Source organism: Rhinoraja longicauda, chromosome 4 (genome assembly GCF_053455715.1).
Source record: "Rhinoraja longicauda isolate Sanriku21f chromosome 4, sRhiLon1.1, whole genome shotgun sequence".
NCBI lineage: Eukaryota > Metazoa > Chordata > Chondrichthyes > Rajiformes > Arhynchobatidae > Rhinoraja > Rhinoraja longicauda.
Genome location: NC_135956.1, coordinates 32196825 through 32247490, shown reverse-complemented (window position 1 = coordinate 32247490; position 50666 = coordinate 32196825). Strand labels below are relative to the sequence as shown.

Genomic DNA, 50666 nt, shown 5'->3' with positions numbered 1-50666 from the left:
TCGGCCTAAACCAGCACCTGCACATAAGTCTCAGTCTGGGAAGAGAGGCCGTCCTGCGACGTGCAGCACGTTACTTACTTTGTCCCACCCACTTGTGGAGGCCTGGACATTTAAATGTGTCTTTCTCTCGGCTGTGGATGACATAAACAAGGCCTCTATTAGTCGCTCATTGGGTCATTTTACCTGTTTCGCATCTGTACACATTTAAAAACAAACACTCATGTGATCACTGTGACCCCTGATGGGTGGAATTATCAATAATCAGCAGGCAGATGGACTATAGAATGAAAAATCTGGCCCAATATCTGAGGATGTGATCATCTGATGCTCACTGCAAAGGCAGCTTTTTATCCTGGAACAACAGCCTGTAATAACCCCTTGCAATGTAAAATAAATGGCCCAAAGTGCTGAAAGGAACATTGACAATTTCTATAAGAATAGTAGAACATATGAGCTATGGTGAGGCTTGATCAAGGAAAGAGGTTGAGAAATAGGCAGCTTTTTTATTTGGAGTGGATTCATGCCTACCAATGGTGAAATAACAGGTGTTGGGCTTGATTAAGAAGTCGAAATTTGGGTTTATTCAGACTCTCAGAGTATTGTTGAACTACAGAAAATAGCACGGCCACGTTTACCAAAATAAACAATTTATCAAGTTCACTAATACTACTGAACAATATTTTGGAAGATCAATCCTGTTTCTGTCTTATTCTCCATTAACGGAACAAAATGCAGTACAAAATTGCAATAACGAGCCTGGACCATGCCTTCGATAAAACGATAAGATACTGGGAATCTTTTCTTGAGTTTCTTCTAAAATTTGGAAACAAATGTTAAGATTTTTAGCTTCAGTGGGAAAGTTAAAAAAAGTGTCATTGAATGGCTGACATGGAATTGAATTTTCTTCACATTGAAGTCAATGTAAAGAGAAGTAAAGAGCAGCTTGTATAAAAATGCCAGCTAACCTCTACACAGGGATCTTTTGAACACAGAAGATTGGGCATTCAGCTTAATATGTTTTTTGTCTGCACCTTATTGGATGAGAATATACACGGTAAGATTAGCAAGTTTACAGATGATACAAAAGTGGGTGGTTTTGCAGATAGTGAAAATGATTGCGAAAAAATGACAGTAGGATAACTAGGATGGGGGAGGGAATAGGCAGGGCCGGATTAACATAGTAGCAAAAGTAACATACTGCGCTCACCCACCTGGACAAAGGAAATACATATGTGAGAATGCTCTTTATTGACTACTGCTCGACATTCAACACTATTATTCCCTCAAAACTCGTCCCCAAGCTCCTTGATCTTGGACTGGAGATCTCCATCTGCGGATGGATATTCGATTTCCTGACGGGCAGGCTCCAGGTGGTGAGAATTGGCAGCCACACCTCTTCCTCACTGATCCTCAACACAAGCACACCACAGGGCTGTGTGCTCAGTCCTCTCCTGTACTCTCTGTTCACGCACGACTGTACTGCTAAGCACAGCTCAAACAGCATCCTAAAGTTTGCTGACGACACAACCATCTTGGGCCTCATCACAGACAACAAACAATGAGACGGCATACAGAGAGGAGGTAAAGGCACTAAACAGCTGGTGCCAGGAAAATAACCTCTCTCTCAATGTCAGCAAAACTAAAGAGATGATCGTGGACTACAGGAGATAGTGGGGGAGTGGACACCTCCCCATCCACATCGGTGATGCTGAGGTTGAAAGGGTCAGCAGCTTTAAGCTCCTCGGTGTGCACATCACTGAGGACCTTTCCTGGACACTGCACACGGACATAATAACAAAGAAGGCCCACAAGCGGCTCTTTTTCCTGAGAAGACTGAGGAAGTTTGGCATGAACGCCAGCATCCTCACAAACTTCTACAGATGCACCATCGAGAGCCTGCTGACGGGCTGCATTACAGTCTGGTACGGGTACTATTCTGCCCACAGCACAAATCACAACAAAGAGTGGTGAAGACAGCACAGTACATCACTGGCAACTGTCTCCCGGCCATTCAGGACATTTTCTACCAGCGGTGTCTGCGGAAGGCACGCAACATCATCAAGGACCACAGCCACCCAGCACACAGGCTGTTCTCCTTGTTACCGTCAGGCAGACATTACAGGAGTATGGCTGCGCGTACCACCAGACTTAAGAACAGTTTCTACTATCAGGCCATCAGGCTTCTGAACTCGTAAACACATTTCAAATCATATATGTTGACTATTTTTAATATTGTCTTTTTACCTATTTTTAATATTGTCTTTTTACCTTACTAATGTCATTTTTTAAAATCTTATTTATCCTTGGAATATTACTGCTGAGGTGACCCATTGTCTTGTCAAATACATTTCATTGTACCATTGACCCTGTGCCAACCTACATATGACAAATAAATTTTATTATTAAATTTTATTATAAAGTAGCATTTGCTGTGGGCAGAATCCTCCGCTGCTCACTCTTCTGCATATCTCCCGCCTGTTCTTTCCCTACCCCTCCGCCCCTCCCTCTCCTTGCTAGGGCCTTCCCTATCTCTTCACTCCTATGGTCTTCTCTCTCTCCCCACTCCTCCGGCTCTCTCCTGCTCCCCACTCCACTGGGCGTCTCTCTCCCCAATCCCCCTTCCCTCTCGCCTCCAAGACTTTCATCCCTCCAAATAGCTACTGTTCCAGTCTCCTCTCTTCCGCTAATCTACCTTCCCCTTTATTCCCTGTCTTCTGTCCCACTCTCCCCCCTACGCATCTCCATTATGCTCTCCCCGTTTCCTCCAAACCTCTTTCTCCCACAACTCCCTCCAAGCCCCCCCACCCCCCGCCCCCTCCTCTGGCCTTTACTTTCCAAATCTATAGGCATTTTCCCTCACACTTTCGGCCTTTTCTCAGCCCCTACCCGTCCGGACCTCTCTCTCTTTCTACTCTTCTGGCCCATATTCCCAAAATCCTGCGACTCCCTCTCACCCATCCCAAAAGCTTGGGCCCTTTTCTCACCCATCCCCCGGCCTTCTCTCCTCACTTCCCGGGCCCTGTCCCCTCCTCCACTCTTCTACCACCCCCTCTACCCACATCTTGCATGCCAATCAGCATCCACTGCTCCAGCACTTCCTACCCCCACTCCATCCCTCTCACCCCTATACCTCCAGTCACGCCTCTATTCACTCCTTCGGCCTAACCTTTTGCACATTCCTCCGGCCCTCCCTGTCTCTACTTCTCTGGCACCCGCGGCTCCCACTCCTCCGGCCCTCTTCTCGCAATCCTTCGTCATTCTCCCCACGGAGGCACAGTGGTAGAGTTACTGCCTTACAGCGCTTGCAGCACCGGAGACCCGGGTTCGATCCCAACCACGGGTGCTGTCTGTCCGGAGTTTGTACGTTCTCCCCGTGACTGCGTGGGTTTTCTCCGAGATCTTTGATTTCATCCCATACTCCAAAGACCTACAGGTTTGTAGGTTAATTGGCTTGGTGTATGTGTAAAATTGTTCCTAGTGTGTGCGGGGATCGCTGGTCAATACGGACGGTGGGTCAAAGGGCCTGCTTTACGCTGTATCTCTAAACTAAACCCCTTCATCACACACTCTCTGAGAGTCCCGTATTAGGCCCGCGGGGCGCTGTAGGCCCCGACACTGTAGGCCTGGACAGTGTTGGCTAACGGAGCTCGTTAACGTTAACGGAGTTCGGGGAGCGGGGCCGAGTGTGTTTGGGGTGCGGGGCTGAGTGTGTTTGGGGAGCGGGGTCGAGTGTGTTCGGGGTGCGGGGCTGAGTGTGTTCGGGTAGCGGGGCCGAGTGTGTTCGGGGTGCGGGGTCGTGTGTTCGGCGAGCGGGGCCGAGTGTGCTCGGGGAGCGGGGTCGAGTGTGTTGGGGGAGTGGGGCCGAGTGTGTTTGCCAGACAGAGGTTGCAACCCGCCTCCTGGCCCGGGCGGCCGTCATTGGTGGAGCGGGAGCACGTGGCCACTGGCTGGGGTAGGTCACGTGGGGCACGGGTGGTGACATCACCTTGTCCTGCATTTAAGGCCCCTTTATAACATATGCTACGTGCCCCGCACTAGCTTAATCCGGCCCTGGGAATAGGAATCCAGGAGTTACTTGAAAGTAGATAAATCAATATTCATACCATGTAGGAAAGAACTGCAGATGCTGATTTAAATCAAAGATAGACTCAAAATACTGGAGTAACTCAGCAGGACAGACAGCATCTTTTGGAGAAAAGGAATGGGTACGTTTCGGGTTGAGCCCTTCAGAAGATGCAGCCTGTCCCGCTGAGTTACTCCAGCTTTTTGCGTCTACCTTCATTCATTTACTAGTAGGTTTTGTATTGCCACCTCCGCTAGTTAACTGGTAATTCTATTAGATGGCAAAGCTTTGCTCCCATTTCAGTGGAGAAGCAGTAATGCGAACAGTGGGGAGACAGCCTTCTTCTCATTTCTAGGTAGGGATTCCTTGTACAGGACACATGACTTAAGCATGGGGAGTCAAGATTCTCATTAATCCTTGCTTAGATCCTTCTCACTAGTCCTTCCCTGTAGGTGCCCTGAATGAATTCACATAATCTAAACATAATTGGATAAGTAAAAAATGATTGAAATTTGATTTTTTTTTAAAGCAAAATGCAAACTTGCCAATTCACAGGATGGTGTTCAAGATCTTGCTTATAACAGGGTGTCTTGCAAACTGGAAGTGGATGATGCTGATGATATTCCAGCTAATATATTTCGTGGGGCCAACTTGATTGAATGAATGATCCATTACATCCTATTTTTGTATATTCATTGGATAATTTGTCCTTTAATAACCACTTTGATGTACTGCAAAAACAATCGTGCTCCCTTCCACCAATTCTGAACCAGATTGATTCACTTCATATGAGTTCCGTGCTTTCCCAGTAGAAAATTGGGAATTACTCATGCAAATATCATATTAAAATGAAATCATATATTTTGGGCATGAAAATAGCTCCATAGTGTTGATGGGAGCCAATTGCCATGATCCTCGATGTAATTGTACAGCCACATTCACTGATTTGCTACTGGTAGTTGTCATGCAGAGTGTCTGGATATATTGAACATGTTGACCATGCAGAACGTCTGGGTATACTGAACATGCATGCATGCAGAACCACTGGATATATTGAACATGCTGGCATATGGAACATCTGTGTATATTGAACAACGCATGCAGAACATCTGGATATAGTGAACATGCTGGCATGTAGAACATCTATGTATATTGAACATGCTGGCATGCAGAACATCTGGATATAGTGAACATCCTGGCATGTAGAATATCTGCACATTGAACCTGTTGGCATGCAGAACATTCAGATATAGTGAACATGCTGGCATATGGAACATCTGTGCATATAGAATATGCTGGCATGCAAAATATCTGGGTGTAATGAACTCATTGGCTATGCAGAACATCTGGATATATTGAACATGCTGGCATGTTGAACATCTATGCATATTAAACATGCTGGCATGCAGAATATCTGGGTGTAGTGAACTCACTAACCATGCAGAACATCTGGAAATATTTCACACACACGCCCTGGATGACATTTGCTCAGACAGAGATATACAATGTCCTAAACAGGGACATGAATATATATTTTACGGATAGAGATGTGTGCATCAGAATCTTGTACTAAGAGTACAATATGGAAATCAAAGGAACCAAACATTTTTTTGATTAATTAACAGTAAGAGACCGAAAAGTGAGCAGAATTCTTCATATTCAAATTTCAATAGATACTCTTGTTATGAAGCTATGAACATGGAAAACACATTGAGAATATTTACTAACTTAATCAGGGAAAGAAACGTAGACATTCAAAAATTAGATTTCTAGTCAGCATTTAGCAAGTGCAAGCTTCTTTTTACAACAGTAACCCTTTTAATAATATACTGATTCTTTAACATAGGCAATGTGTACACAAAACATAAATAATGAAATATTCTGAATTATTGTCATCCAATCCAGCCATATGGAAATCAAAGGGAGCAAAGGGAGAAATAATATTCTCATTTAAAAACTGTTTTTCTTTCCTTTTTTTGGAGGTTATGTATTTTTGTTAAGCAGAACAGAAACATTAGGTTAAATATGAAATGCAAAAGTAAAACAAATATATATTTCCCTGAAACGCAGTTTCCTGAAAGTGGCAGCGTAGAGAGGGTGGTGAGGAAGGTTTTTGGCATGTTGGCCTTCATCAGTCAGGGCATTGAGTATAGAAGTATTGTTATCAGTTTGATCACCCTGCGATAGGAAAGATAAGCTGGAAAGAGAAGATTCACGAGAATGTTGTCAGGGTTTGAGCTCTAGGGAGAGCTTGGTGAATGGTCAGAGTATTTTTCCCATGGTAGGAGAATCAAGAATCAGAAAGCATAGGTTTAAAATGAGAGGGAAAATATTTAACAGGAACTCGAAGGCAACTTTTTTACAAAGATGGTGGTGGGTATATGGAAGAAGCTGCCAAAGGAAGTCGTTGAGGCAGGTACAATAGCAACATTTAAAAAGCATTTAGACACGGATGTAGATTTGGAAAAGCTTAGGATAGGGGCAATCCACAGGTGAAAGGGACTAGTTTAGATGGGCAAATTGGTCAGCTTGGACAAGTTGGGCCGAAGGGCCTGTTTTTGTGTTGAATCAATGACTCTAAAATAAATATTGCTTTGAGTGAATACTTCAGAAGTTCTTTCAGAGACCTTATTCGTGTTTTTCACCTTTTTTATATAGATAATTGTTTATTTGTCAAGCTAATAGCTCTGAGAACTGTGCTTTACATTTATACATTGGCAGATACTTATTTTTTATTTATATTTCCATTTGTTGATGGATAGACTCTAGTCATAAAGCAATATAATCGGGAATCATCATCCCAGAAGTGATACAATTAATTCTAGGGCACAAAATAGAAAGTACTGGAAATGCTCAGGAATGCAGGAGGCATGAATATTTCAAATTTTTAAAAATCTTTTTTTCATATTTGCAACATTTACACAAATTTCCTTTGAGTAACTGTAAAGCTTGTGATTTCTTCTCAGAAACAGGGCTGCAACATTTCAAGGCTTACGTGGGCAGAAATGATAAAGGCCAGCATCGAATGCAAAGTTTCTAATCAGTGGAACTTTAAAACAGTTGTGTCAAGCAATGTAGCCAAATATAGTGCAGGATATAGGTTTCCAAAAGCATTCCAGAGTTTTACAATTTCAAATCTGGGAAGAGAGGGAGAAACAAGATAATCTTGGAATCTGTGAAGTACTGCAGCCAAGAGTAGTAACTTACAAGGGGGAATGTGTTGTAAATATGAACTGACTAACATTAAAATATCCTAAACTACAAATTCACACTTCCTCCCTTCACAGTTGAATAACAGATGATGCTTTCACATTGGGCAAAGCAAAGGAAAGAGGTTAACTAGGGTTTAAAAAAACAACCTAATAGGTTATGTACAATATAAGTAATAACAAAGAACATAAATATATATAAATCTAGCCTTTGAAAGAATGAACTTCTGTTGGATTTTAAGAGAGCAGACATTTAGACTAGACTTTAGAGATATTAATAACAAAACATAATACAGTTACAGTTTTGTTCCACAAATAGCTCTATAAATACAGCAATTACGATCTTAAGAAAGCTTTCAATATCAGTCTAATCCTGTTACTCACAAAATTGAAAGTTATTCCTTTTGGTAACAGGTATTTGAGAAATGTGTAGCTTATTAAAGCTAAAATACAGCATCCTAAATTTACAGAACAGACATGCAGGTGACAGACAAAGTTACAGTTGAGATCAGTTGGAAATACATTACAGAACATGCTATAAAGCCACATCAAACCATTTCTGTATTGCATTTATTCAAATTATTTTAATGAACTTTCATTTTAACCTGAAGCACCCTGCTAAAATCTTTAGCATTGTATATTGACAAGGATCATCAATCTGTCTTACTTCTTGCATTTGAAACTCAATTTTTAGCAGCACTAGACCAATGAGCATGTCTATGGGTTTTAGACATGCAGTGCCAATATTGCACAGACAGAGAATGCAGTTATAAGCAGCAGACCTGCTGAAATATTTAGTAGCAGACGATTCAATTCCAACTTTCTGTTAGGGTAATGAGTAAAGTGGAAAGGGGTGAGTCAGCTTTCACTTCCAGTATTGTTGGAGTCTGTTTAATAAATATATTGTCTTGTCCAAAGAGATGAAATCCAGTTACATGTTGTACAAAGCCTGACAATTAATTTGAGGTGGGGTTGGGCTGTCGGGAGTACATGAAACACACTATTCACCAGAATAATCTAGAATAAATGACAGCTTACTTCCCAGTAACGTTATAAGATAAAAATGAGAAAAAATGGAATTTGATATTGAAGTGTCCAGAGCAATATTGGACTGATGTTGCAGATCAATTCCTTAAACTGCTGGATACAATTGACGGTGTCTTTTAAGTGATTAAACGTCGGTAGCTGATGGCTTGATTTTCCAAATGAAAACTGCAACCTCTCTCCAAGGCACATCCTAGTGTAAAGGTTGCATGGAATTTCAGCTCAACTTCCCGTTCTTTCAGGTTCTACCCATCTGTGTTGTAGGTCCGCCGACTGTCCCCAATCAGCTGTGTTTTCTCATTTGCGTTTGTCGGCTGAAGAACGATTGGAGGCTCTCCATCTGCAACTACAAAACATCAAGGAGGGTGGCATTAGCACATTAAACTGGTGTGAGTGTGGATATGCTTGGAAATATCCAAAAGTTAACGGAAGATTTTACTGCAAGCTTCAGCAAAACCAAACCATTCTGATCAACCAGCCGTGTACAGAAAGGAACAGCAGATGCTGGTATATACCGCAGTAAACACAAAGTGCAGGAGTAACTCAGCGGATTGGACAGCATCTCTGGAGAAAAAGGATGGATGACATTTCAGGTCAGGACCCTTCTTCAAGCTCTGTGGAGAAAAAGGATGGGTGACATTTTGGGTTGGGACCCTTATCTATCTGATCAACCAGCATGCTGGTCATTTTTGCATTGATTTCTTGCCTATAAAAAGTGCAACTGTGTTAAAGGCATGTTTTTATTTTCCCTCAAACTTTTCAGTTTATTTTCCCTCAAACTTTTCAGTTAATAATTAATTACTCTTCTCCCCTGGAAACAAGGTTAAAACATTCTGCATTAATTAATAGTCTGATGTCCATAGACATGGATTTGGGATGTCACTGAATTAGTAAAAACCGTGTCTTCATAGTGCAGATGACACTGCAAGTATTCAGGGTTGGCTCCACAGCTAAATCATTGATGGAATCCATTTCAGCCAAGGCAGCTGAAGAAACATTCCCCACCATCCATCGTTGAGTGAACTGCATAAACGAGATTGGAATGTTGTTTCTTGATTTGGAAATTCTCACCTGTTTTAAAGCAAGCAAAATTCAAATGAAGCACTGTGCTGTGTCAATATTAACAAATTCATAAAGAATCTCCATGAGCTGATTCAGGAAAATCTAGATACGAGTAGATGTATTAAGGAGAATAATATAAGACAATAACTGCAGATGCTGGTACAAATCGAAGGTATTTATTCATAAAATGCTGGAGTAACTCAGCAGGTCAGGCAGCATCTCGGGAGAGAAGGAATGGGTAACGTTTCGGGTCGAGACCCTTCTTCAGACTAATTGATATCTCTGGGGATTTGAATGTGATATGTTTTACACTGTAGTTGCTTACATGAGATGATGCCTCTTTAAAATACAATGTGTGGGTTCCTCACATAATTCAAGTAAATTCACCATCTGTTTGGATGTAAGGCATGAAATTCCCTGGTTTAAAGTCTGATCTGTTCAGAGAAATATTTCTGCTCCAGATCTCTGTCCAATAACCCCTTCTGAAAACTGTGAGTGAACACAGGGCACCAAGAATGGAGATTCCCAGATCCTTTGATATTGTACTTGGTCAAGTCACTTCTTTTGGGCTAAGCACAGAGGGAGAGTGAAAGGATAAAATATACAACTCAAAAATAATAGTCCATAAGACCGTAAGGCATAGGAGCAAAATTAGGCTATTAGGCCCATCGAGTTTTCTCCGCCATTCAATCAACGCTGATCTATTTAAATAAACTCAAATAGCTCAGAAAGTGAAAATTACTGCTTCCCTTTCTCCTTTGCAGCCATTCCTCTTCATTCCATTTCTGTGCCAAGTTTAATCTTTTATAAGCTCAGCAGAATGCCCAGTCTAAGTGTTGGAAAATTCAGCAAGGCAGTGCTCTGCTGCTGGACTTTCTGTGGAGTCCAAAATTGGAGCAGAGTGGTGAAACTACCAATAGAGTATATGGCCAACAAATTTGGGAGCCCAAAACGCCTTGACACCCACAGTGGGTTAAATGCTGGCAGTTTGGTATGGAATTGCCAGCATTCCCACAGAGTAAGTATTTATTGACAAAAATGTCATGATGAAAAAGTGAACAAAAAACCCCATACGGTCTGAGCCATGCTAATAAACCATTTCTTTACATTATAAACATTAAGATCAGGGACAATTATAAATGCAGTGCCAGCAACAGTCATAATCAAATCAATTAATTTAATTACTATTAACCAAGGAATAGCAGAGGTCTATGCTCTTGCTGAAACTTGCACAGGGCAGGTCTGATCATTGACATTTCAACGCTGTTGAAATTTAGGCTGGCGAATGGATAGTAATCTATTTCCAAGTTTTAAAAATAGAAAGATCATTGGCAGGCTGTCAGAAATATTTCAAAAGCTTCTATAAGGCAACTAAATAGAGCTCTTAAGGATAGCGGAATCAGGGGGTATGGGGAGAAGGCAGGAACGGGTTACTGATTGAGAATGATCAGCCATGATCACATTGAATGGCGGTGCTGGCTCGAAGGGCCGAATGGCCTACTCCTGCGCCTATTGTCTATTGTCTATTGTTGCTTGCAAATATTGTGGCAATACATCCATACTGATGGTTTATGCTGGGAAATTCTCTCTGTCAAGACACTGTGGGAACTTTGAGAATCTGGTCTCCAATGATTTCTACACCCTACCAGGGGATTTACTTTATGTTGGAACATATATTAAAAATTAATTGAAAAAGATGAACGTTTCAGCTCTGTCTCCACCTGTTTGCTGCTTCCTCTGCCTTCTCCGTGTGTGTCATCTTGCTCCAGAACATCCACATAAAGAAATTTCAGAAATGGAACCAACTATTTACTTCTGCCTTATCTTTCATGATCTTTAGAAATCTTTATATTGCAAAATGAATGCTATTTGTTTCATTTTTCGTTGCTTTGTAACTCCAAATACCTAATGGAAGGCTACAATCTATCAAAGAACAACCCATTAATCTGAAGAAGGGTCTCAACCCAAAATGTCACCCATTCCTTTTCTCCAGAGATGCTGCCTGTCCCACTGAGTTACTCCAACATTTTGTGTCAACCATTAATCTCAGCATCTACTCCGTTCCTGATTATTTACATGGATCTGATTTTTCCTAGACAAGAAACATGGCCAGTTGTCAAAAAGGTAATTTGCCTTGGATAAAGTATTATCCCAGTAGTGCTTTATTTATTAATTAATTCAAGGAAAATGGAGGTCACTGCTAAGGCTAACAATTATTGCCCATCTCTATTTGCCCCTGAACTGAGGGCGCATAGAGTCATACAGCATGGAAACAGGCCCTTTGGCCCATATGTCCATGCTTGCCGGCTTTTATAATTGATATACTCCCATTTGGCTACATTTGATTCATATTTTTCTGGGGCGGAGGTTCACCTTCCAACAGGACAACGACCCTATGCACACAGCCAAGACAACGCAGGAGTGGCTTTGTGACAAGTCTGTGAATGTCCTTGAGTGGCCCAGCTAGAGCCCGGACTTGAACCCGATCAAACAATTCTGGAGGGGCCTGAAAATAGCTGTGCATCAACGCTCCCCATCCAACCTGACAGAGCTTGAGAGGATCTGCAGAGAAGAATGGGAGAAATTACCCAAATACAGGTGTGCCAAGCTTGTAGCGTCATACCCAAGAAGACTTGAGGGTGTAAGAAAATAACTGCAGATGCTGGTACAAATCGATTTATTCACAAAATGCTGGAGTAACTCAGCAGGTCAGGCAGCATCTCGGGAGAGAAGGAATGGGTGACGTTTCGGGTCGAGACCCTTCTTCAGACTGATGTCGGGGGTGGGACAAAGGAAGGATATAGGTGGAGACAGGAAGATAGAGGGAGATCTGGGAAGGAGGAGGGGAAGGGAGGGACAGAGGAGCTATCTGAAGTTGGAGAAGTCGACGTTCATACCACCGGGCCGCAAACTGCCCAGGCGAAATATGAGGTGCTGCTCCTCCAATTTCCGGCGGGCCTCACTATGGCACTGGAGGAGGCCCATGACAGAGAGGTCAGACTGGGAATGGGAGGGGGAGTTAAAGTGCTGGGCCACCGGGAGATCAGTTGCGTTAATGCGGACCGAGCGCAGGTGTTCAGCGAAGCGATCGCCGAGCCTGCGCTTGGTTTCGCCGATATAGATGAGTTGACATCTAGAGCAGCGGATGCAATAGATGAGGTTGGAGGAGGTGCAGGTGAACCTCTGTCTCACCTGGAAAGAATGTTTGGGTCCTTTGATGGAGTTGAGGGGGGAGGTAAAGGGACAGGTGTTGCATCTCGTGCGGTTGCAAGGGAAAGTGCCCGGGGTTAGGGTGGTTTGGGTAGGAATGGACGAGTGGACCAGGGAGTTGCGGAGGGAACGGTCTCTGCGGAATGCAGAGAGGGGAGGGGATGGGAAGATATGGCCAGTGGTGGGGTCCTGTTGTAGGTGACGGAAATGTTGGTGGATGATATGTTGGATCTGCTGGCTGGTGGGGTGGAAGGTGAGAACGAGGGGGATCCTGTCCTTGTTGCGAGTGGGGGGATGGGGAGCAAGAGCGGAGCTGCGGGATGTAGAAGAGAGGGTGTAATTGCTACCAAAGGTGCCTCAACAAAGTACTGAGTAAAGGGTCTGAATACTTATGTAAATGTGATATTTCAGTTATTTATTTTTAATTACTTTGCAAAAATTTCTAAACGCCTGTTTTTGCTTTTTTATTATGGGGTATTGTGTCTAGATTGATGATAACAATTTTTTTTAATCAATTTAAAAATAAGGCTGTAACGTAGCAAAATGTGGAAAAAGTGAAGGGGTCTGAATACTTTCTGAATGCACTGCACCTGTAGAATCTCAGGATTTTCCTTTATCTTGTCTGCCACAAGTATCTTGTGTTCTCTTTTTGCCCTCACAATTTCCCTCTTACGTGCACTCATACATTTATCAAGAGCTTTGCGATTTCATCTGCCCATACCTGACATATGTTTCCTTTTGAAGATGGACACAAAATGCTGGAGTAACTCAGCAGGACGGGCAGCATCTTTGGGGAGAGGGAATGGGTGACATTAAGAAAGGTCTTGACCCGAAACATCACCCATTCCTTCTCTCCAGAAATGCTGCCTGTCCCGCTGAGTTACTCCAGTATTTTGTGTCTATCTTCGATTTAAACCAGCATCTGCAGTTCTTTCCTACGCATGCCTCCTTTTTTCTGGCACCTCGATATCCCTTGTCATCCCGCACTCCCTAAACAACCTTGCCCTTCATTCTAACCGGAACATTCTCTCACTGAACTCTCCCAATCTCATCTTTAAAAGCCTTCCACTTGCCAGGCATTTCATTACCCGTAACGAGCTTCTCCAAAGCAACCTGCAAGTTCCTGTCTAATACCTTCAAAATTGGTCTTGTTCAGGTTTAGGAATTTAACTTGTGGACAGTTACGAAGAGGTCACATTGCTGGGCTTGGGTTCACTCGATGGCAGGTATCCTACCACCTTCTATTTGCTCAGCCAGTCCCTCGGTATTGAGGATGACTTGCTTCTACTCTGTGAGTCATATTGAGGAATGGTTGGTGTCTGTGCGTGATTTCTTTTAACGTGGGGCAGGCACTGAATTTACAAAACCAGATGACAAATTAGTAGTTTTGTGGTTACGAAAGAAAACCATACTTCTATGCAACACAAAAGGAGGCCATCATGTCTATGCCAACTCACAATAATTTTCCCTGTAACCTATTCTCCCCACATGGCCATCAGTGTACCACCAGTGTACCAGTGTACAGCGGCACGATGGCGCAGCGGTAGAGTTGCTGCCTTTCAGCGAATGCAGCGCCGGAGACTCAGGTTCGATCCTGGCTACGGGCGCCGTCTGTACGGAGTTTGTACGTTCTCCCCGTGGCCTGCGTGGGTTTTCTCCGAGATCTTCGGTTTCCTCCCACACTCCAAAGACGTACAGGTATGTAGGTTTATTGACTGGGTAAATGTAAAAATTGTCCCTAGTGTGTGTAGGATAGTGTTAGTTTGTGGGGATCGCTGGGCGGCACGGACTCGCTGAGCCGAAGGGCCTGTTTCCGCGCTGTATCTCTAAATCTAAAATCTAAAAAAATCTTTTTAAAAACCTACCCACATTAATGACAATTTACGGTGGCCAAAAAAAAAAGCTTTTCACTGTACCTCAGTACATGTGACAATAAACTAAACTAAACAATTAACTTCCAGCCAACATGCCTCTGGGATGTGGGAGGAAATTGGTGTACCTGGAGGAAGCCTACTCAGTCAGCATCAAGTAATTTAATAAATCTGAAACAAAAAGCTTGGGTAAAAGAGTGGTGCAGTTAGTAGAGCTGTTGCCTTAGAGTTTCAGAGAACCTCTGTTGAGGTCAGGATTGAACCCTGGTCACTGGCACTCTAAGGCAACAGTTCTACTAACTGCACCCCTCTTTTACCCAAGCTTTTTGTTTAAGATTCATTAAATTACTTGATTTTAAATGGGCTTTAGAAGCATGTCTCCAGCTCCATGACAAAGGCCTCTGGATGCATGTCCAGTAACTTAACCACAGTATGACCATATCTAGTACTGTACAAATCCCCTGAGATCAGATGTCACCATTCATATTTCCAAGCCTGGCACCGTTGACTCTTTTGGAGATCTGAAATCATATTGGAGTTATTTCATTACCAAACATAAATGGAGGCTAAATAAAGCTAAAGCTAAATAAAGTATCAAAGGCGAGGCCCACCAAGTCCGCACCGATCAGCAATCCCTGCATATTAACACAATCCCCCAATATTAACGCTATCCTACACACGCTAAGGAAGAAGCGAGTTCGGTATTCTGACTGAGCATGCACAGGTCATATAAGTGTAAGAAAATAACTGCAGATGCTGGTACAAATCGAAGGTATTTATTCACAAAATGCTGGAGTAACTCAGCAGGTCAGGCAGCATCTCAGGAGAGAAAGAATTGGCGACAGGTCACAGGTCGCGGAGGCATAGAATTGTCACCAGCTGATCTACGTGTAAACAAACCTTCGTTTCATCCTTTTTTCCCAGTTTTTCTCCATATAGGTAAGAAAATACTGTTTTCAAAACTGTTAATTTGGTGTATATATGATTAATTAGTAAAAAATTTGATGATTTTGTAGTTTTTTTTGCTTTATGCAGTGAGTTCCCCTCAATTCTCCCCGACTCTATAACTTGTCCCGGAGCCATGGAACCGCGGTGGCGGCTGGAGGCAGAAGCTGCCAGCGAAGGTTCACCGGAGAGCGGATCGCCACCGACCCAGAGCCGGGACAAGGCGAGAGATCGCAGCGCCCCCTCGCAAACAACAAACCCAAGGAAACTTCCCTCCTCGCTGCCGCTGCCGCTCACCCCAAGGATGCAGGGCTTCTGAAAAACAACTACAACACTTGCGTTTGTCCTTATTTCGCTGTGTTAGAGGGAGGCGGGGCCGGGGAAGAGAGTAGAGGAGCGGTGCAAATCTCGCTGGCGCTGGGAGAGAGAGAGAGGGGAGAGAGAGGGGGAGAGAGAAATGGGGTAGAGGGGGGAGAGAGAGGGGGGAGAGAGTCGGGGTAGAGGGAGCAGTGGGTGAGAGCGGGAACGCGGGGAGGGCGAGGGTGTCAGAGGGTCCGGTGAAGGAACGTCGCCATTTGCGGGGGCTGCTCCCTCTCTCCCTGCACCAGCGAGATTTGCGCCGCTCCTCTACTCTCTTCCCTGGCCCCGTCTCAATAGACAATAGGTGCAGGAGGAGGCCATTCGGCCCTTCGAGCCAGCACCTCCATTCAATGTGATCATGGCTGATCATTCTCAATCAGTACCCCGTTCCTGCCTTCTCCCCATACCCCCTGACTCCGCTATCCTTAAGAGCTCTACCTAGCTCTCTTGAAAGCATTCAGAAAATTGGCCTCCACTCCCCTTTTGAGGCAGAGAATTCCACAGTCTCCCTCTAACACAGCGAAATAAGAACAAACACAAGTGTTGTAGTTGTTGTTCAGAAGCCCCACATCCCCGGGGTGGGCGGCGGCGGTGAGGACGGACGTTTCCCTGAGTTTGTTGTTTGCGAGGGGGCGCGGTGATCTCTCGCCTTGTCCCGGTTCTGAGTCTGTGGTGATCCGATCTCCGGTGAACCTTCGCCGGCAGCTTCTGCCTCCAGTCCCTGCCGCCGCCGCCGTTCCACAGCTCCGGGACAAGTTCAAGAGTCGGGGAGAGTTGAGGGGAACCCGCCGTATAAGGCAAAAAAAACTACAAAATCATCGTAATTTTTACTAATTAACCATATATACACCAAATTAACAGTTTTGAAAACAGTATTTTCTTACCTATATGGAGAAACACTGGAAAAACGAATGATACAAATGTTTGTTTACACGTAGTAGATCAGCTGGCGACCATTCTATGCCCCGCTGCAACCTATGACCTACGCATGCTCAGTCGGAATACCGAACTCGCTTATTTACATTAATGCAAAGCCAATCAACCTACAAACCTGTATGTCTTTGAAGTGTGGGAGGAAACCGAAGATCTTGGAGAAAACCCATGCGGTCACGGGGAGAACGTATAAACTTCATACAGACAGCACCCGTAGTCGGGATCCAACCCGGGTCTCTGGTGCTGAAAGCGCTGGAAGGCAGCAACTCTACCTCTGCGCCTCCATGAGCCCCATGGCTTGATAGCAAATATTGACAGTGAGAGTGTACAACCTGACACTATGACTTCAGAGAAGGTTGCCAAGGAGCAGTAGGTGTACAAGGACGAGGACGTACACTGGTTTTTGGGCGACTCAGGAGGAACCAATGCAAGACAGGAAGAAAACCCATTGCTGCAAATACACTGGCTAAGACTGGAAAGGTATTTGTGGAGTTTAACCACTGGAAAGCAGCTGTCCTATAAAAAGCTACAATCAGATTTATCAAACTGTCCATCTCTTTAATACAGAGCCAAGTAAGAAGTCCAGGTCCATGCAGTTAAGACTTTATATATTCAAAATCGGGGCTCGTGGACTATTGCAGGCACATACTCTTCATGCTGATTATTATTGCCTGCCTGGACTTGGGTGTAAGTGGACAGTGGGCTTTCACAAATAATTTTGCCATCCTGTAAAGTGTCCCAGTTCCAGATTCCACTCCCACTTACTCAAAACTACTGCCCCAATCCCAAACAAGATTGCGTGACCCACTAATGTTCTCAAATTCTACTCAGTCCTTCCACTAAAGAGCTTTCTCTGCCTATATTGAAAAGGCCCAATAAAAACAGAAAATACTGGAAACACCCAACAGGTGGTGTAGTATCAGTAGAAAGAGAAACATTTCAGGTTTGAGTGCCTGGCATGTCCCACAGCCCTATGTTGGCAACGCTTCGCACAAAGCAGCTTCATGTGCTTTGAGTTACCACAATAACCCTTTTGTCTCACCTTAATTGCCTTTGTTTTACCATGTCTTCCCATCGTTTTTCTGCAACGGAAAACTAACTTATATGTTACGTGAATGATATATATTCTTCTCCTTGCCATTTCTGACCTGAAACATGAACTCTGGTTCTCGTTTTACAGACTCTATAGATCTCCTGAGTGTTACCTGCATGTTCTGTCTTATTTCAGATTTCCAATACCTGCAATTTTATGATTTTCAATAAACTGACCCAACAGGTGAGACCATTTTTGGCGGGCTACCTTGAGTGTATACCTAACTGACAATGAGGCTTCATGCTCAGTATTATGTGAGACTTGGGCTTCTCCACACAGAAGCCTAAACTCAGCACTCAGGCAGAATTAATTTCTAAACTACTGGGACAGCATAAAACATACTTATTCATTCGTGATAAAGATTAATGTTTAGAAATTTTGCCGGAATAAATGTGTTAAATGGGTGTTGTCAATTGCATGTAGATATTCTGTGAAAGTCTGCTTCTGCTAGATGTCTACACATGTGTTTTATCTCCAAGAGAGATATTTGCTCCCATTGTTTCCATATTGTGAAGTGCAGAGGAAGTCAGGGAGATCACAGGTAGCAGTTTGTAGGTCACGGGGCGATCATAGTGGGGAAAGGCTTGGAAGCGGCCTGGCTTTGGGTGGTGTGAAGTGCAAAATTGGTAGATCTTAGGCCAGTTTAAGGTATTGAACTGGGAGGTGTTGAGTTCATATTGCTGGGGAAGTAGTGATTGAGATACTGAAAGAATGGAGAGTGTCATGAGTTTATTTGCTGGTAGAGACTCTGGCTCAAGTTGGGCCTGTTTATGATAGGTTTAGGTTTATTTTTGACAGAGGTACAGTGAAAAGTTTTGTTTTGCATGTTATCTGATCAAACTAGATAACATTATACATAAATACAATCAAACCAAACTCAAATACAATATGTAGAACAAAGGGATAAATGCAGAGGGCAGAATATAGTTCTCAGCATTGTAGAACTGAAGGTGAGGATGCTGAGGTGTTCTCCACATCTGGGGCTAAATTAATAAATTAAAGGGAATTAAAGGGAAATTAAATTAAAAGGAGCCAACTTACAGCCAGTTCCTAACACATTTAGGTATCAACAAGGTAGAACTCATTTTCATTGTGAAGGCCTGCTTCTCTGCATATGGTCACACTGTTTGAGGACCATGCCTGCATTATTGAGTTCCCTGGAACTGGCTTCCACATGTACATTCTGTGGTGTTGCAGCAGCAACTCCTTGCATTAGTGCAACATGCGCATGGAAACCTGGTAGCAACCTTCATGAAAGACAACTTCATGAAAGACAACATTAGTTGCCAGTGCTCTCTCAGATCTGCTCATGTGAAGTGAGACTGGATTAATTAGTAATGTCTTCATAACAGACCCTTTGGGGAAGAGAGATCATAGAATGAAAGCATGTCATATTTAGATTGTAAGTGAATAAAACTACTAGAGTAAAAACAATCACAACTGCCTGATATTAAAATAAATAAAGTAGGAAAATAACTGCAGATGCTGGTACAAATCGAAGGTATCACAAAAAGCTGGCGTAACTCAGCAGGTCAGGCAGCAGGTCAGTCAGTGTGACGTTTTGTGTCGAGACCCTTCTTCAGACGAAGGGTCTGAAGAAGGGTCTCGACCCGAAACGTCTCACATTCCTTCTCTCCAGAGATGTTGCCTGACCTGCTGAGTTACTCCAGCTTTTTGTGATACCTTAAAAGAAATTAAAATCATTTGACAAGGATGATCCAGTATTGATTAAGGAGGTTAAGGATGTACCAAAAGAAAAGAAAAGCTTTATAAAATTGTAATGATTAGTACCATGCCAAAAAACTGGAACATAGTTGAAACCAACAAAGAATGATTATATAAAGAGGGAAAAATGGATGTTGAGTCTTCACCAACATGAAATATAAAAATAAAACGTATGTTTGTCCCAGTCTATAAAAAAAGAGGTTGAAAAAGTAATCAGGCAATGGTTCTAAACCTGGAATCTTAGGGTGTATCATGCTTTAATAATAAGGGGGTAATTTGATTTAAAAAGTTCAAAAATGTTGATAAAAATACACTTGGCGTGGTAACTGCCCGAGCTGTTGTTCCGTTGGCTTTTCCTGGGAATCCCACAGGCAGACACAATTTCACCAAAACAGTTGGCTGATATTTTGGGGCAGATAGGAGATGTACTCTCCCAAATGTGAACAAGTAGGGCTCTCGTCCTAAAAGGTTGGGAAGCACCAGCTTATGGGATGAAACTGGAGATGAATGGGTAATAAGACAGGCACTGTTCCCAGGGTGGAAAGATTGAAAACGAGAGGGCATAGATTTAAGGCGAGAGGAGAAAGGTTTAAAGGAGATTTACTAGGCACTTTTTTTTTACACAGAAAGTGATAGTTCCCTGGACCATGCTGTCAGAGAAAGTGATTGAAATAGATATGATGGCAAAATTCAAAAGGCATTTGGACAGGCAGTAGATGGAATGATATGGACCATGTGCAGGCAGATGGTATTTGTTTAAATTGGCATCATGGTCAGCACAAAAGGACCTATTCCTGTACTGTACAGGTTCTATGTTCCATGTAAACATTTTGTTATCTCCCCAATGTTGAAGATGCTAAAAGCATCCAAAAAATAATAGATTAAGGTGCAAAATCAAGAGAGTTTGATAAAACAATTATTATTTTAAAGGATAATGGTTCCAGACAGGTCAATGGAACTAGAGATAGATAAAGGCAGCAGCGGAATGTTAAAAGACCTCGGTGTGAACTGCCAAGGTAGTCAGTTTCCAGCCCGGAGATGGAGCAGAGCAGAGTAACAATGGGAAGGTTTAAAAAAGCATGATTTGATTCTCAGTGAAAGACACGGCGGCCAATAAGAAGTGAAGGTATTGTGGTGTGACCTATTAGGAGCGGTTGTGTTGAGGTACAAGTGCTGTGTTTTGAGGGTAGGTGTTGAAGCTTTGCCTTGAGAGGCTTTGGGCAAGAGGCTGAGTAGAGGGTGACTGCCAGCTAAGGTTAGGTCTTGTTTTTGGTGACTTTCTTCTTTACTCTGAGTGCAGGCAGGATGGAAGTTAGGGCACGGATATGCTCCTCCTGCAGAATGTGGGAAGCCAGGAAAACTTCCAGTGTCCCTGAGGATTTCAGGGACATTGAGAAGTGGGTCCAGCTGCAGCTCCTGACAAACCGCGTGAGGGAACGGGAGTTGCAGCTGGATGACCTCAGGATCACCCAGGAAAATGAAAGCTTCATAGATAGGGGTTACAATGAGGTGGTCATACCTAGACTGCAGCAGAAAGTAGATGGGTGACTACCAGGAAGTATAAACAGAGTAGGCAGAGAGTGCAGGAATCCCCAGTGGCTATTTCCATGGAAACCAAGCATACCGTCTGAAGAAGGCTCTCATCCTGAAACGTCACCTATTCCCTTTCTCCAGAGGTGCTGCCTGACCCGCTGAGTTACTCCAGCTTTTTGTGTCGATGTTTTGGACACTGTTGGGGAGATTGGATGTACAGGACAAAGCAGTAACAGCCAGGTCTGTGCACCAGGTCTGGCTCTGTGGCAGACTGGGTAGGTTACAGTATGACTGGGCTACAGTGATAGAAGACTCTGTAACTGGGCGGTCAGACCGAATAATGGGGGTGGGTTCCCCTCATTTTCTCCTTTTGCCCTAAGCCATTCAGAAACAACCAAGGCAGCAGATTTTTGTCAAAGTGTTGACTTGAGAGCTTCCTGTCAAGCCAAAGAAGGAAATGTGCCTTCAGCACTTACCAATGTCTGTGTCCATGCGGATTTGTTCCTCCAGGTCTTCTGATGACACATAATGTTCGTATTCTTCACTTCCCGGAGGCCTTGGCTTACATTTACCGAAGCAGCAGTTACAGCAGCAGCAGCAGAGGCAGCAGCAGTAAAAACAAGTGATCACCCCACAGAGTACAAAGAGACCCTGACACAATGCAAAAAAAGACAATCAGAAGTGACAATAAGAATAAAAAATACTGCAGATGCTAGAAAACTGAAATAAAAACTGTAAGTGCTATAAATAGTCTGTGGGTCAGGCAGCACCTGTGATGAGCGAAACAGAGTTAACGTTTCAGATTGTCGACCATTTGTCACAAACGTTGGTGGGCGAGATCTTGATCAACCAGACCTATGCCCCATGTTATCAAACACACCACCCCACAGTGGCACTGAACCTTCAACTTCAAGCTCCTCCTATTCACATACAAAGCCCTAAACGGGCTTGCCCCCCCCCCCATATGAAAAATCTTCTAACCCACCACTCTATCTCCAGGTCCCTCAGGACAGCCGACTTGGGGCTACTGACTACTGACTAGGCTTAAGTTCAGGGGTGACCGCGCTTTTGCGGTTGCAGCTCCTAGACTGTGGAACAGCATCCCTCTCCCCATCAGAACTGCCCCCTCTATCGACTCCTTTAAGTCCAGGCTCAAAACCTATTTCTACTCCCTAGCCTTTGAGGCCCTCTGAGGGGGCGCTGTGAACTGTTTATTTATGTGCTGTTATGTTTGTGTGCCATTGTATGTTCGTTCTTAGTACCTGAACTGATGTACAGCACTTTGATCAACGTGGGTTGTTTTTAAATGTCCTATACAAATAAAATTGACTTGACTTGACTTTGTTGCTCCATGGATGCACTTGATCCCCGTGCCTAGCCCCTGCTGCTGTCCCCTGAGATCGAGAGGTCTACAAGAGGTGGCGGATCCTGCTGTCATGCTGTCCTTTTGACACCTCAGTCCTGTCAAAAACCTTTTTCTCCAGAGGTGCTATCTGACCTGCTGAGTTACGACAGCACTTTGTGTCTATCTTCGGTATAACCCAGCATTTGCAGTTCCTTCCTACATAAAAACTTTTGGAACTATTCCTAAATGTCTTATAATCACAGCCATTTAAAGAGCACTGAAATATGTATAACTAATTTAATACATGAACAATAATTTGAAAAAATAATAGCTTTACTTAAAACACAGTTAAAATGGCATAATTTTTTTTAATGAATATTAATTAAAAAGCAAAATGAAGAAACCACACCATTTCAGTCCAAATTAGCACCCCATTTCAACTGAATGGCAAATTACCTCCCTGGACTGGTATGTGATGAGCCCAGCAACACAGTAGGATGGGAGGTGCACTGGCATCTGCCCTCCAGTGTGTTCCTGACTTCTGTGTTTTAACGCATGAATGCAGACATCAGGAACATACAGTGTAGGAAGGAACTGCAGGTGCTGGTTTACACCGAAGATGGACACAAAATGTTGGAGTAACTCAGCGGGGCAGGCAGCATCTCTTTAGACCGGTCTGAAGAAAGGGTCTCGACCCAAAACGTCGCCCATCAGGAACTTACTGATGCACTGACCCCAAAGAAGATCTCACTTGTTATTCTTCTCAGAGCTACTCTCAAAAGTATGTTAAACATGTTTCAGTCTATTACAGTTTAATTCCTTCTCTTGTGCTTCTCTTATTCGGGGAGTTTTGGGTGGGATTTTCAACCCGCCCACACTGGTACACTGGTGGCCTCCCATTATATTTCCAGTTTCTTGACTCCTCAGGCTTTAAAACAGGCCACAGGTGGCCCTGGGAGTGCACCTGACTGGCTAGTGCTGCTATCATCAGTCACCAAGTAGCCCAGGATCATTGCACCTGTCAATGGAAAGGTCCACCATTAGCAATCGTGTCTTCTGTTCCCAAGTTCATAGGGATACACATTCATGGATACACACTCCATGTATCATGGACATAGAGATATGCACTCCATGTATCATGGAAGGATACAGCATAGAAACCAGCCCTTCGACCCACTGTGTCCATGACGACCATTAGCATCCATTTACACTAATCCCGATTCATTCTCCCCACATTCCCATCAACACTTCCCAGATCCTATGATTGGGGGTAATTTATAGTGGCCAATTAACCTATAATCCTACGAATCTTTGGGATGTGGTAGGAAACCGGAGCAGCCGAGGGAAATACTACACATTCACAAGGAGAAACTGTAAACCATGGAAGACAACACTGATAGTGAGGATCAAACCTAGGTTACAGGATTTGTGAGGCAGATGCGCAAGTAGCTGTGGCCCTGTGCTGCCCCAAAGGCATCCTAGGTTCTGAAATATCCTCTCTACCTATCCGTCCTACTTCATCACGTGCCTTAAAACTTACTTTTCTGACAAGCTTTTCATTGAGATAGGATCAGTATCAAATTTGTCTGATGATGATCACATGAAGCGCCCAGAGACAATAGACAATAGACAATAGACAATAGGTGCAGGAGTAGGCCATTCAGCCCTTCGAGCCAGCACCGCCATTCAATGCGATCATGGCTGATCACTATCAATCAGTACCCCGTTCCTGCCTTCTCCCCATACCCCCTCACTCCGCTATCCTTAAGAGCTCTATCCAGCTCTCTCTTGAAAGCATCCAACGAACTGGCCTCCACTGCCTTCTGAGGCAGAGAATTCCACACCTTCACCACCCTCTGACTGAAAAAGTTCTTCCTCATCTCCGTTCTAAATGGCCTACCCCTTATTCTCAAACTGTGGCCCCTTGTTCTGGACTCCCCCAACATTGGGAACATGTTATCTGCCTCTAATGAGACATTTTAAAGTGTTGGAAGTGCTGACAAGCTATTGGAGCTGAATCATCATCATTAAAATTTCAGTTTCCTGCTTTCTGAATTCTGATCTTCTATAGAAAGTAGGTATCACAAAATGCTGGAGTAACTCAGCAAGTCAGGCAGCAGCTCAGGAGAGAAGGAATGGGTGACGTTTCGGGTCGAGACCCTTCTTCATACTTTCTATAGAAAGTATATCTTTAGACTGCCGCTTGTGTGCAATCAGCAGAATCAGCAGCAGTGGTGGATGTATGGAACAAGCTTCCAGAGGAGATCGTTGAGGCAGGGATTATCCCAACATTTAAGAAGCAGTTAGACAGGTACATGGATAGGACACGTTTGGAGGGATATGGACCAAACGCTAGCAGGTGGGACAAGTGTAGCTGGGACATGTTGGCCAGTGTGGGCAAGTTGGGCAGAAGGGCCACACTGTATCACTCTATAACTCTAGCTGTAACATTTTGCTGTGCCTTAAACCAGAGAGGAAAAAAAATTACCTTTGCCCATGGGCTGCACAGCATGAAATATGTGTTCACGTTCTCTTCGCCAAACTGTTCCGCTATGTAAAGACCTAGGGAGCCATATTTGTCGTAAATGTTCCGTTTTGAAAGATCTGACAATATTGAATGAGCATTGTTGATCTCTTTGAACTTGTCAGAGGCATCTGGATTGTCGAGGTTTTTGTCCGGGTGATGTTTCAAAGCAAGTTTTCTATGGATGAATAACAAAAGTAATATTCCCTGGTGTAAATTTCCCCGGTGTGGGACAAATAAAGGAATATATTATTATTAGGACCAGGAGACGTCCGTCAGTCAATGACAAAATTTTTAAATATATCTTAAAACTAGATGAATTATTACTTACTTTATCTGTTCAATTATTCATTTGATACTACAATTTTATGCAGGTACAGCACGCAGTGAAGAAAGCTAATGGCATGTGGGCCTTCATAGCGAGAGGGTTTGAGTTTAGAAGCAAGGAGGTGCTGCTGCAGTTGTGCAGTGCCTGGTGAGGCCACACCGGGAGTGTTGTGTGCAATTTTTGTCTCCTAATTTCAGGAAGGACATTATTGCTATTGAAGGAGCGCAGGGGAGGTTCACCTGGTTAATTTCCGGGATGGCGGGACTGACATATGATGAAAGAATGGGTCGACTGAGCTTGTACTCACTGGAATTTAGAAGGATGAGAGGGGATCTTATAGAAACATATAAAATCTTAAGGGATTGTAAATTGTAAAAAAAACCCTTTATTGTCACTACACAAAGTACAGCGAAATTAAAGCAGTCCAGATGATGCAATCACACACAGCAGACAGTACAAAGGATAAACCTTTATCCATAACAAGCTAAACCTAATCTACTGAATTAAACAAACTGCCCTCTAATACAATATAGACAAAACAATTACAATACGGTCGAGGCAGTGTACAGGCTAGATGTAGGAAAAATGTTCCCCATGTTGGGCGAGTCCAGAACCAGGGGTCACAGTTTAAGAATAAGGGGTTGGCCATTTAGGACTGAGATGAGGAAAAACTTTTTCACCCAGAGAGTTGTGAATCTGTGGAATTCTCTGCCACAGAAGGCAGTGGAGGGCAATTCACTGGAGACCAATTCAAGAGAGAGATAGATTTAGCTCTTAGGACTAACGGAATCAAGGGATATGGGGAAAAGCAGGAATGGGGTACTGATTTTGGATGATCAGCCATGATCATATTGAAAGGCGGTGCTGGCTCAAAGGGCCGAATGGCTTACTCCTGCACCTATTTTCTATGTTTCTATGTTTCTATTCAAGTGCATGTCCAGATAGTTTTTAAACATGGAAATACCTTTCTCCAATACATTCTCATGTGGTGTGATCCAGTTTGCAGTAACCACACTCTGGGTGAAATAATATTTCCACAAATCCCCTCCAACCCTCTCATTCCTCACATTAAACGGATTGTAATTAATTAATTTATTAGCTAAATATGTAAACATACAAGGAATTTGATTTGCCAACAGTCATACAAAAAAAGCATGAAGATACAATAACCACATAAAAATTAAACATAAACTTAAACAGCCACCACCACATGCCTGATCATTTCATATGTCTCCGTATAGGGAGATGTTTTTCATTATCCACCATGAAAAATGGCAGGGGATGTAATAAGCCAGGATGTACTCAATGAATGATAGAATGGTAAGAATTACTGAAGAACAGAGGGACCTTGATCTACATGTTCAAAGATCCCTGAAGGCAGCAACACAGGTACATCAGGTGGTAAAAAGGCTTATGGGATACTTGCCTTCAATAGAGCAATGGGGTTATGGTGCAACTGAATCAGAGAGCAGTGCTGAACTACTATCCACCTCTGATGCCCCTCAGACTATTCTTGACCGGACTGTGCTGGCTTTACCTTGCACTAAACGTTTTTCGCTTATCATGTATCTATACACTGTAAATGGATTGATTGAATCATGTATTGTCTTTCTGCTGACTGTTTGCACACAACAAAAAGCTTTTCACTGTATCTCAGTACACATGACAATAAACTAAACCGAACTGAAACTGAACTTTATAAAACATTAGTTAGGCCAAAGCTGGTGTGTGTTTCCGGTTGCTATTCTTTAGAAAGGATGTCATAAGGTCATAAGTGATAGGAACAGAAACAGGACATTCGGCCCATCATGTCTACTCCGCCATTCAATCGTGGATGTGGAGGGCACAGAGAAAATTCACCAGGATGTTGCGTGGAATGGAGTATTTCTGATTTGAGGTTGGATAAATGGATTTATTGTCCTTGGAGAAGGCTGAAGGGAACTGAGATAGTCAGTCTTTGACTAGGGCTCGGCACTCTAGAAATAGAGGGAAAAGGTTTACGGTGAGAGGGTAGGAATTTAAAGAAGATCTGAGGGATAAAATTGACACACAGGAGGTGGCGTTTATCAAGAACAAACTGACAGAGGCAGGTGCAATTACTACATTTAAGTGGTAACTATCTTTCGAGAGTTACATAGATAGGAAAATCACAGAGCGATGCAGATCTAATACAGGCAAGTGGGATGTATGGATAGTCATCATAATTGGCATAGCCAAGGTTATCCTCAAAGTCCGTTATGTGCAGAACAATTTTATGATTCTAAGAATTTATAAATAGGATAGATAGGGAGAAACATTTCCCCTTGGCAGATATGTGTATAATCAGAGGACATCGTTTTAAAATAAGGGGAGGAGATTTAAAAGGAATTTGAGAAGTAACTTTTTCACCCAAAGGGTAAACATGTTGAGCAGGCATCCTTACAACATTTGGAAGCATGCTGTTTTGGGTTGGGTGCAGGCAAGCTGTATTTTTACAGGTAGGTACTTAATGACACAGTGGCCTGTTTCCATGTTGGTGATTCTCGCTGCATACTTCTATTTACTTCTATTTTCTCTAACAGGCTTTCAAATGCAATGCACACAGATAATCTCAGGTGACTGAGATTACAATGCCATCCAGGCCTATGGGGGCCCAAGAAGCCACATTGTGGTTCTCCCTTTTGAAGCAAGTGTAGTACGCATTGAGTGCATCTGAGAGTGATGCCTCGTTATTGCGTGAGCTCCCACTTAGTTTTACCTTGTAGAAAGTGATTGCGTGCTAGCATTGCCACAGCTGCCATACGCCTGTCTCATCGTCCAGTTTAGAGCAAAAGTGTCTGCCTTTCTGATCATACCTGTATTTCCAACATGAACGTGTCACCAGACTTGAATTCCAGAGAGAGGCTCATCCCAATTCCTTCTCTCCAGAATGATTGCCTGTCCCGTTGAGTTACTTCAGCATTTTGTGTCTAGAATTCCAGAGATCTGGTCCTCAATAGATTGAGAACCTCCGGATTCATCAAATTCCATTTTACCCAGTCCTAACCTGTTCTCATCCCATTAAATTTGGCCCTTCTCCAGTTGTCTAATTTTTAATTTGGAGTGGTCCACATGCTTTTCCAGAGCTGTTCAAAACTTTTTGATATTATGATTCTGTTTCCTAAATGTACCTGGACTTGCTCCATGGAACAAACTCCAGCAATGCTGCCTTCGTTGTTGGGCAGAAACAAACCAACCAAAAAGATTCCTGGAACACAATTAGAAACCTCTCCCCCACTTTCCCCATTGTTGTTTGCTGTTTGGACAGTTATACTATTACCATCATGCTATAGCTTTTGTGTACCTCTGCAATTTCCTCAGCAGTTTGCTCCTCAATATGTGTCCTGTTTGTTAATGGCCTATTGAATAGTCCCTGTTCAGTAAACTCTCATTATAATCAAAAGATCATAAGTGATAGGAGCAGAATTAGGTCATTCGGCCCATCAATCTACTCCGCCATTCAATCATGGCTGATCTATCTCTCCCTCCTAACCTCATTCTCCTGCCTTCTCTCCATAACCTCTGATACCTGTAATGGATCATAGATGGGGGGAATGGTGTCCATTATTGCCAATAGTCCACTAGAACCAAGTAAAGGGTTACTGAGTAATAGCATATCATTGTATAAATAGTAGAAACAAAGAACTGCAAATGCTAGTTAATTCAAAGAAGGACCCAAAGTCCTGGAGTAACAGCAGGTCAGGCAGCATCTCTGGAAAACATAGATGGGCGTTTCAGGTCAAGACCCTTCTTCAGACTCTTGGTCTGGAATCTAGGTGAATTGAGGCGAAGATTGGGTGAGTCGATGGTCGTAGCCCGCGGCCGGCCAGAGAGCAGGTAAGGACCGGTGGTGGTGGTGGCAGCAGCGGCTGGTGCAGCCTGGAATCGGCCGAGGAAGCTGTGTGGGCTGGCGGTGGCGGGAGTAGGTCCAGCCTCGGAGCAGCTGGGGACGTGGTGCAGGCCAGTGCCAGCATCTAGGCCTGGCGGTGAAGGTCAGTAGGTCTGACATGGAAGTGGCCGGGGAGATGGTGTGGGCTGGGGATGACTTCAACAGCCCAGCCTGGATGTGGCCGGGGAGGCAATGTGGACCAAGAGTGGCGTCAGCAGCTCAGCCTGGGTCAGTGGGTCCATCCCTTATAACCAAAATCCATTAGAAAGGTCCATATTAGAAAGGTTTACTGTAATATAATTGAACCTTAATTGCCATAAAAGTTATACTGCTTTTAAGGTAAGCTTATTTTATCTGTACCATGCAAGATTATAAAGCTCCACCTAGGGTCGGAATGATTGAAAATGCCCATATGTTCATGTTTGTTAATGATCCGATGTATATTTCGGTGAATCACGGAATCATGCAGAATTCCGTGACCAAAACTGTTTCATCTGATGAAAAGGAATGCTGGAAGATGGGGGAAATATTAGTGCAAGTGTGTTTGATACAATATATTCCAAAGATGTGAGGCACTATGTCATAAAAAAAATAATTGCGTGGAATCAATATCAAGAGTTTCAACTTCAAGAGTTGAAATCGTCCAACAGATGAAATAAAAGTCCAGATGACATGAGAAAATTTAATATTTAAAATCACTATTTCTTCTGTTGAATCAAGTGAGATCAATTTTTCTTGAGTGCATAATTATGTATTCCATTAGCAATGCTGGTCGCCAAGTTATTTGAAAGTCGTGTCACATTAGTAATTCACCTCATTAATCAGATAAGTAAATTCCATTTTGCAATTCAAGTCATGTTTTTCATGTTCCTGCAACAGACACATAATTCAACTCATCCTATTTGATAGCTCAATTAAGGATGATTTTAAGATGTTAATTAGGAAGCATTAGCAAGATAATAAGATTAGCAATATAAAATCTTATTGACTTCATTATACTCATGTGACAGGAACAAACAGTCACAAGATTTTAAAAAATAAGATCGTCAAGAAAAATACCCACATACATTTCAGAATGTGTCAGTTTTCTACACTCAAATTAAGGGTTACTTTTGATTAATAAATACCAAAGCAGTTATCAATGTTTTAGTGCCTCATTTCTTGTTTAGTTTAGTTTAGAGATGCAGCCCGAAAACAGGCCCTTCGGCCCACAAGTCTGTGCCGACCAGTGATCCTCGTATATTAACACTATCCTCCACACACTGGGGCCAATTTTATATTTATACCAAGCCAATTAACCTACAAACCTATACATCTTTGGAGTGTGGGAGGAAACCAAAGATCTCCGAGAAAATCCACAGAGGTCACAGGGAGAACGTACAAACTGCGTACAGAGAAGCTCCCGTGGTCGGGATCTAACCCATAGCCCCTGGTGCTGTAAGGCATCAACTCTACCACTGCTCCATCATGCCGCCCATGTCATTGTTCTCATCAGAATCCATTACAGTTCTAAGTGCATGAGCTGCTTTTAGGCATTGCTTGTCAGCTCACAAGGTTCAATGGTTCTTGATTCACAAGGATTACAATTCCAGCATCTTCTCTTGATCTGATGCCTTTTTGATGCACAGGATTCACAGTCATTTGGTGGTATGTATTCAGAACCGGCTAACTAATAGAAGACAGAGGTGTAGTGGAAAGCCATTATTCAGGTTGGATGTCTGTAACCAGTGGAGTTCTGCAGGGATCTGTGCTGGGATCTCTGTTGTTTGTGATATATATTAATGACTTGAACATAAATGTTGATGGGTTGGTTAGTAAGTTTTCAGCCAACACTAAGATTGCTGGAGTTGCAGTCTGTGAGGAAGGTTGTCAAAATAGACAGCGGGAAATAGATCAGCTACACAAATGGGCAAGCAAATGGCAGACAGAGTTTAATCCGAGCAAGTGTGAGGCGTTGCACTTTGGGAGGTTAAATGTAAGGGCAAAAGTATATAGTTAATGGCAAGACCCCTAACAACATTAATGTACTGAAGAATTTTGGGGTCCAAGTCCACTTCCCTGAAAGTGGCAAGTAGAGAGAGTTGTAAAGGCAGCATATGGTATGCTTACCTTCATTGGTCAGGGAATTGAGCATAAGAGTCAGGAAGTCATGATGCAGCTTTACAGGACTTTAGTTAGGCCGCATTTGAAGTATTGTGTACAGTTCTGTTTGGCCCATTACACGAAGGATATGGAAACTGTCAAGTGGACACAGAAGAGGTTTACCAGAATGCTACATGGATTAGAAGAATGCCGGACATTAAGGGGAGGCCGGATAGAAACATGTGAAATTATGAGAGGTTTGAGAAACTGAGTCAGAACCTTTTTCCCATGGTGGAAATGCCAAAGACTAAAGGGCAGAGCTTTAAGGTGAAAGGGGCAAAGTTTAAACACTAAAGGCAGGTACTGCTGTGTATCTGCACACGACAAATGGGGACAGATGTTAATGTGTTATCTCTTATAAAGATCCAAACAAAGCTGTAATTGAGACCAAGAGAGGGAAAGTATTGGCATTAGACTTAGATACAAGTATCAATGACTGAGTGCAATTCTGGGGATTGATAAGTTGATGTCGGATTTTTATTAGCATATGCTCTCTCTGTGATTAGACACAGAATATAGTAAGCAAAAAAAATTGACTTTTGGCCTGTACATAATTATGGTGCTGCTCCAATGGTTGTCTTTGTGAAAGTTATGTTTTAACACATATAATTCTCCCCTCCACTTATTGTCTTATGAAACAACCATCTTCAGCCTGTTGTTCTAATGAAGACAGTTTTAACGAGGACAGTTCCAAACATTCACTAGATTCATAAGATTATAGGATCATAAGTGATTGGAGCAGAATTAGGCCATTCGGCCCATGAAGTCTACGCCGCCATTCATTCATGGCTGATCTATCTCTCCCTCCTCACCCCATTTTCCTGCCTTCTCCCCATAACCTCTGACACCTGTACTAATCAAGAATCTATCTATCTCTGCCTTAAATATATCCACTGACGTGGCCTGCACAGCCTTCTGTGGCAAAGAATTCCACAGATTCACCACCCTCAGACTAAAGAAATTCCTCATCTCCTTCCTAAAAGAACGTCTTTTAATTCTGAGGCTATGACCTCTAGTCCTAGACTCTCCCACTAGTGGAAACATCCTCTCCACATTCACTGTATCCAAGCCTTTCACTATTCTGTACGTTTCAATTTGGTCCCCCCTCATTCTTTTAAACTCTAGCGAGTGCAGGCTCAGTGCCGTCAAACGCTCATCATATGTTAACCTACTCATTCCTGGGATCATTCTTGTCCTCTGGACTCTCTCCGGAGCCAGCACATCCTTCCTCAGATATGGTGCCCAAAATTGTTCTCAATATTGTTGTTCACAGATTGTTCTTTGTTGGGGGATTTGCTGAACTACTTCATGCACCACATTACATACCTGTAGGATTTCTTTATCTCCTCGTGTGACGCTCCTTTCTCTAAACCTAGAATTTGATAAAGTGCATCCCCTGAGGTAGAAAGTGAACGCTGTCTTTGATCAGCCATTTTAAGTTAAGGTGCTTGTATTTGGTGCCTGTAAAACAAAATGGAACTAAACTTTACAAGGCAGAAGAATCAGATAAAACATCACAGCTTATTTACTGAAATATTGGATGAATTTACCCACAGTTCTGTGCTCATCTTGTGGTATCCATGTGGAAAGATTTTATAATCAAGTGTCTTGCTTTTTAAGCCAATTGCTACATGTTGAATTTTGGAATATTAATCAGTATTGATGTTAAATTAATCACAAAGCTCCCAGAGTTGTTTTTTGTTGTTAAGTACTTTCTTTGTTTTCCACCTGTGCTTTAAAAGAGATATTCTCAACTACCATTACATACATGCACATCAAAAATGGACATCACATTTGTTTCCAAATATGCAAGCATTCCCTGCCCTGCACCTGTACAGGAACAGTAATTCCAGAGTGCCCAGGTCTGCTGGTTGCTCTGGATCTTAGAATTTAAGTGTTATTTTTCAATTAAACAACCTGCCTTGGGATCGCCCTTTGACAAATGCTGGGCTGACACCCTCATCCTCGATAGTATGAAGCCAAATGGATGAAGCACCACAGGATGCTCCACTTCCCAATTTCCAGAGCGATCCACAGGGATCTAAGTGCTTTCACTGCATTCTGAATGGAAATGAAACTTCCAGGCAAATGTACTTTCACTCACAAAAGAAACATAAGTTCAGAAGCTCATAAGACAGAGGAGCAGAATTAGGCCATCCGATCATGGCTGATCTATTTATTCCTCTCAACCCCGTTCTCCTGCCTTCTCCCCGTTACCTTTGACACCTTTACTAATCAAGAAACTATCAGTCTCCACTTTAAAAATAACTTAAGACTTGGCCTCCGTTGCTGCCTGTGGCAATGAATTCCACAGATTTCATCACCCTCTGGCGAAAGAAATTCCTCCTTAGTACGTGACAACTGGAATAAACATAGGTATTTTCTTACTGTAATTGAACAGTTTTCGCAGCAGGTTTTGTTATCCGCGGCAGACATTTTTATATCAGAATGAGCACATCAAACTACAAATTGAATAATCTTGCAAATTTTTCACATTAATTCTGCTCATGGAATGAATTATTATCTATATATTCCTAAAATTCTTATCTTGTATATTTGTGGGTTTGTGAATATATTTGTTCCTGAAATACAGCCAAAACGGTACACGATAGCGCAACAATTTTAGGCCCACCTTACTCACCCCATTGGCCTGCGGTTCAAATGGTTGTTATATTTTAAAAGGTATTCACTTTTTAAACTTTAATAAATCACTTTTTAAACTTTAATAAACCGCTTCCACTTGCCGTGCCCGTCAGCCGCCCCTGTGCAGTAATACCTCCATGTTCAACGTCACAATGGGAACCCAATGTGTCCGTGCCTGCGCAGTTGGTGCCCATTGATCTAATACTTACGTAAGATGGCTGCCGGATCTGCGCGTGCACTCAAAGTGCGCTGGTGGTCCGCCGGAGTTTCTTCCCGCTCAAAGCAACGGCCGTTGCCGTCAAGTTGCCACTGCAGGAGAGGTTTGCATCCAACAGGTCGTTCTGGACGCCGCGATGGCCTCACGGGGCCCGGGTGAGTGGCTCGCTTTCCCCTTCCCACTCCCCCCTCGCCTACCCCTGGCCCCGGGGGAGACTCCCCGGCCGGCAATGGGTCCATGGGTCTTCAGTTGGGGGAGGGTTACCGGGCCCCCAGGAGACATTTGGACCCAATGGTAGTAGGTGTTATATTTTTCTGATTGGGACAAACAATTGCTACCTGTTCCATTAACCAAAGAGATTTGCTCACATATGGTCAAATGGAGATAGTTAAAATCTGTAAAATTGCCATTTGGGAACAATTCACAACCAACAATTCTTAGAAACATAGAGAAATAGGTGCAGGAGTAGGCCATTTGGCCCTTTGAGCCAGCACCGCCATTCAATATGATCATGGCTGATCATCTAAAATCAGGGGAAATCATGCTTGACTAATCTACTGGAACTTTTTGAGGATGTAACTAGGAAAATTGACAGGGGAGAGCCAGTGGATGTGGTGTACCTCGACTTTCAGAAAGCCTTCGACAAGGTCCCACATAGGAGATTGATGGGCAAAATTAGAGCACATGGTATTGGAGGTAGGGTACTGACATGGATAGAAAGTTGGTTGACAGACAGAAAGCAAAGAGTGGGGATAAATGGGTCCCTTTCAGAATGGCAGGCAGTGACTCGTGGGGTACTGCAAGGCTCGGTGTTGGGACCGCAGCTATTTACAATATACATCAATGACTTGGATGAAGGGATTAAAAGTACCATTAGCAAATTTGCAGATGATACAAAGCTGGGTGGCAGTGTGAACTGTGAGGAAGATGCTATGAGGTTGCAGGGTGACTTGGACAGGTTGTGTGAGTGGGCGGATGCTTGGCAGATGCAGTTTAATGTGGATAAGTGTGAGGTTATCCACTTTGGTTATCTGAATGGTGTCAAGTTAGGAAAAGGGGACGTACAACGTGATCTGGGTGTCCTAGTGCATCAGTCACTGAAAGGAAGCATGCAGGTACAGCAGGCAGTGAAGAAAGCCAATGGAATGTTGGCCTTCATAACAAGAGGAGTTGAGTATAGGAGCAAAGAGGTCCTTCTGCAGTTGTACAGGGCCCTAGTGAGACCGCACCTGGGGTACTGTGTGCAGTTTTGGTCTCCAAATTTGAGGAAGGATATTCTTGCTATTGAGGGCGTGCAGCGTAGGTTTACTAGGTTAATTCCCGGAATGGCGGGACTGTCATATGTTGAAAGACTGGAGCGACTAGGCTTGTATACACTGGAATTTAGAAGGATGAGAGGGGATCTTATTGAAACGTATAAGATTATTAAGGGGTTGGACACATTAGAGGCAGGAAACATGTTCCCAATGTTGGGGGAGTCCAGAACCAGGGGCCACAGTTTAAGAATAAGGGGTAGGCCATTTGGAACAGAGATGAGGAAAAACGTTTTCAGTCAGGGAGTTGTGAATCTGTGGGATTCTCTGCCTCAGAGGGCAGTGGAGGCCAATTCTCTGAATACATTCAAGAGAGAGCTAGATAGAGCTCTTAAGGATAGCGGAGTCAGGGGGTATGGGGAGAAAGCAGGAACGGGGTACTGATTGAGAATGATCAGCCATGATCACATTGAATGGCGGTGCTGGCTCGAAGGGCCGAATGGCCTACTCCTGCATCTATTGTCTATTGTCTATTGTCTATAGTACCCTGTTCTTGCTTTTTCCCCATATCCCTCGATTTCTTTAGCCCTAAAAGCTAAATCTAACTCTTTCTTGAAAACATCCAGTGAATTGGCCTCCATTGTCTTCTGTAGCAGAGAATTCCACTGATTCACAACTCGCTGGGTGAAAAAATGTTTTCCTCATCTCAGTCCTAAATGCACTGTGAGGCAGCAACTCTACCACTAGTTCCCTTATTCTTAAACTGTGACCCTTGGTTCTGGACTCCCCCAACATCGGGAACATTTTTCCTGCATCTAGCCTGTCCAATCCCTTAAGAATTTTATATGTTTCGATAAGACCCCCTCTCATCCTAAATTCCAGTGAATACAAACCCAGCCCCCCCTTCCCCCCCCCCACAGCAGCTTCCCCACGCTGGGTCCCCATTGTCCTTTGTTCTCCCTCCCTCTCCATTGTCCTTCCCCCCACCCCCCTCATAGCGGTCCCCCCACGCCGGGTCCTCCATTGTTCTTCCCCCTCCCTAACGGCTGTCCTCCACGCTCACATCTACCGTCGACCACATGTTCTTGGGACAGCTCTGCCAAAGACAACACAGGCGGCATGGTGGCATAGTGGCAGAGTTGCTGCCTCTCAGTGCTTGCAGCGCCGGAGACCCGTGTTCAATCCCGACTACGGTTGCTGTTTGTACGGAGTTTGTACGTTCTCCCTGTGACTATGGGATTTTCTCCCACATTCCAAAGACGTAGAGGTTTGTAGGTTAATTGGCTTGGTTTAAGTGTAAATTGTGTAAGTTGTATAAGTGTAAATTGTCCCTAGTGTGTGTAGGATAGTATTAAATGTTCAGGGATCGCTGGTCGGTGCGGACTCAGTGGGCTGAAGGGCCCGATTCCGCTCTGTATCTCAAATCTAAACTAAACTAAATAACAAGAAATTGCTGAGAGTTATGGATGTAGGCCAGTCCATCATACATACCATCCTCAACACCACTGACTCCATCTAAACTTCATGCAGCCTCGAGAAAGCAGTCAACAAAGTGGTGAAGTAATCCAGCAGGTCAGGCAGCATCTCTTGTACCTTTATTGGTAAACAAGAGGGGAATACAGAGTCTGTTACCCAGGGTAGGGGAATCAGAAATAAAAGGACATGTGTTTAACGTGAGAGGGACAAGATTTGATACGAACCTGAGAAGCATCTTTTTTTATTCAAGTTGGTGGGTATATGAAACGAGCTGCCAGAGCAGGTAGATGAGACAGGTACTGTAATAGCATTTAAAAGATACGTGAACAGATACAAAGATAGGAAAGGTTTAGAGGGATATGGGCCAAATGCAGGCATATGGGACACTTAGATGGGGCATCTTCATTGGCTTGGATGAGTTGAGCGGAGGGACCTATTTCCGTGCTGTATGACTGTATGACTTTATGACTCTATGACATACCGTCCAGAGATGCTGCCAAACCCACTGAGTTACTTCAGCACTTTGTGTCTTTCTTGGTAAACCAGCATCTGCAGTTCCTCGTGTCAGCATAACCAAGAACCCTTTTGAACCCAGTCATTCCCTCTTCTCCCTTTCCAACAGGGCCGAAGATACAAAAGCTTGAAAGCATGTAACAGATTACTGAATTGTCCTCCCCCCATAAGGTAGGCTATAGTCCTGGTCTTCCAACCGACATTCTTAAACTCAGTTCTTGGACTCTTTCTCTGTAACTCTAATGCTATAATGCTGTAGTACTCACTTTGGTATTTTTCTCTTTGCACTAACTGTTATACTTGTGTATGACTTGGTTGTATTCATGTCTGATATGATTTGGTTTGACTGGATAGCACACAAACAAAAGCTTTTCACTGTACCTCAGGACACTTGACAATAATAAACTAATACGAATATCTGTCACGATAAAATACATGAACACTCATTTCTTTCTCAAGAGGTAGTGGTTATATTTTTCATTTCTATATCTGGTTTATTCCCACCTCTTCATCCACTGGTTGGGCTTAATGTTGACCAAGTAATCCTGATCAGAACAAGCTGAAACCTTTATGGAGAAAAGTTTTCTCAATGGGATTTAAAATGCCATCGGATTTTTTATTCATGCATTGAACTCTTTATTATATTGGTCAGATTCCTGCATCTGGTGCCTGCTTTGGTTGACACCAGATGCCAAGCATCGTTGAATGCATGTCCTATGCTTTATTTCCAAAAATTATTTTAAGGGTGTCTTGGAGATAGGCAAAGTGCGAGTAGGTCGAGAGTTCCTTCATCCAACGTATGCAATATGTCACATGTCCTCAGGCCTGGTCCTAGATTTTTGTTAACTCTCAATGTTGAGAGGAAAGGGGGAGTTTGGGCCAAAATGTTTGTGCCATGCAAGTTGAATCAAGCCACAGCTAGGCTCTTATCCGTAATCCTGAAGTATGAGTGGCAGCTTTTATAAAGCTGGTGCAAAAAAGTTGTGTGATCCAGTGTATTTAGATCGCCACCTGGTGACTAGTTGCATTCAATGCTGGAATATTTCCTTCTCTCCCCAACTGCAGCAAAATTCCTTTGTTTACAGAATATCAATCAAAGGTTTTTAAATCATATCTAGTCACTCCCTGGGAACCAGGGGTAATGTCTAACGGGAAAGTATCGGCTCTGGATATTGTGTGTGGGGAACAGACTTAAGAAGAAAGAAAGACCTTGCTTGTTATGTCCTATTGAAGGCCTTGTCCTCTGGTCAACTCACGAGCCAACCACTACTTAAAAAGAGACTGAAAACTTTTGATTCAGTGACAAGGACAAACAAGGTTTCTAATTTCTAGGAATTCAGCAATTCTAAACGACAACCCGGGAACATTGCCCACCACTGGCCAGACTTGAGAAGTCATCACAAAGTCTTGGCTGGGTAGCAAATTCAGCTGCAAAGCAGTCTGTTCCTGACTACCTTTGGCAAGTGAGCCATTAGCTACAGAGTGAACATTTGCGCCAATTCCCTGTCCCTTCTCCCACATAACTGAGAAGTATCCTTGACTGACTGCCCCTGCTGTATTTACTTTCAGTTCTTAAAATGTTCTTAAACTTTATCTCTTCAAGTTATCAGATTTTTTATAAATTCAAAAATATACTTTATTCAAAACTTATATAGTAAATACAATCAATAAACGTCTTCCTTTTCATTCATTCCCCTACAATATGCCGACACCATTCATGCATTGATATACAGTGATAGTGTGGAAACAGGCCCTTCGGCCCAACTTGCCCACAGGTGTGGACATGTCCCAGCTACACTAGTTCCTGCCTGCATTTGGTCCATACCCCTCCAAAACTGTCCTACTGTTTCTAACTGTTTCTTAAACGTTGGGATAGTACCTGCCTCAACTACCTCCTCTGGCAGCTTGTTCCATACACCCACCACCCTTTGTGTGAAGAAGTTACCCCCTCAGATTCCTATTAAATCTTTCTCCTAAAACAAAGTGTCCATGAAGCAGTTGAGAACTCTACACTGTCATCTTTTCCCACCAAAATGTGTGGAGGCTACCCTGAGTTTCTGTGCGTTCCTCAGCATGTACTCCTGCAGCCTGGAATGAGCAAGTGGGAGATTATACGATGATGGTTGTGTCAAGGAGTCAAAGACTTACACAGCACAGAAATAGGCCCTTCGGGCCAACCTCTTCATGCTAACCTAGTTGCCTAACTGAGCTGTGTAGGAACGAACTAACGGAGCTGCTCCCACTTGCCTGGTCCTGGCCCATATCCCTCCAGATCTTTCCGATCCACAAAATGGTCATTGAGATGAACACCAGACAGGAGTTTGCCAAATAAACCCTTGGGAATTTCTGAAATGATGCTCCAAACTATTTTATTTGTGGGTTAGGATCTCAATTTAATTTGTAGAATTTGTTCAAATGCTGTACCAGAATATCAGCTTGGATTTATACACAGATGTCTCTAGAGTAGGAATTCATTGATCCACATTCTACATCACAGCCAAAAGCACCATCACTGCGTCAGCAAATTTATGGTGACTGCATGGGAATTTGAACAAGTAATTCACTGTCAAGTGTAATTGCCTGTCAAGGTGTGACTGTGTTACGATCCTTTATTGAAACACAGTTGCTGGAATATTCATTGGTATATAGTCCATATTCTGCAGTAACTGGCAAATTGTGTTATCATCAGTTACCAGTGCATGAACTCCCGTTCCCAGTGTTTCCAACTGTGGCAGCCATAAGAAAATGCAGAGAAGGAAGAGCCAGTACTGAGGCTATTAAACAGGGCCTATCCCCTCAATGTCCAGTGACAACTCAATTCTGGTCCCTTACCGTGAAACCTTTGCTGTGGTTGCACCAGGTTTCAGTGCTTTCCTCAGCTTGTTACATTGCAGCCACCAAGGCCCCTTTGAATTGTATTCACTGTTTGGAAATGCAGCAAAGAACTTGGGACCAGCTCTGATTAAGGCTTGGATGGGTGGGGATGGCCATTGATGATTGAGACCACTAGGACGAGGAGGGTCAAATGAACCATTGGACAGTTGGTGCTATTCCTAAATCTGTATCAGTATCAGTAATCAATGGCTGGGTGGAAGGCAAGTATTGTGCTTACCTTAATGGGGTTCCAGTGCAATGGAAGAGGGCGGCACAGCGGTAGAGTTGCTGCCTCACAGCGCCAGAGACTGGGGTTTGAACCTGACTATGGGTGGTATCTGTAGAGTTTGTACATTCTCCCTGTAACCACATGGGTTTTCTCCGGGCGCTCTGGTTCCCTCCCACACTCCAAAGACATACAGGTTTGTAGGTTAATTGGCTTCAGTAAAAATAAATTGTAAATCGTGCCGAGAGTGTGTTAGGATAGTGTTAATCTATAGGGGTGATCGCTGGTCGGCACATACTCGGTGGGCCAAAAGACCTGTTTTTGCGCTTTTACCTCGAAAATCTAAAGTAATTAAAAATCAGTTGTTCTGCTTAGAGCAACATGGTGGGATTTCCTCCAAAAGAGTATTGCGCCTAGAATGACTTCATTTGATACGATTTCTGGTCAGGTATGCGAGATGACTCACAAGGGGAATTATCTAGTGGAAATTCTGGGGTGACACCACAGCTGGAAATCATCATTGTTGCTTTTCAGTTGAGAAAATGTTCATTCTGAAACAAACGAAGGCACATCAGTCACTGGTTTTTGATGAATCTGTAACTGGCCTGGTTGATGCTCCAAGTACAGAAAGGCTCATCTGATTTCCTTCTTATCTAATTCCAGTGGTTTCAACAGCACCAAATAGTTTTTTTTAATGTTCCTTTTACTGAGATGCAGCGCAGAAACAGGCCCTTCAGCCCACCGAGTCTGCACCGACCAGCGACCCCACAAATTAACACTATCCTATACATACTAGGGACAATTTACATTAATACCGAGCCAATTAACCTACAAACCTGTACGTCTTTGGAGTGTTGGAGAAAACCAAAGATCTTGGAGAAAATCCATGTGGTCACAGGGAGAATGTACCAACTCCATACAGACAGCACATGGAGTTAGGATCGAACCCAGGTCTCTGTGCTGAAAGTGCAGTAAGGCAGCAACTCTACCACTGCGCCTCCGTGCCACCCCATTACCTTTTCTAAAGGGTCATGTGCATGTTGTATGGATTTGAACATAGTTCTAAAGCAAACCCTATTTACCATGTTCCTGGCTGTTTCTGAGTCTGACAGTATTCATTTTTCTTAAATTTAAAAATTAAACTTTACTCAGAATTTTTAACATGGGCACAAGAAAAACTGTGCAAAAACTCTTCAGACATTCTCAGTGTCCATACTTTCAATAGTTTGCACCTATCCTTAACGAAAACACTCTTGCCATGCATGTGGTCCCTGGGGCGATATCCCTTCCCTTGTTTGAAGGGTGTCCTTACCAGACTCTGCCTCTCAATGTCCAGCAGCAGAAGGAGCTTAGGCTGTGGTCCTCCCCCACAGAGTCCTCACATTAGCTGCACCGAGCTTCAGTGCGTTCTTCATTTGTGTGGAATGGAGTGTGGAATGTGCCAGTCGGCAACATTACCTGATGGACATCCGGACATCTCGTGTGATTGGAGCTTGTGAAGCGACTGGACGGAACAAGGATTGTTTTATTTCAAAAACCTTGAACCGAATTATACAGACTGGACAGGGTAATTACCTGAGCTGATCTGACTAACGGAGACTGGAACCTTCGAAAGCCAGTGAGTACAGCTGCTGGATCAGAAGCTGTATTGGACGGCTGCTGAAACTTTGGAATTGTGAACAAGAAGTGACCTTGAGCATCGCAAGATATCAGTTTGTTTTGAATTCTTGTGAAGATACGACTTTATGTCAACACGCCCGCAAGGGAAAGTGACGTACAAGTATGTCTGTGGTTATATCTGATGTTCAGCCACAAAGTGGCGACATCAGAATGGATTCCATAAGGGAAAATGGTTTTTCTTCATTTTGTGGATCTTCAAAGTTTTCTTATGTCTTGAATTGGGTTGCTACCCTGAAAAGCCAGCATGAGATTGAAGAAGAAGAAGAACAACTGAGAAGAAAGAAAGAACAATTGAAAGACATTGCATTGTTAATTGAAGAGATAGAGGAAAGAAACCGGAAACTAAGAGAAAATGCGAAAAAAAAAGCCAATTGCGAGTGATGCTGTTCTCCCATCTCAAACGTGTGGGCATATTGGGGCCGGTGGTGAGACCTGCATCTTCTCCATTGTACCAGTACAAGTAAAGAGCCACCAGGGGAGTACAGTGTTGCAAACATACACATTTTTGGTTCATGGAAGTTCATATCATATATCATATCATATATATACAGCACGGAAACAGGCCTTTTCGGCCCACCAAGTCCGCGCCGCCCAGCGATCCCCGCACACTAACACTATTAACACTATCCTACACACACTAGGGACAATTTTTACATTTACCCAGCCAATTAACCTACATACCTGTACGTCTTTGGAATGTGGGAGGAAACCGAAGATCTCGGAGAAAACCCACGCAGGTCACGGGGAGAACGTACAAACTCCTTACAGTACAGCACCCGTAGTCAGGATCGAACCTGAGTCTCCGGCGCTGCATTCGCTGTAAAGCAGCAACTCTACCGCTGCGCTACCGTGCCGCCCTACGTTCATCTAAAGTTCATCTACCTTCTGCACCGAAAGCTTGATGAGAAGGCTGAACATTACAGGACCAAGGGCCAAAATTCTCCTGCATACCATGAATCAAGTGAAGCCTGTGACCAGTCATGTTATCTCAGGTTTGGAAATATCTGCACAAAGATGATTTTATTCAACTATCTGATGTGGTCACACATATGACCATGCCTGTTTCCCAGCTAAACATTCCCAGACAAGAAGACCTGAAACAATGGCTTTACTTGAAAGATGTCAAGATTCCTGAAATAGACTCTGGCATTGACCTACTCATCGGGACAAATGCTTCAAAGGTATTGGAACCCTTGGGAGCTGGTCAACAGCAAAGGGGATGGATCACATGCTGTGAAAACCCTGCTGGGATGGGTCATTTATGGTCCCCTGAGAAGAGACAATGACAGCAGGGATGGAAATGGCTGCCCTGCTGCTGCTGTCAATCGAATATTTATTGCAAACCTAGAGGAGCTTCTGGTGAAACAATACGACTTAATTGAAAGAACCAGCAAGAATGGCGGGGACAGCCATCTTGTTTGACCTTCTGCCGCCACCCTGCACCACAGGAGGAAGGTTAGGCGTGGTCCTCCCAGGGGGGAGGGGGGGGGGGGAGTGGGAGTGCATTTATTAAAGTTTATTAAGTTAATTATTTTTTTAAAGTAACAAAACTTGATTTAGTGAGACCGCGGGGGAATGTTGAGTAGGGTGGGCCTAAAATTGTTGCTCTATCGTGTACCGTTTTGGCTGTATTTCCAGAACAAATATACCCACATACCCACAAACCCACAAACAAGATGAGAGTTTTAGTAATATATAGATATGTAAGCTATTTTTCATGAAATACCCTTTAGTTCCACTTAGACTTAACCGACATCCACACACATTTTTGAGTCTGTGTTTTCAACCTGCAGTTTCTCTTCTTTAATTCTGAGCATTTAGCACATACTGCCACCCAGTGACCTTTCTTGGAATTACCTGCTGGCACTCATTGTCAAAACACCGCTGATTTGGACTTTAGACATTCAGCGTGGAAACAGGCCCTTCGGCCCACCAAGTCTGCGCTGAATAGCGATCACCCCCTACACTAGCACCCTGGGCTTTGCACACAAACTAATCTCGGTAAACTCCAACAATGGCCTCATGGGATGACTATGTTGCAGTGAAAATAAATATCAATGTTTGTGGGATGGACCAGTATAATACTTTCATTGCAGTTTGAAATACGATGTTTAACTCATTGACTTTGATGCAATTATTTGACTTCTTATGGTGCTCTGCAGTGTGTTTCTGTTTTGCTTTTTTTTCTTCCTGTGATCTGATCCTGCAACTTCTTTGTCTCTATTCCATTGACAAGGCAATGGATTATAGTAAGATACCACCCACCTAGAAGAGCAACATGAAAAGAGGACCCATGTTCAATTTCTGCTTCCTAAGCACTGATTTCTGAGTTTCAAATAGCAGCTATGCCCAGTCCCCGTTATCTTCTCATTTGCCCCCTGTCATAAGGTCGTAAGGTCATAAATGATTGGAGCAGAATTAGGCCATTTGGCCCATCACACTAGCAAGGAACAATCATGGCTGATCTATCTCTCCCTCCTAAACTCATTCTCCTGCCTTCTCCCCATAACCCCTGACACCTGTACTAATCAAGAATCTGTCTATGTCTGTCTGAAAAATATCCATTGACTTGGCCTCCACAGCCTTCAGTGGCACAGAATTCCACAGATTCGCCACCCTCTGACTAATGAAATTCCTCCTCATCTCCTTCCTAAAGAAACATCCTTTAATTCTGAGGCTATGATCTCTGGTCCTAGACTCCCACCAGTGGAAACATCCTTTCCACATCCACTCTATCCATGTCTTTCATTATTCTGTTAGTTTCAATGGGGTCCCCCCTCATCCTTCTAAACTCCAGCGAGTACAGGCCCAGTGGCATCAAACGCTCATTCTTTCCTTTGGGGAGTGGGAATGGAGAATTTAAGGAATGAGTGAATGTAAAATTTAGGCAATGAGAGGAAGTAGAATAGGGCGGATTGACTGGAATAAAGGAGGGATAGTGAAGAAATGGGATTATAGAGCTATAACATCATCACAGCTGAAAGTAAGCATGCAGGTACAGCAGGCAGTCTGAAAGGAAGCATGCAGGTACAGCAGGCAGTCTGAAAGTAATCAAGCAGGTACAGCAGGAAGTCTGAAAGTAAGCATGCAGGTACAGCATGTCGTGAAGAAAGCAAATGGCATATTGGCCTTCATAGCGAGAGGATTTGAGGACAGGAGCAAGGAGGTCCTACTGCAGTTGTACCAGGCTTGGTGCAGTTTGTGTGCAGTTTTGGACACAAGAACATTCTTGCTATTGAGGGAGTGCAGCATAGGTTCACCAAGTTAGTTCCCGGGATGGCGGGACTGACCTATGATGAAAGCATGGGTCGAATGGAATTTACTGGAATTTAGAAGGATAAGTGGGGATCTTATAGAAACATATAAAATTCTTAGGGGATTGGACAGGCTAGATGCAGGAAAAATGTTCCACATGTTGGGAGAGTCCAGAATCAGGGGTCACAGTTTAAGAATAAGGGGTAGGCCATTTAGGACTGAGATAAGGAAAAACTTTTTCACGCAGAGTAGTGAATCTGTGGAATTCTCTGCCACAGAAGGCAGTGGAGGCCAATTCACTGGATGTCTTCAAATAAGAGTTCGATTTAGCTCTTAGGGCTAACGGAATCAAGGGATATGGGGAACAGGGCACTAATTTTGGATGATGAGCCATGATCATATTGAATGGTGGTGCTGGCTCAAAGGGCCAAATGGCCTATTTCTACACCTATTTTCTATGTTTCTATGTTTCTATCCCTTTGATTCATTACACCTGCCCCTTTATCCCATTCAGAGTATTGTCCCCTGACTGACCAACCTGACGAAACTGTAGACCTGTCTCATGATCATATCTAACATTCGCATCTGGCTCCTCAATATGCCGTCACTTCTCAGAATGAACAGAATGTTGTTGGCCAGTTGCACCAATTCCAAATAAGTTCATAAGTTATAGGAGCAGAATTAGACCATTCGGCCCATCAAGTCTACTCGGCCATTCAATCATGGCTGATCTACCTTTCCCTCTCAACCCCATTCTTTCTGACACCAGCCCCAGCCCATTCATCCAGTTCATCCTGAGAGACCAGGAGTGGGTCTGAAAAAAAATGTGAGTCTCAACTTTAGGGCCACCAATCAAGAAAGCCAGAGGCCATATTTCCTGTTTAGTGAATCTGCACCTGGATAAGAAGCACCATTATTGCTAGAATCTAACAAATCTTTAGAATTAAAAAAACAACACACACTTTCTCGATGGGTGGCCCAAAAGTTGAGACTCGCACATTTTTTTCTCAGATGCACTCCTGGTCTCTCACTGTGATCACAGCCGTGTTGCAGTGGTCATCATTTCTGATTGCCAAAGAACCCTTTTTTCATTTGTTAGGATGTGAATTCTGGGCAATGAGGGGAAATAGATTAAAGCAGATTGATTGGAGGAAAGAAGGGATCGTGAAGAAATGGGAGCATTGAGCTATAACACCATCCCCAAAACTCTGAAGAAACTCTGATAAAAAGCAACCACATTACCACATGCAAAATGCACTCTGACGCCCATGTGACTGATGCCACGTACAGACATGTTTATGTTTTTATTCTTGCTGCAATGACAAACCCTTAATGCACCACTCAAACAAACAACAAAAATCACAAGGAGGTTTTGTTCAATGTGAATAAATGGAGGAGAAGTGAGTCTTGGACCTAGACAGTGGAAACCAAATAGAGATTTAACTGCAGTTATGGGGACTATGGAATACATGAAAGGTGGTTAAATAGGAATGATGTTGTGAAAAGTATTGATTGAACAAAAATAAACCAAATAACACAATTTGATTACAAAGACTCAAGGGCTACAAATTTGGGGAAAGAAAGCAGTGTAAATGATCAATATATTACAGCTGTAAACTTGGGAAAGTCATTAAAAAAACATGATGTTGGGGTCATACCAGGAAGCCCAGATCCATAGAAAATAGGCTAGAAGCAAGGGTCCTTAGACCAGGTCTGTTGAGATAGTACTTTCCTTCTTCACAGACCTAAAGTATTACCTTACGTATCAGGATTCCCACTACTTATTATATCACCTAGTGGAAACAAAATAGTCTTGACGATGGCTAAAGCCCAAATTGAAACAGTTATAAGTATCTCAGACTATTGAAACCAATTTGATCATGAAATACAAGGAACCAATTCCTATAAAATGCACATTTATTTGGCCATGGCAAATGTAAAAAATGATTCATTGATAATATAAAGGTGCAAGAAAAGTGGGATATTGGGTCTAACACAAAAGGTATTTCAGGGTAATGTATTTTCATAATTCACAAAAGGCACAACTTTAGGCAGTCAAGATATACCTCAAATAAATATTCATTATTAAAAAATGAGCAATATCACCACAAGCAGTTGCCAAATTGAACACAAACCATTCATCAACTGATGTAACCAAATGCCTCTCTAACCGGCGGCAACTATCAACTGATCATATGTTTGCAAGTTATGCTGTCTTCTAGTGACATTACAGGCACAGATGTAATATTTATAGTATGGTCTCACAATGGTCTCTGAAGTACTTTTATAGAAATTCCTACAGATTACAAATATAACAAGATAAGGCACATATTGTCAGTATATAGTCTACCTGCAGTGAAGACAAAGCGGCTGCTCTCAGTTCTCAGTAAAGAGGTAAACAGGTCACTCGGATTATATTCCTTATTTTGTTCAAGCAGGTATTTGATTGGCCTTCCAATCATAAAACCTAGGACAGAATGAATAAAACATTTATCGTCAGAGTCTCCTGGAAACCAATGGGACTGAAAGGTGGTGTTGTGTTTCACCCACTGCTAGCTAATAGGCATCGCACATTGCTCCAGCCAATTGGGCTGCTTAATGAAATCAAGAATAAAGGTGTTTGTAAAAGGAATATTTTCCTTTTAATTCATTTAAATTATGTCTGGATATGAATAGTCACTAACAATTATAGAGTTATACAGTGTGTAGGAAGGAACTGCAGATGCTGGTTTACATCGAAGATAGACTCAAATTTCTGGAGTAACTCAGTGGGACAGGCTGTATCCTCTGGAGAGGAGTCTGAAGAAGGGACTCGACCCAAAATGTCATCCATTCCTTCTCTCCGGAAATGCTGCCTGCTGAGTTACTCCAGCATTTTGTGTCTATCTATAGAGTTATACAGCATGGAAACAGGAGTTTCAGCTCAAATCATCTACGCCAACCAAGGTGCATCCTGAGCCTTTGCCAATTGCCTGTATTGGCCCACATCCCCCTGAAATTATCCTCTCCAAAAACCTGTCTAAATGTCTTTTAAACATTGTTGGGCTTCTCTGACATCACTGTTGGTCTAATCTTTGTATGCCATTTTTTTGTTATTATTCCATGATCTGCACATTTGAGATAACTATCCACATTGCTGTAATTGCTCCACATAACAGCGGTGCTAGTCAAACCCATACATCATTATTAGCCTCTGGTTCCCTAAATGGAACACAATGCCTTCATTGCCCACACCCTGCTTTTCCTCCATCTTCTTGATCCAGTCTTCTCAACTCCTCCTCGAGAGGCAGCCACAGATTCCTGATGAACCTTTTAGGAGATGCCTGTGATGTTGTTAAAGGCACAATGTAAATGAAAAGTATTCATATTGTAACCATCAGTGGCAGTGGTATTTTCACCACAGGACAAAGTCTATGCAGTCTAAAAGGCTCACTGTAGGGTCAATGTGGAATAGATGAAGGAAAATAATCACAAAAGGCTGGAGTAACTCAGCTGATCAGGCAGCATCTCTGGAAAAGGAATGGGTGACGTTTCGGGTCCAGACCCTTCTTCAGGAAAATAGTGTTGGGATGGGAGAATTGGAGTTTGGAGCTTGGCCCAATCAATGACTCAACTGAGATAAAATGATTGTATTGTTCTTGTTTGGTCCAGTTGCGGAGAGCTGGAGGTGGTTAAATAAGACAGAAATAGGAATGATCGGAGGCTGGAGCTAGATGATCAGCAAAGGCAGCTCAGGTCAGCATGATTTAAATCTGTTTATACCGATTGTCAACCAAGCACTCTTCAGAACAATGTGCATTGATTTTCTGAATAATGTACCAAAGGATGATTGCATGGAGGATTACATCATTTGCTGCACATTTGACAGCGAAATCATGTACAGTGCACACGGGTGATTCATGGTAGTAAATATCCCAAGAGGTTTTTTGGAATGGTGCCATCCGATTCTGAAAAGATCAAAACAGTATTCCTCTCCTGAACAAAAGATCAATTTTTAGAACATGCAGTCACATATTCTAGACCACAACTTATGTTATCCTTCTAATGCAAGGCTGCAGAGTTAAATTGCAGTGGTTGCACAGCAGTAGAGTTGCTGCCTTCCAGCGCCATGGACCAGGGTTCGATCCTGACTGGGGTTGCTGTGTGTGCAGAGTTTGTACATTCTCCCCGTGACCGCGTGGGTTTTCCCCGGGTGCTCCAGTTTCCGCCCACACTCCAAAGACGTACAGGTTTGTAGGTTAACTTGGTTTCGGTTAAAATTGTCAATTGTCCCTAGTGTGTAGGATAGAGCTAGTGTGCGGGGATCGCTGGTCAGCGCGGACACGGTGGTCCAAAGGGCCTGTTTCCGCACTGTATCTCTAAAACTAAAAAACTGAAGACTAAAACTAAATTGTATGTCAACAATATCAAAAGATAGATATTTAATTACATTTTTTTAAAAAATCTTAAAAAAGAGGAAAATTGTATTTTAGTCAAATGTGTGGTTGTAGCTCAGATTTTCAGAGGTGGAAAGAACAGCAAGAAGTGTCTCAACTGGTGATAAGAAGTGATCTGCTTTCAGATTATTCTGCTTTCTCTAGCCTCAATCATTATTCCTATTGTTGTGACATTTTACTTTCAATACAGGCCTTCAGCCAAAAATGTCACTTTAGCAAAGATTTTTGGGTTGAGATCCATGTCCACTGGGGATTAGAGTTAGCCTGTCAAATTGTCTATTCAGATATAACTTACACAGAGAGATTCGTTGTGTCACATATGCCTGGGCAAAAATTAATTCTGGCTCCCTAGAGGTAATAAAAGCTGTGTAAAGCCTGTGCTTAGTCTGTTATTTCACAGAGGCCTTAAAAATCATCTAAAATTGTTCAGAAAGGATCGTCAACTTCACGATGGACATTGTGACCTGGAAAATGCAGTCGGAGTAATTGTTTCTGTCAGTGGCCATTGTGCATGCACAGGCAGCAATTACCGAAGCTACAAAACTTGGATGGCTGCCATGCAGCGAGAAAAGCATTAGAATTTGGATGCAGGTCACAGACTAAAAGCGTGATTCAACATTTTCCTGTACTTATTTCATTGTCAACACTAAAATGGTTGTTGATATTATTTTAGATAAAAGTTATGATTGTGGCTGATTTTTCGAGATCAACAAAACAGACCCATGTCTCACCCACTTGTGCTTATTGAGAATAGGCTTGAAGCCAGATTGCATGGTATTGCATCATGTAACAAACAAAA

At 43.1% G+C, this 50666-nt stretch overlaps 1 protein-coding gene across 1 annotated transcript; it reads right to left on the bottom strand.

Moving 5' to 3' along the window:
• Positions 1–8307: 8307 nt before the first annotated feature.
• On the bottom strand, positions 8308–47851 carry LOC144593115 (dnaJ homolog subfamily C member 5-like). The gene is made up of 5 exons (XM_078398578.1): positions 47782–47851; positions 32621–32755; positions 24882–25095; positions 21525–21699; positions 8308–8662 (listed from the first exon to the last, which is right to left on the bottom strand). Exons 2-5 carry the CDS (start codon positions 32725–32727, stop codon positions 8562–8564), a joined length of 597 nt encoding a protein of 198 aa, XP_078254704.1. The 5' UTR covers positions 32728–32755; positions 47782–47851; the 3' UTR covers positions 8308–8561.
• Between the last annotated feature and the right edge of the window lie 2815 nt (positions 47852–50666).

Coding starts and splice junctions, on each gene's coding strand:
- LOC144593115 (XM_078398578.1), bottom strand. CDS start 32,727: ATGGCTGATCAAAGACAGCGTTCACTTTCTACCTCAGGGGATGCACTT. Junction 25,096..32,620: donor GAGATAAAGAAATCCTACAG/GTATGTAATGTG, acceptor ATTCATCCATAG/AAAACTTGCTTTGAAACATC. Junction 8,663..21,524: donor CCGCATGGACACAGACATTG/GTAAGTGCTGAA, acceptor GATGTTTTGTAG/TTGCAGATGGAGAGCCTCCA.